At 42.8% G+C, this 72,089-nt stretch overlaps 3 protein-coding genes and 1 pseudogene across 3 annotated transcripts in view; all 4 read left to right on the forward strand.

Annotated features, from left to right (window-relative positions):
- Nucleotides 1–9,208: 9,208 nt before the first annotated feature.
- On the forward strand, nt 9,209–10,204 carry LOC115819377 (trace amine-associated receptor 8a-like). The gene has a single exon (XM_030782934.1). The coding sequence runs from the start codon at nt 9,209–9,211 to the stop codon at nt 10,202–10,204; it is 996 nt and encodes a 331-aa protein (XP_030638794.1).
- A 17,539-nt stretch (nt 10,205–27,743) lies between these two features.
- LOC115819378 (trace amine-associated receptor 8b-like) lies at nt 27,744–28,739 on the forward strand. The gene has a single exon (XM_030782935.1). It carries the CDS (start codon nt 27,744–27,746, stop codon nt 28,737–28,739), a length of 996 nt encoding a protein of 331 aa, XP_030638795.1.
- Nucleotides 28,740–58,786: 30,047 nt separating this feature from the next.
- On the forward strand, nt 58,787–59,786 carry LOC115819380 (trace amine-associated receptor 13c-like; annotated as a pseudogene).
- A 2,390-nt stretch (nt 59,787–62,176) lies between these two features.
- The window catches only part of moxd1 (monooxygenase, DBH-like 1), a 12,716-nt gene continuing 2,803 nt past the window's right edge, over nt 62,177–72,089 (forward strand). Inside the window, exons 1-10 of the mRNA XM_030782936.1 lie at nt 62,177–62,440; nt 63,970–64,116; nt 64,571–64,738; nt 65,941–66,024; nt 68,418–68,597; nt 68,968–69,070; nt 69,814–69,980; nt 70,283–70,474; nt 70,912–70,971; nt 71,902–72,044. Of these exons, the coding sequence (XP_030638796.1) occupies nt 62,177–62,440; nt 63,970–64,116; nt 64,571–64,738; nt 65,941–66,024; nt 68,418–68,597; nt 68,968–69,070; nt 69,814–69,980; nt 70,283–70,474; nt 70,912–70,971; nt 71,902–72,044 (1,508 nt within the window). The remainder of the gene's footprint in view (nt 62,441–63,969; nt 64,117–64,570; nt 64,739–65,940; nt 66,025–68,417; nt 68,598–68,967; nt 69,071–69,813; nt 69,981–70,282; nt 70,475–70,911; nt 70,972–71,901; nt 72,045–72,089) is intronic.

Here is a 72,089-nt window from a genome sequence, read left to right on the forward strand (position 1 = left end):
CATGTGAGGTGGTTGGTGTGGACAACTAAATACTTGTTTATACATTTATGCACCCATTGATGTGTGCACATGTTTGTGTTACCCACCCAGTACATTGAGTCATGTAAATAATTTAGTTTGAGCTTATATTCGATGGGGCATTAACTTGCATTGCCAATTTGTTTGATCGTATTATTACGAATGTTCCCATTTTGTATAAGGATAATATTCCGTTAACTACTTGTATGATAGTTCTACATGATGTTGGAGTGCCACCTTGTGGTCACTCCGAGTATTGACCTATGCCAGTTCACTAATGTTTAGCCTATTTGTGTGTTTGTGTCTTGTTTATAGGAAACCACACCCTAACAGTTGTATTTGTACATCAGAGTAGACAGTTTGATACTTGTGTGGTGGTGGAACTCTCACAATAAAAGGATCAGCCTTAACTTTGAACTCAGTGATTCTTACCGATCACTTGTGGTGGGCTAGTTCTTGCGAACCTGGCACAAGTTTAATTGGAGTAACATCCAGCAGCCATTCCTTCAGTTCATGGTCCTTCCAGCCGGACAACAGCTGACTACAGATTCGTATGTCCAAGTCATTAAAAGAGGAGCCCAGTGTGCGTGTCAGGAGGCAGGCATTCCTCCTTTCACACTTAAAGGACTACGACTTTACTGGTTTTAGGAAAATGGACAGCTTGCCACTACCCATATCTCAACATGCTCCACCTCGCCCACGGAGTGAGGTGGAGGAGGAGGAAGACAGGACAGCTTGTGAGCGCTCAGCATCCGAATCAGTCAGCAGGGCAACCACTCTACACAGTGGCTTGTAAAGGATCAAGGGTCACCCAGTGAGGGACGATCTACACAGAGAGAATAGAAAACTAAAAGCGGATCAAGAGGCCCTGCTCACGGCTATGGAGGAGTTGAAACTTGCAGAGTAGGCAGAATGAGGTCAAATTAGAGTAGCTCAACCGCCAGAGCGTTCTTGAGACAGAGCAGTTGCAGAGGCAGGTGGAGCACCTTGGAGCTGTTGTACAGCAACTACAGAAACCTAGCTCATCTCCCCCTCCTGGACCATCTAACCTAACCCAGCAACAGCAGCAGAGGGCAGTACTGGCAGGATAGGAGTATCAGGTTGCTCCACCAGAACACAACTATCCTCAGAGCAGGGAACGTTATGCTTGTTGCTCGTTATTCCGCAGGTATGACTATACAGCTGACAGACTATTCAGCAGAGCGCTACTCTGTGCCACCACAGTCATTCCAGCAGCGCCATTCCCGGGCACGTGAGGATGACTACACATCAGAGAGGCGTCACTCTGCAGAGGAGGACGATTCACCAGAAGGGCAATACCCAGCAGACCGCGGCTATCCATTTGAGAGGTGCTCCTCAGCGTCGTCACTCCCAGCACTGAACACCGGGCCCAGTAGGTGGGCAGGAGCGGACCTATAGGGGACCCACACCTACTATTCCAGATATGATTAACCCTAACCCAAGAGAGTTCTCTCACCTTCAAATTGCCCTTGAGAATCTCCTCCCCCATGGCTCAGAGAGATTTATATATCAAATTCTTGTCCCTTCACTAATACAATGGCCACACTTAATCAGCAACATGGACAGCCACACCAGTTGGCCTTACAGCGTGTAGCCAAGCTGATGGATGGCCCCAGCATTGTTAGTGGTGATGGGAAAGGCCCCAGAATGTTTGCCCTGCGTGTTCGTTCCCTGGTGAGCATGTTGGAGCAACTGGGAAGGAAGGGCAGTGTCGAGCTAGATTGTGGCGCACACGTATCCAGACTGCTCAGCAAGCTACCTCATGATCTGCACTCTAGATTTCGCAGATTCATACACCCCCACAGAGTGCCCATACCTGCTCTCCTTGACTTGGCCGACTGGTTAGAATACGAGATCCGGGTCCAAGAAGACAACTCTCGGTTCGACACCAAGGCACGGAGAGAGCCCAAACCGAAGGAGCTGCGGAAGGGCTGGGAATCCCCAGCTAAGCCCTCCACAGTCCTGCTAAATACAGAGACCTCATCCCCCAGTGACCAGGGCCATGCTCCAAGTTCCACACAGATGACATGAATGAGAGGGCCCAAGAGAAGACAGAGAAGGGAGCGGTGCAACAACAGTCATCAAAGACAGAGCCCTCAAAGACCTTCTTACTCAATGCAACAGAAGGAGTCGTATAAATCGACAGGCCTCAGGAGGGGCGCCACATATTGCTGAAAGTTTGCAAAGTGATACTGAGGAACGGAGATAGAGCCATGGAGACATTCACTATCCTAGACAATGGCTCCAAACGCACCATCCTACTCCATCCTGCAGCCCAGCAACTAGCCCTACAAAGTGAGCCTGAACAACTACCCATAAGAACAGTTAGACAAGAACCTCAAGTCCTACACGGGGCTGTAGTCTCCTTCACCATCTCCTCAGTACCTGAATCACGGAGAGTGTTCCACATTAAGAGAGTTTTTACAGTCAAACAGCTGGGCCTAGCCAAGCACACACACCCAGTGGAGGTCCTCCAACGGAGATACAGGCACCTGCGAGACCTGCCTCTACTGCCCTTTAACGGGGCTTGTTCTGTCGTACTCATTGGCTCAGATCATCCCCACCTAATCACACCTGTGGAACTGGTGCGTCTAGGACCACCAGGGAGCCCTGCAGCCATTAGGACTTGCCTCAGCTAGACACTGCAAGGCCCAGGACATGGGTTGAGGCAGTACCTTTGTGAGCAGCTGTACTACTTCATAGCCACTTTGCTCCCACCAGTGGACCTCTACAGTCAGGTAGAGAGGCTATGGCAAATGGATATACTGCCCTGGCGCAGTGAGAAAGCCAGCACCCGTTCACAGCAGGATAAAGAAGCCATACATCTCCTCGAGACCCAGACCAAGAGAGTTGAAGTGGACGGAGTCCATCGCTACGCCATACCCTTCCTGCGGGCACAGAATATGCCACAGCTACAGGCCTCAAAGGAAACTGTGCTCCCTCAGTTGCGAAATACGGAGAAAAGGTTAGCCAAGAACCCCAAGCAGGCAGCGGCCTACATAGCTGAAATTCAAAGACTGGAGAGAGCAGGCTATGTGGTTAAATTAGAGCCAGGCATTGAGGATACACCTATAAGCTGGTACATTCCCCACCATGTGGTCCAGCATAATGGTAAAAATCGTGTGGTCTTTAACTGTTCCTTCCAATTCAAAGGTGAGAACCTGAACCAATGCCTGCTCCCTGGGCCAACACTGGGACCTCCCCTCCTTGCCATGCTGCTGAGATTTAGAGAACACGCTGTGGCCATCAGCAGTGAAATCCACGGCATGTTTCAACAGGTGAGACTGCTCCCACAGGACAGGCAACTCCTCTGCTTCCTGTGGAGGGACTTGAAATGAGAGGAGCCGCCCATTATATATGAATGGAGTGCGCTTCCGTTTGGTTCGACCAGCACCCCCAGCTGTGCTATGTACGCTCTCCAAAGGCACATCATAGACAAGGGGGCTTCGAGCTGCAGCAGAGGGCGAGTAATCAGCCTACAGTCATCTCATCTACCATCAGAGGCTCGGTCGGACAGCGCAGAACTGTGGATCGTGCAGGGCCAGCCCAACACTCAAGAATCTGCCCTCGGTCTGCATTGGCATTGCCAGTCAGTTCTACAAGCATCGTGCCCTTGACCATACAGAGACCACCATGCGTACAATATACAGAGTACTTGCTAGTCAGTACAACCCCCTTGGGCTTTTGGTGCCCTACACTACCAGAGGCAAGGTGATAGTGCAATAATTGTGGGATAAAAAGAGAGACAGGGATGACCCATCCCTGCCAGAAGACCTGCTCCACTCATGGCAGGAGTGGGAGAGCAAGCTCCCCACCTTAAAGAACATCACCCTACCTAGATGTTACACCAGCCCTGAAATGGACTCCCCAAGCAGTCGGAGGGAGGTCCATGTATTTTGTGATGCCTCAGAACGTGCGTATGGCTCAGTGGCATACCTCTGAACTGAGAGTCCCAGTGGCAAGTGGAGGTTTCATTTCTGACAGCCCGCTCTCATGTAGCCCCAAAAAAAACAGCAGTCCATCCCTCGGCTGGAGCTGTGTGCGGCACTGACAGGGGCACAGTTGGCCAGAGTGCTGAGGGAGGAGCTAACCCTTCCCGTTCGCCACTTCACATTCTGGACAGACTCCACCACTGTGCTCAGTTGGCTACAGTCCAACGCCAATCAACAATCATACTGCGAGAACGAATTACTAGTTTAGCAAGTCAACAACACAAGCGGTTCAGCTACAAGAGCAGTACGAGATTTCTTCTGTTAGTTAACCATGCAAAACTGAAGATTACGCGCGATTCGCGAAATGAAATCTGGCTGAATCATAACTGTAGAAATACTCGATCTGTCTCCAGCTGAAGTGTGGTAAACAAAGGGGCTTAGATCAAATTAGCAAGCTAACTAGCAAGCTAAGTTGCTAACGCTAACCTCAACCGACGGCGAAACAACCAATCACAGCAGCAAAGGGGTAAGCACGGCCACCAATCATTACAGCAGGAGCTAAACGATGTGTTGCGTCATGTTTTTCCGCTGGGTCCTAGTGTCACTCGGTTGCATTAAAAATGGCGAGTGGACCAATCAATTTGCTGTATACAAGCACACTACTAGGCATTAGGACAGACCTGTTACCGCTTGAATGGAATCGATATCATGAAAACTGCGGGAGGAAAAGCAGCGCCAAAATCGAGCAGAATAATAATAATAAAACTTAAGAACAATATGGATTGTTCTATCTAATAAAATAAACAATTCACCATAAACTCTTGAAATGTGTCATTTTTCTATATCAATACATTTCTAATTAACAAATTCACTTACAGACAATGCGTCTAACAAGTCTTGTAACGATGGATGGAACATGATTGAGGAGACATCACATGGCTGCAACATTGTAGTGCTTACACTAAATGAACACTACTTCCTTCTGCATCCAGCAGCCCTACAAGGTGAACCTGAACAACTACCCATAAGAACAGTAATAAAAGTTAAGAACAACAATGTGTGATTGCTGATGCAATCACATAATAGTGAAAAATTCTAACAATTACAATAGGGTTCCAGCAGCTTCGCTGCTTGGCCCCTTATAATAGCAGCTCTGATAAAGACGATCATGGGAAAAACAGTGGTCAATATGTTGCAGCAACCACCAGTTGCACTCTACAACAGAGAAAAGATTTTAGTACTCTATCATATCCTCAGTCATAGTACAAGTCTTACCAAATACTAAAACACTCAGTGTTTTAATAATTACTCTTTAAAACACAAACAAATTAAACAGTATTGCGCCAAATCAAAAAGAAATGCAACACTAAATTTAGTTTAACAAAAGTAAAGAGAATTAACCCATTTACTATTGTAGGATACCTACCTCAGCACTGACGAACTACAAGCTGGCAGTGAAGGAGAACAAAGGCGGCGCGGAGAAACATCACACTACAGCAGAAAGTAGTAAGGGGTTACAGGAGCAGCCTTAAAGCCGGCACTGCCTAAGAATGTAGTTCCATAAATATTCTCCACTATGCTTGGTATGCTAAAACAGTGAGAGGGCCTTGATTAAGACAGTGCAAAGACCATGAAACATCGCAAGGACTACAGCGGAGGCAGACAAGAACTTGCCTTAATAAACCAACAACTAAATTAAACTGGCACGAGCTTGAAATGTACAAGCATTAAACCTACCAATGTTGGGGCAGGTGGCCGGACTATGACTGCGTGCCATGAGGCTGCACGATTTAACTGGATAACTTGGACCTGCCATCCACCCACTAATACAGAATACAAACGAATCCATACAATGAGTACCATTCATTCTTAATATTGGAGAAGAAGACGTGAGAAAGACACTACGTCTAAAGCATACAAATCGCTCTCAATGTCGGCAGCCGCCAAACAATAAAGCTGCATAAAGACTGTACATACCAGTGCCACTGCGTCAAGTCACAGCGAATTTTTTAATAACCCAGTACTGGTTTGGCCATTCAGACAAAATCTCTGTAACAATTAAAATATTTAACTTAAAATGGGGCATAAGTAAAGCAATGCTATGCGTCCCACAATTCACAGTTAAGGATAAAATTCAAGCCTACTAGTTCTTTTGTTCTACCAGCAACAGACAACCATGTGCACGCCAAACAATTTGGGGAATACCTTTGTTCTACCGAGAGGAAGTTGCACACCAATTAACCAAAGCCACACCCACAGGTGAGTGTGAACACCTGTGTTGTATACCAACCCGGCCACATATAAATAGTGTGATCTTGCTTCAAACACTACAGTTTCACCATGGACAGCAAAGTAGCATTCGCAATCGCTGCTATCTATGCACGGAGACAACATTGGGAATCAAAATGCTAATATAGGAACTAAAGTTTAAGCAAACGTTTCACAGCCAGAGAATATAAGAAGAATACATCTGCCCTCTGATTGGTAGTCGCTCGACTCTGTCGCTGCTCATTTGTATAAAGTTGAATGTTGCTCAACTTTCTTTTGTTGCCAAATCGTGGTGATTTTGTCACCAGGTGACTAGTCATGCCGTCTCGCTCAGTGTCGCCCAGCGACCATTGGAAATGAATGACTTTCTGTTAATTTGTCGCTGCCAGTGTGAGCACAGGGTAAGACTAAAAATGACTAAAATACTAAAAATGCAGCGCAGAAACAGCTTCAGGCACTGCTGACAGGAGCAGGGCCCAGCAGCCTCTTGGAGACAGGCACCCAGGTATCAGCCATCTCAGGAAACATCTCCATTAATGCTGGCTCCAAAGGACATGGCTCCACAAACTTAAGTAATATAACTTTACTACAGGTCAACACCCAGGAAGTGTAACAGAGGCAGAAGAAGCAAGCACATGGTTTGTTGACCCTGATTTGAGCGCAGACAGCTGGAACAACAAGTCTGTCTCCCTGAATGGGCTTGTTAAAAGTTGGGTCAGACCAAAAAACAGATCAAAAAACAAACCAAAAGAAACAAACCAACCATTTGCAAGATTACCTAAAGTCAGCTTTCTTAGATTAACCCTAACATTTCCTTTGAACACATGCAGGCATAAATTCATAGGCTTAAATGCATAGTGAAAGGCACTGGTGGAGCAAATTCAATGATTTGAAGGGGAATCTCCCTGTGCCACGTCCAATATTTCCTTATCTGGACAATTCATCAGTCTTCATTCTTGACAATCACCGAATTAACACAACACCACAATTTCCTGAGGTAACAAAATACTGTGTCTGCTTCTGTTAAAAGGCCATATGAAGCTCATTTGTTACTCCATCCATTTTCTGCCGCTTATCCGGGACCGGGTCGCGGTGGCAGCAGGCTGAGGGTAGCCCAGACATCCCTTTCCCCGGCTACATCCACCAGCTCCTCCTGGGGGATCCCAAGGCGTTTCCAGGCCAGCCCAGATATATAAGTCTCCCAACGTGTCCTGGGTCTTCCCCCGGGGTCTCCTCCCAGTTGGTTGTACCCAGAACACCTCCACGGGGATGCGCCCAGGAGGCATCCTGACTAGGTGCCCGAACCACCTCAACTGACTCCTTTCAATGCGGAGGAGCAGCAGCTCTACTCCAAGCTCCTCCTGGGTGTCTGAGCTCCTCACCCTATTCGTCTGTTACTAAGCTTGCGAAATGCCAGTTTGCCACATTGCAACTAGAAGCTGAGATTTCCTACATCTCTTCCAGTATTTCCAGTATGTCAGGACAGCTCATCAACCGTTATCCCTGACTTAATCACCAAATTAACACAACACCACAATTAAAAGAGTTCATTTTTTACAAAGCATGCAAAATACTTCCAATTTCGACATTTCCAATTTCGAGCATGCAAAATACTTCCACTACTCTGGCGAGAATTTGCAGTATACAACCAGAGCTCACTTTGTCGAGTACTGCATCCCATGAAGCAACGCGGAGATTTTCAACTGTCAAAAATTCAAAAAACATGTCAGACAGTGACAGAAATGGCTTCAACTTCAACTCCAGATGCAGTTCTGAATATAAATGTATCAGTTGCATATTTTGGTGTAATAAATCTTCAAACACTGTCTTATAGGGCTACTTTTGATAGATATTTGTTATAGTGGTGTGTTCGTTTTTACCAGAACAAATAGCCCAACCAATAGCAAACGTGTAGTACACTACACGAAAATTCTCATAATTGCGTACCATACTGTACACAAGGGTGGGGAGTAGTGTGCAGTACACAGTGTATACTGGGCCAGTATGCAGTATGCAGTAGACTAGTATGTCATTTCGGACACAGCCAAGGTTAATCGTGGAGTTTTAAGGTTGGAATTGTTGAATCAATTATGAATCAGTTAGTAATTATGTATCATAAATGCAGTATTTGGCAACGGCACTTACACCTTGTAACTAATTACTTTAATATGCAGTAACTGGTAAAGTAATTCACTTACGTTTTAAAGAAGTGAGTAACTGTAACTAATCACTAATTTTCAGTCACTTGCACAACACTGCTAGACAGTGGCACCAGAAAGTCAAGAGATTCATTAAGCACCTTTGGGAAGAACTCCATTTGACATTTATCCTTGAGAGGCAGAAGTCACAAAATTACTTTTGTTAAATGATAAATGAGGTGGATGTAACAATAATCTCTGCATTAAAAGATCTTTTTTATTGAATCTCCTTTGAAGAGATGAGGTCACTTGATAATATACCCCTTCAGTTTTCAATTTATGTGAATTTTCATCAACTTTCTTAGAATATTTGTTACCTTCACTCTTTAATGAGACCACCTTAAATGGTAATGTAAATTTGTGAATCATAAACAATGAATAACAGAAAATGATGATGAATTATGAGTTGTGGCCTATTTTTGATCAAATCTCCATATTTTATATTAAATAATCTAAACATTTATGAAATCAAATGTCTATTTGTCAATAAAATCTTCGATTCACATATCTTAGTCAATCCAGTCTGTAATTCACATGTATTTTCACCAACTCCATGTTCAACTGTTTTTTTCTTTTTTGTTACTTACAAACCTCAATATGTCAGAAAGGGGTGGAGTATTAACTCAAACGTACATAAATCAGGCGTTGTTCTTCCACATCAAAGTTTCACCAGACACTGGAAACCTTCCTACAAGCCTTTAAGGAAAAAGAGTTGACTCAGAAAGCATTTGACTCGTTCACTTAAGTATTTACAAAGAGGTACATGAATACATGGATTCAGAGCTAAATCAAAGTCATTATTGCACCAGGAACTCCAGTTCCTCCTGCTTGGAAAGATCTGGATCTAGAGAAGTAGATGTGATATTCTATACGTGTGCTGCAGTCATTAGTCTGCTTACAGTGTGTGGAAACCTGCTTGTCATCATCTCTGTTTCTCACTTTAAGCAGCTCCACACACCAGCTAACCTGTTGATTCTCTCTCTGGCTGTATCTGATTTTCTTGTTGGATTTTTTGTTATACCTTTTCATTTCATCCAGATGATTGAATCCTGCTGGATTTTTGGATTAACTCTATGCAAGTGTTTTGCTTTTTTCTCTGTTCAACTACCAGTTTTGTCTATTCAGAATGTTACCCTTATTGCAGTGGATCGTTATTTTGCTCTAAACAACCCTTTTCTTTACTTCAAAACAGTTTCGCTCAATGTAATGCTTCTTTCTACTTCACTTCTCTGGACAATATCAATATTGTATACCTTTGCTGTTTTCTACACTGGTGGAGTCGCTTTTAATACCTCATGTCTGAGGAAATGCTATATACTCGTGGCTGGAGACTGGCCCATGGCTGATCTAATCCTAATGTTTGTATTGCCCTGTTCAATTATAATATTCCTGTATGTTCAGGTTTTTGTCATTGTGAGGAAACATGCTACTGCTATTAGGAAAGCAAAGAAACAAGAAATCACGGAAAACACAAGGCATACCACTGATGCTCTGACCTCTGAGAGAAAAGCTGCCAAAGCTCTCTGCACTCTAGTGTTTGTTTTTTTAGCATGCTTGATTCCACTCTATATATACCTGCTTGCAGCTGCTAGAAGCTCGACATTTTACAATGTGATCGACTACTTCATCACACTCTTTTATCTAAATTCCTCCGTTAACCCGATAATATATGCATTTTCCTATTCATGGTTTAAAAAGACCATAAAACTCATTTTAACATGTCAGATATTCAACGCTGATTCTTCTCTGAAAAGTTCGTTTGAATGAATCTGAATCCTATTTTTGTCAGCTTATGTTTCTGCTTATTAGTGTACATTTCTGACACTGAACTATTGTCCAGGTATTAGGTTCTCTTTACAGTTTTGGTTAAACTGCTATTGTTTCACTGATTTGTTGGGAAATGTTCTGGGTAAAATCTATTCATTCGTAGTGAACTGCTTTTGTATTAGGCCCATTTTTAAAATGTTTTGCATGTTTAATGTTACTTTTGACTTCTGTATTTTTCTCAATATTAATCTTGGATGACAGCCATTGGCCATGATATGGTGATGACCAGCACAGTTGTACTCATTGAGAATATGCATGTGTGTGTCTGTATATGTATGAGAGTGAGTGAGAGCGAGACAGAGAGAGAGAGAGAGAGAGAGAGAGAAGGTTTTTACATGGTTGTTGTTTTGACACAAGATCCTAAAATGCTTTCATCTTTACGTACATTGAAACGGCCTTCTTAAACTGTAGTATCCATATAACTGAAAAGAGACAACTCCTTTAAACGCTCTTTAAACTCCATGTATGCATAACCACTGGCATTGTGCAATTACAAGTTGTTTCTTTCACTTGTTTTCTGTTCTGTTCTCCCTACAAACACTGTTGAAACTGAACAATTCATAGAACCTTTTTAAAGTAGTTTGCCAAGGTATCAACTGCATGAGTGTTTAGGCCTGGAATGCAGAATAAAAATAGATGTAAAATAGTTCATGATTTCATGTGATAGTAAGACCAGATAGTTATACCAGTTGAGGTTCATATTACTCTGTACTCTTGGCATGATATTTAAATGACTATCATTTTCGGCCGCCACATTTATCAATTCCCGATCATTCTTATGCTGTAATTTGCAAGATATGAACGTTTCATGAATCACACGTGAACTCTGTCATAAAATGATCTCTGCACTTGAATCTGCGGTTTTCTACGTTAGACTGATAAATGTGGCAGCCGAAAACAATCATCATTTAAATATCACGCCACTAAATATTCTCAGTTTAGAGGCCTGGCCCCTAGAATTTATGACATGGAGGGGCGTAATACGTCCAAGAAGAGAAAGTTCTCCGACCTCGAAATGGAAATTCCGACATCACAAGTATAATTGAACCAATCACATTGCAAAGCAGTTGGCCTACCTATGATTGTCAGGAAAGACAACGGTGCTTGACACAAGTGCGGTGAACTGAAGATTTTTAATGACACAAACAAACAGGAAGAGGCTCAACTCAAACAGGGTTAACAGGGGACCAAAGAAAGAGTACAAAAACGGGTTAACAGGCAGCCAAGCAAACTTTAGAACAATGAACACGGACCACGAAACGGCTCATTAAACACATGGACGGTGTAGACTTCATACTGACTGATCCAGCAGAGGGGTGCAGAAGGATGGTGATCAGACCGGTGATTAGTAAACCGGCGACACTAAGCGCGGAATGGCTAAAATCGGCGAGGGAGGAGGCAAGGTTGTTACAATGGAAGCCCAAAGATGCCATGACTTTACATTTAATTTAGATTCCGTTTTCTCTTGGTAATGTGTTATTTTTCTTTGTATTCTCGAGATCTCAAATTAATTGTGTCGTTATCACAAGAAAACAAAGCTTCGTTATTTCGTGATAATGACATAAATAAGTCGAGATCTCAAGAAAACAAAGAGAAATAATGCGTTATTGAGAGAAAACATATTCTAAATTAAATGTAAATTCATGGCACGTTAGAGCTTCCATATCTACCCACTGCTTTTAATTGCTTGTAATTATGTCACCAGTAGCTTAGCCTAACAAGTAGGCTGTCAATCCCACACCAAATAAACTGTTAGCCCTGTTAACTGTAAACAATTTGAAAATACCTATTTATGTTGGGATATTTGAAACCTACTAGTCGATGCAGGCCTTTACAGAATAAAATATTTTGCCATAGGCTACATATTGTTAAGTGATGAATATGTGGCTGCATATGCTTAGATGCCAGTCAGAATATATGGTCTAATGGTCTAACAGTTCTCGCAACTGTGCTGCTCCACAAATCCACGACTCGAAAACTTGCGTACACAAGTTGACACTTGACGTGAGATTTGATCGTGGCCACCACTCACGTCCATATCGATAAATGCCGAGCTTTGCTTGGAAATTAACGTATGCCCAGTTTTCTGTCATACATTCATTTCGTAAATGAGAACCACTGTGTTGTTGATTGTACTAGAAGATGCAACTGGCACAAGACTTTGAGATATCTGAAATTTAGCATTTGGAATCTCAGAGACATAACAAATCAAATTACACTGTCATTGAAAACTTCAACCTTAGGAAAAAAAAAAACCTGCAATCAAGGGTTACGGATAGTATTTAGCAAAAATATGAACCATTTCAGATAGTGGTAACTTTATTTCACATAAACTAAACTGTACATGGTCAGGTAATCATGTTTCCTCCAAGAATTTCCAAAGTGAACAGAGTGTTTGTGTATATGTATTTAAGAAACACAACATTTGAAGGTGGAGTGATCTTTATACAAACAGACACAAAGTAAACTAAAGTGCGTGCATATCAAACACTGATGCTGAGTTTTACTTATGGGTATCTGAACGCACACAAAGTTTCAGAAAGATGTGAAATACAACAGCACTCCCCAACGTATACAAACAACAGCAGTCTCTCCACAAGTCTTCTCCCTTTGAATATTTTTGTCTTTCACAATGGCCAGTATGTCAGATTAGGCAATCATAGTGCCATAGATTCTTGCAGCATCTTGGCCGGCAGACTGGCAACACTACAGGTATGACCCCAACCAACCATCATATGCTGCCTTTCAAGACCTTGTGCAAGTTCATAAGCCATTGAGGAGGACGACTGTCATTCGTCCTTTTGGTCAACATCAAGGAACATGTCGTAGGAGATGTCTGACTATGAAGGAAAATACAAAAATTCTGACATGCTAGACTTTTTGTGTTGTGTGTCGGGTTTCGATGTTGTAGTAAAAAAACAAAAAAAAAAAAACAAACAAGCAATATATATATATATACATACATATATATATATATATATATATATATATATATATATATATATATATATATATATAGAAATAAAACGTTACTTTCAATTCTCAACACTCAATTCAACACCCATAGCTTCTCTCTGTTAATTCGTCTCCTTACTCCCTCAACACACAATGATAGAAACCCCGTTTTCAATGCTAAACCCCTCCCCCGGAACATACCAGCTATATTCTGTTAATTTAAAATAATATTGCAGTTAGTAATTCATTTCCATACATATACACAATCAGTTACAAATTTACACTACACCTTAATGTCGTCATCATCATCCTGTATTTCTCTGCTATTCCAGCCGATCATTACATTTTTAAAGTGAAACCAATTTGCCGGTGGTGCAACCCGTTCTCTGTGCGCACCCCACATGCGCCACTTGGGTTGGCACCGATAAACCTGCCCGAATTGCTGCACCTCCGTTTGGTCCTCCCCAGCTCCCCGCAGCCTGAGACAGAGCCCTCTGTCACATTACCTCCTTCCTCTTCTGGATTGCCAAGGATCGGCAATCTGGAAAGGTAATCGGCAATTAGGTTGTGTTGTCCCACCTTATGCCGGATGACAAATTTGTAGCGCTGCAGTGCCAAGTACCACCTAGTCACCCGTGCATGGTGATCCTTCATGGTCTGGATCCACATGAGGGCCCGGTGATCAGTGTCCAGATCAAAATCTCTCCCCAGCAGGTAGCACCTCAGGCTGTCCAAGGCCCACTTTATGGTAAGGCACGCCTTCTCAATCATTGAGTACCTCTGCTCTATGGGCAGCAGCTTCCGGCTGAGGTACAGGATGGGACATTCCTCTCCCCTGTGCCAGTACTGCCTCAATACCCACAGCTGAGGCATCCACCTGGACCAGAAAACGTTGGTCAAAGTCTGGACTCTGGAGTACTGGGGACGTGCACAAATGCCTCTCGAGGGTGACAAAGACCTTTTCACACTCCTCTGTCCATAAGACTGGGTTTTTGGCTGTCTTGCCGGTGAGGTTAGCCAGGGGTGTGGCAATTGTGGCAAAATTGGGTATAAACATCTGTACCACCCAACAAGTCCCAGGAATGACCTGACCTGCTTTCTGGTGCGGGGACGTGGGCTGTTCTGGATCGCTTTGACCTTGTCCACTTGAGGCCAGACTTCTCCTCTACCAACCAGGTAACCCAGATATCTTGTCTCAGACCTTGCCCACTCACACTTTTGCACATTCAGAGTCAGCCCCGCATGCTGAATTCACTGAAGGACCCTGCGAAGGTGCTGGAGATGGTCCTCCCAGGAACTGCTAAAGATGACCACATCATCTAGGTAGGCCGCACAGCAGTGTTCACAACCCTGCAGCACATGGTCCATAAGATGCTGGAAGGTGGTGGGCACCCCATGTAGCCCAAACTCATGACTGAACTGAAACAAGCCCATGGGGGTCCTGAAGATGGTGTAATCCCAAGACTTCCCCTGAGACAGAGCCCGATGTCATACACTACAAGGGGTAAAGATGCCCGTTCATCATTCCCAATGATCATATTAGGGCCCGATGGTAGAACTTTGTCTGTGACAACAAAATTGTGTCAAAATCAGGCTGAAATCGTGTAGTCTGAACCAGGTATAAAACGGCGGCTGTTGCGGTGGTATTTAGGGAGACTCATGCGGTTTCGATTGGCTAACCTGAAGGAGAACAGCCAATAGAAAGTGGTTCATGGGCTATTGGTCGCTGCTGGAAACTGAGTCAGTCAATATTCAAAGTCCTGAATTTGATGCACATGGATATTACCATATTAAATGGAGATTTGACTATACTACAATAACTTCTGAACTAGAAGTTGAAACACAAGGGTATATAAAATTTAGTTTATCTATCATGGCAACATGCCACTACTGCAGTTGCCAACCTCCTGAAATGAAAATAAGGAACGCGGGTCCTCTGCAGTCTGTCACTTCTCTTATGATTTTCTCCTGATGCATGCTGTGCGATGTCACAAATTCCACTATGACTAATAGAGAAAACCTAGTGACAGACAGCGCAGTTGGCCTTGTACACATTCTCTCTCAGGCATTCCAGCCATCGGTAGCCACTTTTCCATTCACTTCACAGTCTTTTTGTAATCTTTTCTTTTTTTTGCCAGCAGATTATGCTCAGAGGTTGCCATTTTTTAAATCTCACGCCACTGTCAGGTGTACTGTAGCAACACTGACAGCACTTCTAATTGGTCGTGACTCATGAGGCACATTCTCTGTTTGGGTAGTGCATCATAACATGAGAGACAGGCTGAGGGAGAGCAGCAGGGTTTCCTTTTATCTCATACAAATTGCCCTGTCTTAATAGTCTAACCTGTAATATTTCTTTCCTATAGATTTGCACTGAACTGATTCCCAAAAAATACGGAACAAAGCACATCCCGTATCAGTTCAATATGGAACATGTCTTTTAGTTTCCAGTTACGGCATGACTCCGCATTTTGTGGGACAGTTGGCAACCCTGACCACTACTTACATCTAAAAATCAACATTTGCCTGTCATGACTGTTCAGAGATGTAGAATGAATGTGCAGGGTAAGTTTATTTCAATCCAAGAACATAATCCAAAATCCAAGTCACAATATTTGGCAAAACACAGTAGTCAGACAAAACAGGAACAGGGAGGATGACAAGTACTAGGAAAGCAGGGAAGGTAACAGTTACTAGCTAAGAGGAATAGAAAATCTCAGCAGGATCTACACAGTTTAGTAAACTCAGGTATGAGAGAAACATTACAACTGACTAATGGGGGAAAGGGGATATATATATGATAGACTCAGTCAAACAATGAGAAGGGGACTGATGAATATGATGATTGGATAATGAATAGGTTGTCTGGCTCTGCTTGACCAGCTTGGAAGAGTGTGATGACACTAACCTTCCACCCCAACATGTGGCTCCAGCCACAAGGAATGCCTACAGGGGGTGGGAGGGGTAGCCGTGGTCTAAAGGGTAGAGAACCGGGCTTGTGACTGGAGGGTTGCCGGTTCGATTCCCAGGCCCAACATCCGCAGCTGTGTGCCCTTGAGCAAGGCACTTAACCCCAATGCTCACCAAGGAGGCTGCCCACTGCTCCCATGTCTGGTGTGTGTTCACTACTGCTGTGTTGGATGGGTTAAATGCAGAGGACAAATTCACTGCTCGCTGTGTGCAATCACTGAAACTTAACTTAACTGATTTGAGACCAGTTTGGCTGACTGGGGAGGGCCAGGAAACTTGAGAAGTACTCACTCAGGAGGACAAGGAGGGCCACAAGGACCAAGAGGAGCGAGATGACAGGATCTGGATTAGCTAAAGGACTAGAAAAAGGCTGTGCCACGAGGCAATGGAGAAGGAGAAGGCTGCCTAACAAATATTGGAGTATATCCAACAGGGGCTAAAATTAGCCCTGGAGGGACTGGTGACATGACTGAAGACAGGACTGTTTATGTATGTGTATATGAGGGACTGGCACCCGCAGGTCTGGTGGGACTGGAGGCAGACCAGCCAACAGGTGCTCCTGATGACATGGGCAGCAAGAATGAAGGCCCTGGCAACAGGGCTTGGGGCAGGACAGCAGAAGCTGGAAGCTCTTCAGGAATGAGGGGCAGCCTGGGAATAAAAGTACCTGGAACTGGAGGCTGCACAGGAGGGTCAGGAAATATGAACAGCAAAGAAGGCAGTGGAGATTTGGAAGGTGGCCCAGGAGGACCAAGAGAAGAAGACCTTCAGAAGCAATTGGAAATGGTAGACTGCTTGGAGGGAACAGAAACTGGAGCCAGAGCCTGCTCTAGAACATCAACTGACACTGGAGACTTGGTTATGACTACAGGTTGACATACAAAGTCATAAACTGTTTCCAAAACTGGTTCAGGTGGCCCAGGAGGACCAAGAGAAGACTCTGGAAAAGATGTTTCTAGCACAGACTCAGAGATTATCTCTGGACCTGGAACAACCCGAATAGCTGATGCCTCTGGCCAGCAGCCTCAACAGCCAAAGCCTCTGGGACACCAAGACATACTGTATTTGCAACAGGGAAACAGCTGAAAATTCAGGTGCTGCTGACTGATGCCTTAGTGGCAAAAGGAGCAGGGCCTGGCAGCCTCTTGGAGATAGGCACCAAGGTATTAAGCTTAAGAAGTATCTCCATTAATGCTGGCTCCACAGGATATTGCTCCACAAATGTAAGCGACATTACTTCACTAAAGGTCAACACCAAGGAAGTATAACAGAAGCAGGAGGAGCAATAGGTATACCTCACTGAATAGGTGGGCCTCGATGGGCTTCTTTGCTTGGTGCCCCCCAGAGTCTAGGATTGCCACTGATAAGGGCCACACTGAGAAAAAAAATCTGAGATTTTGAGAATAAGATCATAATATTACTAGAATAAAGTCATAGTATTAGTATAAAGTCGTGATTTTATGAAAAAAAAAGTCATATTTGCGGGTCAAGTAGCAAAGCTGCGTAGGCCCCCATTATGTGTCTACTTTTTTTCATCATCTTTTTCTTTTTCTTCTCCTTCCTCTGGCTAGGATGTCTATGGATTTCTCGGATCAAGTCAAGTTCACACCATGACGTCAATTTCCGCCATATTGGATCTTCTGCCATATTGGATTTTATCAACAAGTTTTACAATTTTTCACAGGTCACAAATTTTGTCCAACCTTCCCCAAAATTGGCACAGATGATCTTTAGACCAGTCCTCACAAAAAGTTATCAGATGGATTTCTGATTCTCGAAAGCATTCGTCCGCCACCGCCAATCAAAATCGGCAGCAAAGTCACCAAAACGGAAGTGAGCTCATATTTAAGCAACGCTTTGATGTATCAACACCAAACATGGAGGACTGACCAAAACAAATTGCCCCATTTTACCACTTGGGGGCACTATAATGAGATAAAATGTTTTTCCTCACTACTCTTTCTATTTTTGGTCTAAAATTATGGTTGTCATTTGAAGTCATGCCTTTTTTGACCCTGAGGTCTGAACATGTTATCAGATGGATTTTTGATTTTCAAAACCGTTCGCCCATCACCACCAATCAAAATCAACAGCGAAGCCATCAAACAGGAACTGAGGGGATATCTCAGCAATGCTTTGATGTGTTGATACCAAACTTGGTATATGAAGTTAGGACTACTTCCTGAGGATGTGCAACAAATTTGGTGTCATTTGACCACTGGGGGTTCTGCAATAAGCAAAAACAAGTTTTTGCTTCATAAATTTTGACACAATTCCCTTAACAAAAGTGTTTCTTGTGCCAGCTGACATAAAACTTACTATCAGTGCCCATGTAACGGAGTTAGAAAATGAAGTAAATATTTATTATCAATTTGCTATATAAATTTCATAGAATTAAGCATAAAGAAATGGTGTTTAAGAGCCCCCTAGTGGTGTGTGATTTGCCGCAGATTGTTTAATTTTGGTCCCTCCGAGTTGCCGTACCCCAGTAGAAGAATTCCTCTTGCTGCGGGTACGTTAATGCATTTCTCCTCATTTCGTTTTTTAATAAGAATTTGAGAAATAATATGTTATAATCTAAAAACTTCACTGCACTTTGACCATTAGTTATACTAGCAAATATATTGAAGATAAAAGTAATGTTTTGTTAGATAGTTACAAGTTCATGGGCGTTTTTCATTTTACAATTTAGTGTGTAGTTAACTGGCGCCAAATTTTTGTTCCGACCGTTCGCTTTGCTAGTATAATGAGTGATTGATTTTGTCTTATAGTGCATGTGTTTTATGTTCTCTCCCCCTTTTGTCTACTCAAGGTCTGCGGTAATCACACGCCATTGTCTTTTTGAAGAGATTAAAATTTTCTGTTAATTGCCTTCCAGGTACGTTTCATGTATATAGTTTCTTTACATTTTTGTAGCATGCTAGCGAATGTATCAAGCTAGTATAAGCTGGTAATAAGAGTGTTTGTGTTTTATAAAAAAAAAAAATGTTTCTTCTGTATTCTGGCATTGAATTTGTGTTGTTGTGGATTGAGTGGAGTGTATGATTGTCGTTGTCGTTCGGTATGTGTGTGTGGGAAAACGGCCCCAGTAGAAGAATTCCTCTTGCTGCGGGTCTGCGGTAATCACACGCCATTGTCTTTTTGAAGAGATTAAAATTTTCTGTTAATTGCCTTCCAGAATTAAAAACAGATTGAACCAGTCTCGTGTTCGCATCCCTGTTTCTCGGAGGAGAAAAGATCCGTTACACTGGTGCCGTGACCCTTTGGATCATCTCGATCAGCTCGACGCCAATCACCGTGGTTGCTGCATGGATGTCGCGTGGATGTCGGATTCACCGTTGTGGTCAGACCCATTTTGTCATTGTGTGTGAGGACTGTGCACAATTGAGAACAGTGATTAATTTCCTGATTTAGTATTTTTGTCTTAGAATTTCATTTTGTATTCGGTCTGACAATCTTTGTATCTATTTTATTTTATTCATTTCGTTTTGGGGGGGTTTTTTTGTTGTTGTTTTTTTGTGTGTGTGTGTGTGTGCAATGGCCAAGCTGCCTGAGCGTGTCACTGGTTTAGATATGACAGGTCTAGGATCTCCAATCTTACCAGGGGGGAGGGGTGGATGGTTAAGCAGCCACAGTGAGAGCAGTGTTGCTAGGGAGGGTGACAGAGGGAGGTCTGGGCATTCCCAGTCTGTTGCTGACGTCGGTAGGGGTACGGGGTTAGGTCAAGTCCCGGGTAGTACTCCTGTTGGGCGGTTTGTGAGTGAAAGCCCATTCACATCAACACCCAGTGATGATACAGCTACCCTCCACCACCTCACTAGTATGGTGAGCCAGTTAGGCATACAAATTGGCGAGTCAATAGTAGCTAAACTAATGTCAGCTGGTGTGGTTAATGCGAATAGTGAAACCCAGAACAACACATACAGTTACACTCCGACAGAGCTGTCTAGACAAGAGGTGCCACAGGTAACAGTGCACTTGAAGTCTGATCACGATACATTTCGGGGCGATGGTTCTGACAAGTGTACCATCCAGGAATGGATTGACAAGACCAAAGCTTGCATCAGTAAGCATAAATGCCCCATTTTGGATCAAGCTGAGGAAATAATGAGCAGGCTAGCAGGAAAGGCAAAAGACATTGTTAGAATTAGTCTTCGTAGTGATAACACGCTTGATGTCAAACAGAACCCTGAGCTGATTTACAGTGTTTTGCTTCAGTACTTTAGTGAGACATCGTCCTGTCTCCCGCTTGCAGACTTCTATTCCACTCTTCCCAAACCCAGAGAGGGTCCAGTTGATTACTGGATTCGGTTAAATAAGGCAGCTGATCTTGCTGATGAGGGCCTTTGTAGACAGGGGAGACGGATGGAGAACATAAGCGGGGAGGTGGCCCGAATGTATGTCAAACATTGCCCTGATCCCGATCTAGCCAGCATATTTAAGTGCAAACCTATTCATGAATGGAGCGCGAAGGACATACAAGGAAGGATCGATGACTACCAAAGAGAACATAGAGGCGGTGGGGGTGTCAGTACCCATCTGAGGAGCCACACCACTGCATTGCTTAGTACAGAACCTGACACAGTCTTGGGTGGTCAGAATATGTCAGAGCAGTCTGTTGTTCCATGCTCATTATTTTCTCCTCCAGTCACCAGCCAAGTGTGTCACCAGCCCGATCTCCCACCTGTTCCTGTTCCAGTTCAGAGTCAGCCATGTCATCCTCCCTGCCGGTCTCCTTCACCAGCTATAGCGCAGCGCACACAGCAGTCTGAAGGTCAGACCAGGAAGTTGAAACCTGGTGACTGGACCCCTGAGCGGCAGCAGGCTTTTGAGAGACTGAAGACATCTCTGGTTGACACTGTTGTCCTGGCTCACCCCGATTTCACCCGCCCTTTCATTCTGTCAACGGACGCTTCTCTAGATGGTATTGGTGCTGTCCTCTCACAGGTCCAGGAAGGGGAAACAAGGGCCAGGCCTATTGCATTTGCCAGTAAGTCTCTCTCCCAGTCACAACGAAACTATCCAGCACATCGTCTGGAATTTTTAGCGTTGAAATGGTCGGTATGTGATAAATTCAGCCATTGGCTCAAGGGCCACATGTTCTCAGTATGGACAGACAATAATCCACTAGCTCACATACTGACAAAACCTAAGCTTGACTGTTGTGAACAGCGCTGGGTGGCTAAGCTGGCGAGCTACAACTTTGATATTAAATATGTGCCAGGCCCGCAGAACGTTGTTGCTGACGCCCTGAGTCGTGTGCCTTTTGTCAAATCCAGCGTCAGCTCTAGGTTGCTCCGGGAACCATACAAGGCTCTCCTATCTGAAGTAAAGAGGTGTCTAGTACTTCTGTTCAGAATATTTTTCGAAGGTCTTGTGACTCTGATAGGAGGCCAGATGAAATCAGTCATACTCAGTTAGTGTGTGATCCACCCCACGCCAGTCAGTTGTCTTTGAGCAATAGCGATGTCCTTGCTGTCTTGGATTCACATATGGTATGGGAAGCTGGTGCAAGGACTCGTGCAGTGTCAGTCCTAAATCATCTCCCTCAAATGGTGCCCACAGGTCAGGATTCTTTGCCAGCTTATTCAGAACGAGAGCTACGTGAGTGGCAGCTTAGTGACCAAGTGCTGTCGAGAGTCATATATTATGTAGAGAGACGTCGGAGACCATCTAGGAGGGAGCGGGTGAAAGAGCCAGTGGCGGTTGTTCGTTACCTGAAGCATTGGGAGAAATTTGTTGTGAGAAATGGGATTCTGTACAGAGTATCTCGTGATCAAGTGTCAAGGACAAGACGCTTCCAGTTTGTGGTTCCTGTGTCACTTCTACCTGAGGTGCTGAAGGGGGTGCATGATTATGCTGGACACCAGGGCCAGTTCAGGAGTCTGGGCCTTGCAAGGCAACGCTTTTTCTGGCTGAACCTAGACAGAGATGTGCGGGAGTATGTACGCCACTGCCAACGTTGCATTGTGAGTAAAGCTGTTGAACCTGAGGATAGAGCTCCCCTGGAAAGCATTGTGTCTAGCAGGCCGCTGGAGCTGGTTTGCATTGATTTTTGGTCAGCAGAAGACTCAAGTAACAAATCAGTTGATGTTTTAGTAGTGACTGATCATTTTACCCGGCTGGCTCAAGCGTTTATATGTAGAGATCAGTCTGCAAAGCAAGTCGCAAGAGTTCTCTGGGACAAATATTTTTGCGTTTTTGGCTTCCCAGAACGGATCCATAGCGATCAGGGAGCAAGTTTTGAGAGCCGGTTGGTCAGTGAACTCCTCCGAGTTTCTGGGATGAAGAAATCACACACCACTCCCTATCACCCCATGGGGAAAGGAAGTGCAGAACGTTTTAACAGAACTCTTGGCAGTATGATCCGTGCCCTGTCCCCAAACGTGAAGAGAGACTGGCCTAGGCGTCTACAGACACTGACGTTTCTGTATAATTGCACTATCCATGAGACAACAGGGTATGCACCCTTCTATTTGATGTTTGGGAGGGTGCCTCGTCTCCCTGTGGATGTGCTTTTCCGTTCGGTATTGAGTGATCCAGCTGTGACCAGCTATGACAAGTATGTGGCATCTCTCACTAAGGACCTGGAAGAGGCACTGGTGATTGCACAAGATCATGCAGCTAAAGAGCAGGGCAGACAAAGAGCACTCTACAACAGGAAAGTGAAGGGACTTACCATTGACATAGGCGATCGGGTCCTCCTGGCGAACAAGACGGAGAGGGGTAAGAGGAAGGTTGCTGACAGGTGGGAGTCGACACTGTACACTGTCGTTGACCGGAATGCTGATACTCACACGTACAAGATCCGTAATTCGGCCACGGGTCAGGAGAAGGTGGTCCATCGGAATTTATTGATGTTGGTGAACTTCCTCCCAGTGGATGAGGGGAATGCACTGTCTACACCTACCTCAAGGTCCTGCAGTGATGTGCCATCAGCTGCTTCGTTAACTACAGCGACAGCAGTGCCCCCTCTCAGTGCAGTTGAGGTGTTTAATATTGAGGGATTTGGAAATGACCACGTCTCGAGGAACGGCGATGATGTTGCGGTAACGGCAGCGTCAGCAGGAGAACATTCACCGACACCTGAGGGTTCTGACGCTGGTTCTGTGAATGGATGTACTCCCCTACCTGTCCCAGAGCTGGATTCTGATGAGAGGACCTTGGGTTGGGTCACACAGTTGCCTACTGCTGGTTCCCAGTCTGAGAATGCTGAGCCAGTTGCGAGCGAAGTTTCAGTAACCCCTTTGCCTCAGATTAGTCCAGCGGTGTCATCTAGTAGTGAAACCCCAGCTCAGTCTAGTAGCTCGAGACCTGCAGTTCGGACTGATAGTGCTAGAGGTGCTGCGAAACCAACCACGGAGAGAACCTCTTCTGCTGTCCCTGCACAGTCTGATGAACTTCACACTCCGTGCACTGACACACATGCAGCTGACACTACCAGTAATCTGCCAAATCCCAACACACTTATGCAAGTCAGATCCCGTTTTGGTCGTATTATTAGACCTGTTAACAGACTGCTATACACCATATCTGGACAGGGTATTTTTTCGGATGTGAAACACAATGTTCAGGCCATTCGTAGGTCAATGTTTTCAGCTTTCGGAGATTAGAAAGCAAATTCCTCTTAGTTCAGTATTAGAACATTACACTGTGGTTACATGATGTTTGGGCTGGTTATGGGTCAATGCTTTGTGTTTTCAGGTACCTGGAGGCAAGTCTTTTTGTTGATTAGTTTTTTTGGTTTTTTTTGTTTTTTTTCTTCTTCTTCCAAGACAAATACGCTATGGGGGATTCTGTTTCTCTCTCTAAGTCAGTTGACTATGTACTATGACTTTGTGTAGTGTTTACGGGTCTTGTGGGGTGTATGATGGCATCCTGCTGCCAGTAGTTGGTGTGGGAGGTTAGCGCTACTCTTTCACCACTTCATCCTTATGGGATAACTTTGGGTTTGGCTGTCCTGTTGTTTGTTGGTGACCCTGTTTTGTGACAATAAGTGTGTTTGTGAGCTTTCAGTTAGCACCATACCCATGATGCTTAAGTTCTATGAAATTCAGTGGGGGTGAATGTAACGGAGTTAGAAAATGAAGTAAATATTTATTATCAATTTGCTATATAAATTTCATAGAATTAAGCATAAAGAAATGGTGTTTAAGAGCCCCCTAGTGGTGTGTGATTTGCCGCAGATTGTTTAATTTTGGTCCCTCCGAGTTGCCGTACCCCAGTAGAAGAATTCCTCTTGCTGCGGGTACGTTAATGCATTTCTCCTCATTTCGTTTTTTAATAAGAATTTGAGAAATAATATGTTATAATCTAAAAACTTCACTGCACTTTGACCATTAGTTATACTAGCAAATATATTGAAGATAAAAGTAATGTTTTGTTAGATAGTTACAAGTTCATGGGCGTTTTTCATTTTACAATTTAGTGTGTAGTTAACTGGCGCCAAATTTTTGTTCCGACCGTTCGCTTTGCTAGTATAATGAGTGATTGATTTTGTCTTATAGTGCATGTGTTTTATGTTCTCTCCCCCTTTTGTCTACTCAAGGTCTGCGGTAATCACACGCCATTGTCTTTTTGAAGAGATTAAAATTTTCTGTTAATTGCCTTCCAGGTACGTTTCATGTATATAGTTTCTTTACATTTTTGTAGCATGCTAGCGAATGTATCAAGCTAGTATAAGCTGGTAATAAGAGTGTTTGTGTTTTATAAAAAAAAAAAATGTTTCTTCTGTATTCTGGCATTGAATTTGTGTTGTTGTGGATTGAGTGGAGTGTATGATTGTCGTTGTCGTTCGGTATGTGTGTGTGGGAAAACGGCCCCAGTAGAAGAATTCCTCTTGCTGCGGGTCTGCGGTAATCACACGCCATTGTCTTTTTGAAGAGATTAAAATTTTCTGTTAATTGCCTTCCAGAATTAAAAACAGATTGAACCAGTCTCGTGTTCGCATCCCTGTTTCTCGGAGGAGAAAAGATCCGTTACACCCACAGCCATGCTTTTGTCACGATCAAGTTACCATGTCAACTTTGCCCTGCTGGACTGCTTGGCCCCCTCATCGCTGCTTGCAGCTATATTATGAGAATAAAGTCGTAATTTTAGGCTACGTGATATTTTAGAGGGGAAATATCAGAAGAGTAGCCTGTAACCTGCGTTAAAATGGGAAACGTGGAGCATCATGTGAAGTTATCGGCTACTTTAGAACAAGTTTCACAAATGATGAAATACTTAATCTTTTGGCACATCAGCACCACGTTGTCATAATGCGTGTGGCACGGCACAAAGCCTGAGACAAACAGCAATTGCCAGAAGCAGGCTGAGGCTGCCATTGACTGTCTTCTTGCCCGTTTTGTTGGTTGCTGGTAATATAAGCCGTTTTTCAAAAATTATGTTTTTTTTCCTCGTAAAATTACAACTTTGCTCTCGCGATCTTATTCTCGAAATCTCAGAATCTTTCTTTCCTCAGTGTGGCCCTAATACTCTGTCGAAGTATTTTGTTTTACTGATGAGCGGAAATAAAAACAATGAGACCAATCGGTAGTCTGCAGTGTTTTCACGTCACTTTTTGCTATCACCCCAGCTCACTTGGAACCTCGACGGAGGTGATACCAGAAAAAGTACCAGGCATCAGGTACTAGATACTACATTTGCCTAATGGAAAAAAGAAAAAGGCGTGTAGAGTCGAGTCAAGTCGAGCCAGTACCATGCAGTTAAAAAGTGCCATTAGATCAAAATCAGGGACTATTACCCAGATACAACATCGCTACTTCAAGCAGACGAATCTTTCACTGTCTTTTCACATTGGTGGATAGGTTACATCATGGGTATCCAGATGGTGAATGTGATTGTTGCTCTACATTGTAGAATTACAGCTAATGAATGCAAGGCCGTTTTAGGTGGAGAATGGGTGGAAAATGCTTCTTCAACATGTTCCAATATTCCAAAACAATAATGCCCTTACACACCAGACTAGATGAATTGAAGAGAGGTATGAGAAAACTTTTATCTGGGGTTCTGTGACGTAGATTGAAGAGTCTACCTCCATGGACTTCTGTCTCTCAAAACTGGAGGCCAAAAGGTGAAAACTTATAAAAACAATGAGGGAGCCTGTTAATTCCTTCTAAATGCACTTATTTTGACTCATTTATGCAATTATAACAAAATAGACCCTTGTCAGGGTTTATTGTGCTACAATGACCAGCTCGCTGTACATTTATCCCACTTATTGCATGGCTACTTAAAGAAATCAATCATTTGACACAAAATATTTTATTTTATCACTTCCCCTAAAAAAATTATTTTATTGCTTCCACTGAAAAAAATAGTTCCATAGCAACTGTCTGTTATTTGTAGTGGTCTGCCATTCAGAAGTAATAGACTGTAGAATACCATAATTGACCAATCAGAATCGAGTATTCAAAAAAGCTGTGTAATAAAAAGTAGTTAACATCTGTATATTGTTTTACTGATGAGAGGAAATAAAAACAATGAAATAACCTGTCAGGTCCGCCTAAATGCATTTATTTAGTCTATAAAGCATTTTACATGTGTATATGTTTTCAATAACACAAACAAAGTTGTGATTTGCCACACATATGTCTCTTCAAAATGGCTGGTTTACCTATTCAAGATAATATAAGGTGATGCAGAAAGGGCAGTGAAAATGATCAGGAAAGTTCATTTATGCACAAATTCGGTCTTCCCATGATTTCTCAACAGGCCTTATTATATAATTGGGTCATAATGGTTTGTCAGTTTTAAAAAGCGGGTCTCCAGAAAAAGGTTTGGGAAACACTGGACTAGACAGTGGCTCTGGAAAGTCAAGTGATTCATTAAGCATCATGGCCAGAACTGTCTGTTTGACATTTATCCTTGAGAGGCAGAAGTAACAAAGAAACTTGTGCTAAATATTAAATGAGGTGGAAGTAACAATAATCACTGCATTAAATGATAAGTGATCTCTTTTGTCGAATCTCCTTTGAAGAGATCAGGCCCCTTGATAATACATCTCTTCAGTTTTCAGTTTATATGCATTTTCATCACCTTTCTTAGACTATTTCTTACTTTCACTCTTTTATGAGACCACTTTAAATGATAATGTTAGTTTGTGAATCATAAACAATGGATAACAGAAAATGGTGATGACCTGTAAGTTGTGGCCTATATTTGATCAAATCTCCATATTTTATATTAAATCACCTAAACATTTATCAAATGATATGATATTTGTCACTCAAATCTTAGATTCACATAAATCTTTGTCAATTCAGTTGCACTGACATACATTTTATTCAATTTCTTTTGTTTTTAATTCGCATGCATTTTCACCAACTCCATGTTCAACATTTTTTGTTACTTCCAACCCTTCCCACATGGCATATGTCAGAAAGGGGTGGAGTATTAACTTAAACGTACATAAAACAGGCATAGTTCTTCCACATCAAAGTTTCACCAGACACTGGAAGCCTTCCTTCAAGCCTTTAAGGGAAAAACGGTTGACTCGGAAAGCATTTAACTCATTCATTTAAAAGTATTTACAAAAGAGGTATATGAATACATGGATTCACTGCTAAATCAAAGTCATTATTGCATCAGGAACTCCAGTTACTCCTGCTCGGAAAGATCTGGATCTAGAGAAGTAGATGTGATTTTCTATACGTGTGCTGCAGTCATTATTCTGCTTACAGTGTGTGGAAACCTGCTTATCATCATCTCTGTTACTTACTTTAAGCAGCTCCACACACCAGCTAACCTGTCGATTCTCTCTCTGGCTGTATCTGATTTTCTTGTTGGATTTTTTGTTATGCCTTTTCATTTTATTCAGTTCATTGAAACCTGCTGGCCCTTTGGATTAACTCTGTGCAATTATTTTGCTTTTCTCTCCGTTCAAGTACCCATTTTGTCTATCCAAAATGTTACTCTCATCGCAGTGGATCGTTGTTTTGCTCTAAACAACCCTTTTCTTTACTTCAAAACAGTTTCACTCAATGTAATGCTTCTTTGTATTTCAATTCTCTGGATAGTATCAGTGTTGTATACCTCTGCTGTTTTCTACACTGGTGGAGTTGTTTTTGATCCCTCATGTCTGGGGAAATGTTTTATGAATGTGTCTGGAGACTGGCCCATGGCTGATCTAATCCTAATGTTTGTATTGCCCTGTTCAATTATAATATTCCTGTATGTTCAGGTTTTTGTCATTGTGAGGAAACATGCTACTGCTATTAGGAAAGCAAAAAAACTAGAAATCACAGAAAACACAAAGCATACTGATTCTCTGACCTCTGAAAGAAAAGCTGCCAAAGCTCTCTGCTCTCTAGTGTCTGTTTTTTTAGCATGCATAATTCCGCTATATATATATCTGCTGACAGCTACTACAAGCTCAACATTTTACGATGGGATTGACTACTTCACCACCATCCTTTTTCTAAATTCCTCCGTTAACCCGATAATATATGCATTTTCCTATTCATGGTTTAAAAAGACCATAAAACTCATTTTAACATGTCAGATATTCAACGCTGATTCTTCTCTGATGAATGTCCATTTGAATTAATGCCAATCCTTTTTTATCAGCTTATGTTTCTCCTTATTAGTGTACATTTCTGACACTGAACTACTGTCCAGATGTTAGGTTCTCGTTACAGTTTTGGGTAAACTGCTGTTGTTTCACTGATTTGTTGGGAAATGTTCTGGGTAAAATCTATTCATTTGTAGTGAACTGCTTTTGTATTAGGCCCATTTTTAAAATGTTTATATGTTCAGTGTAACTTCTGACTCCTGTATTTTTCTCAATATTAATCTTGGATGACAGCCATTGGCCATGATATGGTGATGACCAGCACAGTTGTACTCACAAACTGGCCAACACCTAATTGAGAATATGCATGCATGCGTGTGTGTGTTTGTGTGTGTGTGTTTGTGTGTGTTTGAGAGAGAGAGAGAGAGAGAGAGAGAGAGAGAGAGAGAGAGAGAGCATGTGTTCTTACAATTTGTTGTGTCTTGACACTTTTTGATGTCTTTCAAGATCCTAAAATGCTTACATTTTGCCTTTACGTACATTGAAACTGCCTTCTTAAACTGTAGTATCCATATAACTGAAAAGAAATAACCCCTTTAAACGCTCTTTAAACTCCATGTATGCATAACCACTGGCATCGTGCACTTACAAGTTGTTTCTTCCACTTGTTTTCTGTTCTGTTCTCCCTACAAACATTATTGAAACTGAACGATTCCTAAAACCTTTTTAAAAGCAGTTTGCCAAGGTATCAAGTGCATGAGTGTTTAGGCCTGGAATGTAGAATAAAAATAGATGTAAATTAGTACAAAATAATAAATCGGCTCATTTCCCATGTATTTCATGTGATAGTAAGACTCATACCAGTTGAGGTTTATATTATTCCTCTCTACTCTTGTTAAGAATACTGTCTGAAATTTAGTATTTTGAATCTCAGAGACATAACAAACCAAAATTACACTGTCATTGAAAACTCCAACCTTGGAAGAAAACCCCATGCAATCAAGGGTTACTGATAGTATTTAGCAAAAATATGAACCATTTCAGATGGTGGCTACATTATTTCACATAAACTAAACTGTACATGGTCAGATAATCACGTTTCCTCCGAGAGTTTCCAAAGCGAACAGTGTTTGTGTGTATGTATTTAAGAAACACAACATTTCAAGGAGGAGTTGAAGGTGGAGTGATTTTGGAGTTGTAAATAGTTTTGTATCTGAATGACGCATCTGTTCAGTAATGTAAAGGGGTGGTCTTTTCAAAAATGATATTCCATGGACCTCATGCAGTTCAGCAAGGCCAGACCAATGGATCCAGGTAATGCTGTAAAATAATCACTTTCCCATAATACACACTACACCATCAATATCAAAGTTAGATTTTATAGCCAGTTCTCACTACAGTGCGTCTGACATATGGATTTTATATAAGTATAGCCACCTCAAAACAAATTTAACCACTATTATGCCTTAATTTAACTACTATTATGCCGCTTTTCCATTCCACGGTACTGGCTTGACTAGACTCTACTCATCTCCACTCACTTTTTGGTACCTGGTACATCGTTCATTTTCCACTGCAGTTAGTACCCCCTCAGTTTAGCTGGTGACATTGGGATTTCACACTACACCTTTGAAAGAGAAGTTAGATATCTTTGTTTGGCTACCAAGCCATGCTCAGATTTATTTACGTCTCCCCTCTGTTTTGATCATTTCTAATGCACCAAATGTAACTACAGACATGCGAGTCGCGGATACAGTACCAGTCAAAGGTTAGGACACACCTTCTAATTCAATGGTATTTCTTTATTTTTATTATTTCTACATTGTAGAGCAATACTGAAGGCATCAAAACTATGAAATAACACATATGGAATTATGTAGTAAGCAAGAAAAAAGTGTAAACAAAGAAAAATGTTTTATATTCTTCAAAGTAGCCATCTTTGGCTTTACTAACAGCGTGACACACTCTTGGCATTCTCTCAACCAGCTTCATGAGGTAGTCACCTGGAAAGCTTTTCCAACTGACTTGAAGCAGTTCCCACATATGCTTAGTACATGCTGGCTGCTTTTCCTTCACTCTGCGGTCCAACTCATCCCAAACCATCTCAACTGGGTTTAGGGTTATTGTGGAGGCCAGGTTGTCTGATGCAGCACTCCATCACTCTCTTTCTTGGTCAAATAGCCCTTACATAGCCTGGAGGTGTGTTATGGGTCATTGAAAAACAAATGATGGTCCCACTAGGCGCAAACCAGATGGGATGGCATGTCACTGCAGAATGCTGTGATACCCATGCTGGTTAAATGTGCCCCCAGTTTTTTGAAGAGACATTCAGAGTTATTGAAATTTTCCAGATTGACTGACCTTCATGCCTTAAAGTTATGATGAACTGTCATTTTTCTTTACTTAGCTGAGCAGTTCTTGCCATAATATGGATTACTACAGTAGTCAAATAGAGCTATTTACTGTATACCAACACTACCTCGGCACAACACAACTCATGGTCTCAAATGCATTAAGAGGGCAAGAAATTCCACTAGTTAACTTTTGGCAAGCCAAACCTGTTAGTTGAAAACCATTCCAGGTGACTACCTCATGAAGCTGGTTAAGATAATGACAATAGTGTGCAAAGCGGTCATCAAGGCAAACGGTGGATACTTTGAAGAATCTAAAATATGAAACATATTTTGTTTTCTTTAACACTTTTTTGTCTACTACATAATTCCATATGTGTTATTTCATCATTTTAGTGTCTTCAGTATTGTTCTACAATGTAGAAAATAGCAAAAATAAAAAAAAAAACATTGAATGAGTAGGTGTGTCCAAACTTTCGACTGGTACCAAAAGACTACATCACTCCTATCTTATCCACACTACACTAGCTCCCAGTCAAAGCTCGCATTGATTATAAAATCTTACTATTAACATATAGAGCACTAAATGGTCTTGTGCCACAGTACCTGAGTGAACTCCTGGTCTTTTATGATCCACCACGCCTACTTAGATCAAAAGGTGCAGGCCATTTGTTGGTACCTCGAGTTGTGACGGCTCCTGCAGGGGGCAGAGCCTGCTCTTACAGAGCCCCACAGTTATGGAACAGCCTCCCAATTAATGTTCAAGACTCAGACACAGTCACTATGTTTAAGCCAAGACTGAAAACTTATCTGTTTAGCCAAGCCTTTTGCTAACAGCTCTTTACTAGGTAAAGGAGCAGATCTGGAGGGTTCTCAGGCATAGAATGTTTGGTGAACTGGGATGTTTGGATGCTGTCGCCCCCCCACTCTAACATGTTCACTCAGGTTAGTTGACGGAGTGGGTGGCCGCCTTGTGTCCCAGAGTGCCCTCATGTCCGTATTACCTACTAGCTCTCCCTTTTAGCTATGCTGTAATAGCTAGTCTTACTGGAGTCCCTGACCGTACTCGGCACACAATGTACATTTTCCCTTAACCATTATGTGGAAATGAACATCTAACAATGTCTTTCTCTCTCTCTCTCTTTCTCTCTGTCGAGCCATACCTGCTGCTCCTGAGATACCAGTGATCCTGACTCCTCCTGCCTTCTGGACCGATCCATCCTGGTGTTATCATCTTTCATCCCCCTGTCAGCCTCCTGTCAGCATCGCCATCCCCTTTGTTCATGCTCTGAATTTACTTGCAATTGTAACTGCCCGCTGGGTCGGCACCTATTGCACACCCGTCTGGCCAAGAAGGGGTCTCCTCACTCTGTGGATCTTCTCAAGATTTCTCCCATCTTCCCATTTCCCTTTTGGGGGTTATGGGAGTTTTTTCTCGCCCGCCATGAGGATTAAGTCAGGGGGTGCCATCCTGTTTTGATTTTGACTGTTATGGCCTGTGAAGCACTTTGAGACTGTAAATAGTGATACTGGGCTCTAAATAAACTTGAAACTTGAAACTTCCTGTATATTCACCATTGCTTTAGTTAGGCAGAATAAAAATGCTATAGGTTGTTATTCCAAAATGCAGTTGAGGGCATCCTTACCATAATTTATTGTGACCTAGAGTTAATGTTAGGTGACAGGCTAGATTTGCTAGCAACTGAAATAAACACAAACACCAACCAGAAACTCTTAGGACTCTCTGACCAATCGGTAGTCTGCAGTGTTTTCACGTCACTTTTTGCTATCACCCCAGCTCACTTGGAACCTCGACGGAGGTGATACCAGAAAAAGTACCAGGCATCAAGTACTAGATACTACATTTGCCTAATGGAAAAAAGAAAAAGGCGTGTAGAGTCGAGTCAAGTCGAGCCGGTACCATGCAGTTAAAAAGAGCCATTAGATCAAAATCAGGGACTATTTCCCAGATACAACATCGCTACTTCAAGCAGACGAATCTTTCACTGTCTTTTCACATTGGTGGATAGGTATCCAGATGGTGAATGTGATTGTTGCTCTACATTGTAGAATTACAGCTAATGAATACAAGGCCGTTTTAGGTGGAGAATGGGTGGAAAATGCTTCTTCAACATGTTCCAATATTCCAAAACAATAATGCCCTTACACACCAGACTAGATGAATTGAAGAGAGGTATGAGAAAACTTTTATCTGGGGTTCTGTGACGTAGATTGAAGAGTCTACCTCCATGGACTTCTGTCTCTCAAAACTGGAGGCCAAAAGGTGAAAACTTATAAAAACAATGAGATAGCCTGTTAATTCCTTCTAAATGCACTTATTTTGACTCATTTATGCAATTATAACAAAATAGACCCTTGTCAGGGTTTATTTTGCTACAGTGACCAGCTCGCTGTACATTATCCCGCTTATTGCATGGCTACTTAAAGAAATCAATCATTTGACACAAAATATTTTATTTTATCACTTCCCCTAAAAAATTTATTTTATTGCTTCCACTGAAAAAAATAGTTCCATAGCAACTGTCTGTTATTTGTAGCGGTCTGCCATTCAGATGTAATAGACTGTAGAATACCATAATTGACCAATCAGAATTGAGTATTCAAAAAAGCTGTGTAATAAAAAGTATTTAACATCTGTATATTGTTTTACTGATGAGAGGAAATAAAAACAATGAAATAACCTGTCAGGTCCGCCTAAATGCATTTATTTAGTCTATAAAGCATTTTACATGTGTATATGTTTTCAATAACACAAACGAAGTTGTGATTTGTCAAACATATGTCTCTTCGAAATAGCTGGTTTACCTATTCAAGATAATATAAGGTGATGCAGAAATGGTAGTGAAAATGGTCGGGAAAGTTCATTTATGCGCAAATTCGGTCTTCCCATGATTTATAAGTAGTATATATCCGACACTTTCTGTCAAACTGTCAATCAAAATGATTGATGACCTCCAATAATCGATGACCCTCCCTCCCTCCATCGCTCCGTTCCCGCCCTGTCAGGGCAAGTATGATTGACAGGCACATGTGAGGAAAAACTCTTGTATGGCTACCGGTGTGAGAGAATGTGTTATGGGGAACACATTAAAACATCCTAATCGTACTGAATGACAGTAGGCCTCCAATAACTGATGACCCTCTCTCCCTCCCTCCCTCACTCCCTCCATCACTCCTTTCCCACCCTGTCAGGGGCCAGTATGGTTGACAGGCACATGTGAGAAAAAAATCTTTGTATGGCTACAGGCGTGAGAGATTGTGTTATGGGGAACACACTACAAAATATCCTAATTGTACTGAATGACAATTCATCGGTCAAACACAGGGCAAAAAAACAAACATCCCATACCAGGAGTTGGTCCTGGCTCACCAAAAGGTTGAACCTAGGTAACCAGAGTGAAAGTCTGGAACACTAACTGTTAGGTCATATGTGGGGTGGTTACACTGTTGATTCATTATGTTGGGCAAGGTGGCCTCCAATACTTGATGACCATCCCTCCAACGCTCCTTTCCCACCCTGTCAGGGGCCTGTATGATTGACAGGCACATGTGAGAAAAAAATCTTTGTATGGCTGCAGGTGTTCAAGATTGTGTTATGTAGAACCCATTAAAATATCCTATTCGTACTGAATGACAGTTCACCGGTCAAACGTAGGGGCAAAAAAAAAACAAACAAACAAACAAACAACCCATACCAGGAGTCAGTCCTGGCTCACCAAAAGGTTGAACCTAGGTCACGGTATGAGGTCTTGACACCCATTGGTCACGTGCTGACCAATCCTGACGGGTCCCCGCCAAAAACTGTGTAAAAGCAAGACCGAAATCTGTGAGCGTCAACATCTTGTTTTTTCTTGAGAGGACTGCATGGGACCCCTTTGCTCTGAGTGAGTTGATTATGTACTTATAGAAAATAGAAAATGTTTTATTTAGGTTTTGTGTTATGTTACCAACATTTCTTGCGTGATGTTGTTTGATTTGTTTTGTTTAACAGGTGTTTATCTGGTCTAGCTCCCACAGAATGTGACTTTATCGACACTATCGACGAGATTCAAGGTCTGTCGCAACTTGGTGAGTATCTGAAATTAGTTGTAATACGAATTATATATATATATATAGGGGTTTTTTTTTGTTTTGTTTTTTTTTAATCATATCAATGTTTTTTATTAGTGTCAGGCAAAATTCTCACGACCGCTCCGCATGGTCAAAGCACGGCTGAGCAACCCCTCGGTAAGGACGTTGTCTTTATGACTACAGTACTCTTAGCCGACCTATTTTATTTCTCAAGAATGACCGTTTCACTGAAAAGTGTTTCACTAACATTAGGGTTTTTTTTTTCAGTAGGTTTGCAAAATTTGATCGATTCCACACCAATCACACCGCCGGGGTTCGAGTTGCCGCAGCGGAATGGTGAAGTCTGCGCTGGGGGTTCTAAGTGTAAGGAGCCTGAAGTGATCCGTGATGCGAACCGTGTTTCGGAAAAACGACCATGTTATAATAGCGTCATAGGTAAGAACAACTAAATCACTTCTTATTCACCCATTTCTTCATATCGAAATGAATGAAAAGGATCCGTTTAAATCCCTATTACGACTAACAATGAATTATTATACTGAATTGCAGACCTTTACACGGATGCGAATACAGCGCTAGCAAGTCCACACTTGTCTGAAGGGAGAGAAGTCATTCAACCCGGGTTAACAAGTTTAGAGGACATCGGAGACTGAACGGATACACAAATTCAAAAGTACAACAACACGGACCCTGCAGCTCTGGAAACAACCTTGGGGGAGAGCGCCGGTATAGGCCTACCTACTGACACGAGGAGTCTGTCCGCAGACCCTGCAGCTCTGGAAACAACCTCGAGGGAGAACGCCGGTATAGGCCTACCTACTGACACGAGGAGTCCGTCCACAGACGATCCATCGCGGGTTGAAAACAGTGGGGTCCCTGAGGCGGGTTTGGCAGATGGACTATGCAACAACTCGGAACACATTGACCAGGGGAGGTATTGTCCCCATTGTATAAAAGATGATTGTAGGACGTCAAAGATATCCTGCATAAGCTGGTTAAAGCTCATGAAAAAAAGGAGCGTGGATATGACAATTTAGTTAAAATATTGAACAATCAAACCAAAGTTATCCAGGAGGTGTTCAAATTGTGTCATGTGGATTGGAACGCGTTGTCAGAGGTGTTAACCCGTCTTTCAAACATTGCCCATAGCTGATGTTTGTCACACAAATCTCATTTATTGTGTTAATATGAGTGTTTTAGCCTATTTCCACTTGTGAAACTATTTTACGAAATTATTAAAAGTCTAAACAAATTGCCTAGTGTCAGAAAAGTAGCACACAACACGCGTCCAATTAGACACAATCACAATGTCACACCCACCCAAGCGTAGAAGACTTGATAGCGTAGATGGAGGAGGTCAACACGCCAGGACCATTACAGACTTCAACAACACTTTGCATACCATTAACACTCTGTTAGAGGTAGAGCATAGCGCACAAGACACAGCCACAAATAGAAACAACCTTTTAAACGATGATTCCATTTACCGCATGTCTGATGATATCATGAGTTTTAATAACACAATGCGCACTCTGCAAAACGGTGCTGGTGACATTAGTGAATCGTCTATTCATGGTTTAAACGACAGGGCAATAGAAAGATTGGTTAGAGAGGGTGGTGTGGTTGGTGATTATACGGTAGTGGCAAGACCTCGATTTAATAGTGTGGTTTTACACAGATCGCGTAATTTCAGAGACGCCCCCGACACTGACATAGCTGCATACATAAGGTTTCTACACGATACACTAAGTGACATAGTTGAGTTTTCTAAACTCTTGGCTGGTGAAAATGGCATTTTCAATATTAGTTTGAGAGGGTCTAACCTAACGTCGGATGTAAATGCTATATTATCTCCAGAAAATGGTTACGGGACTGAACGTTTCTTGAATGCTATTGAGAGAGTGTTGCAGAGTAACGTACGAATTATGGTTTTCGACAATTTGGAACTGATGGTCTCTATCACACAGAGTAAGAACGGTGGCGCGTATAGAAAATTGTCCGACCTGGCACATGATGAAATGATTAGTAAGAACAAAATGAATTTGTTTTGTCCTTCTAACATTTCAAACAACCTGTGTTTTGCAATCTGTCTAGCACACTATCTGAACCCGTAAGTAAACCACAACACCTTAGAGCAGTTAGCTGCAGACATACAAACAGGCACTGGTTTCATGATTCAGCAGAAAATAGGTTTTAAAGATGTTTCCAAGTTTGAGCATGCCTTAGGGATCAAAATTGTTGTATTCTATAGATCCAGCACAAGGATGTTGCAGAAGTACCAAACAAGTGAGACACCGCACAACAAGACTGTGTTTTTGTACCTTCATGACGACCATTATTACAAGATTGAAAATCTCAAAGCGTTCCTTGGAGAGCCTTATGCTTGTCAGTTTTGCTATGGCGGATTTAGTAATCGTAGAGACCACCGTTGTAAATTCAGTTGTGACGTGTGCAACGACTCTGAATGTTACAAAAAGAATGGAACGTCAACTTTTTGCAATGATTGTTCAAGGTACTGCAAATCCAAGTATTGTTTTGAAAGACACAAACAGGCAGTGTCTACGGTTGAGGGCGGCGTGGTAGCGGCGCCTTTTGATGTCACAAAGTATTGTAAGAATTGTAACCGTCGTTATCACATTAGTGTGAAAAAACCAAAGGCACATAAATGTATCACAGGGCGTTGTGTTCATTGTGGCGAAGATTTGTCGCCAGACGCCGTGCATGATTGTTACATTCAACCTGTCAAATTGAAAAAAAACACACCACAAATACATTTTCTTTGACTTTGAGACTCGGTTTGAGAATGGTAAACATAGAGCCAATTTTGTGTGTGCCATTACGTTTAAGGGTAAAGAGTTTACGGCTGAAGGGGATGACTGTGTTGTGCACAGTCTGTGGCTGGGATGGCTGGGGTCAGCGAGGATCCGCTGTGCCTTCCTCCTGCAGCGTTGGCTGTAGAGGTCCTGGATGGCTGGCAGCTCAGTCCTGGTGATGCGCTGCGCTGATCTGACCACCCTCTGCAGAGCTTTGCGGTCATGAGCAGTGCAGCTGCCATACCAGGCCGTGATGCTGCCAGTCAGGATACTCTCTATGGTACACCTGTAGAAGTTGGTGAGTATCCTGGGGTCCATCCCGAACCTTCTCAGTCGTTGGAGGAAGAAGAGCCGCTGTCTTGCTGCTTTCACGACCACTCCTGTGTGGTGTGACCAGCTTAGATCCTCGCTGATGTTAATCCCCAGGAATCTGAAGCTGCTGACCCTCTCCACAGCTGTATCCCCGATGTGGATGGAGGTGTGTCCCTCTCCCTGCAGTCTCCTGTAGTCCACGATCAGCTCCTTGGTCTTGCTGACATTGAGCAGGAGGTTGTTGTCCTGACACCACGATGTCAGGGCTCTCACCTCAGCTCTGTAAGCAGACTCGTCACCGTCAGTGATGCAGCCGATGATGGTGGTGTCATCGGCGAACTTGATGACAGTGTTGGAGCTTTGTGAGGCCGCTCAGTCGTGGGTGAACAGGGAGAACAGCAGGGGGCTGAGCACACATCCTTGGGGGGCACCAGTGCTGAGTGTTAATGTGGAGGAGGTGACGCTGCCGATCCTTACTGCCTGGGGTCTGCCTGTCAGGAAGTCCATGATCCAGCTGCACAGGGAGGGGCTGATGCGCAGGTCTTGGAGCTTTGAGACGAGTCTGGACGTCACTACGGTGTTAAAGGCAGAGCTGTAGTCAATGAACAGCATTCGCACATAGGTGTTTTTCCGGTCCAGGTGTGAGAGGGTGGTGTGCGGTGCGAGCGCTATCGCGTCATCTGTGGACCTGTTTGGCCTGTAGGCAAACTGGAGTGGGTCCAGTGTGGTGGGCAGGGTGGATGTGATGTGAGTTTTGACCATACGTTCAAAACACTTCATCACAATGAAGGTGAGTGCTATTGGGCGGTAGTCGTTAAGGCAACTCACGTTTGTTTTCTTTGGGACTGGAATGATGGTGGTCTTCTTGAAGCATAAGGGGACTTCAGACTGTTTCAGGGAAAGGTTGAAGATGTTTGTGAAGACATCTGCCAGTTCGTATGCGCATGCTTTGAGAGCGCGGCCCGGGATATTGTCAGGACCAGGAGCTTTACATGTGTTTACCTTTCTGAAAGATTTACACACGTCTGCCTGAGATAGCTGGAGCGGGCAGTTGTCCTGTTCTAGCAGTAGGACTGGTTTAGTGTTGCTCTCAAAGCGAGCATAGAAGGAATTTAGCTCCTCTGGAAGAGACACAGACACCTCCCCCATGCTGCAGCCTTTCCCTTTGAAGTCTGTGATGTTTCTTAGTCCACTCCACATGTGCTTGGTGTTGGAGCCACTGTAACATGTCTCCACCTTTTCCCTGTATTGATGTTTTGCCGTTTTTATTGTCTTCCTGAGCATGTACCGGGCTTTCCTGTATTCAACTGTGTCACTGGAGTGAAAGGCTGCTGTACGTGCTCTGAGCGCCGAACAAACTTCGCCATTAACCCACGGCTTTTGATTTGGATATGTTCGTACAGTTTTCCGCGGAACAACGTCATCAATGCATTTGTTTATGTAGCCCGTTACGTTCTCAGTGTACTCGTTGATATTGTTAGATGCGATCCGGAAAACATCCCAGTCCGTGGTGCGGAAGCAGTGCCGCAGGACAGCATCTGATTGGTCTGTCCAGCGTTGCACTGTGCGCGTCACAGGCTATTCACGCCTCAGTTTCTGCCTATAGGCTGGCAGCAGCAGGACCGAGGCGTGATCTGATTTGCTGAAGGCTGGGCAAGGGAGGACTTTGTAGGCTTGACTGAACGGAGAGTAAGCATGATCCAAGATGTTTTCACCACGCGTTGGAAATTTCACATGTTGGTGATATTTCGGCAGAACTTTTTTCAGGCTGGCTTTGTTAAAGTCACCAGCCACTATGAAAGCAGCCTCTGGGTGCAGGGTTTCTTGCTTCTCGATAGCTCCATACAGTGTATCCAGCGCCCGAGTGGTGTCGGCGTGTGGGCGGATATAAACAGCGGTGAGAAACACCGCTGTAAACTCCCTGGGCAGATAAAAGGGTCTGCATTTGATCATGAGGTATTCCAGATCAGGAGAGCACCCTGTCGATATTGTTGAAACATCCACACACCACCGGTTGTTGACCATGATACAAACACCACCGCCCTTCCCTTTGCCCGACTCCATTGTCCTGTCCTGGCGATAAATGGAAGGACCCCCAGGTAGAATGGCCGAATGGGGGACAAAGGGGTCCAGCCAAGTCTCTGTGAAGACAAAGACGTTGCAGTCTTTTATGTCCCGATGGAAGGCCAGTCTGCTCCTTAGCTCATCCAGTTTGTTGTCCAAGGATTGAACGTTTGCTAGGAGTACGCTAGGGAGCGGGGAACGGTGTTGTCTGTTCCTCAGCCTGACCAGGACTCCGGCTCTTTTACCCCTTCTCCTCCAGCGGCGACGCTTTTGCCCAGGTAGCCAAGGTAACCAAGGTAGATTAAATCCAGCAGAAGGAAAGTCCGATGGTAGCGAAGTAGATTGTGGGTTTTGACCGATGTCTAGCAGAGCCTGTCTACCGTACGTGATTAGCGCACAGCTGCAGCGACGGCTGTCATGGAAGCAAAAACTCGGGTATGGGAGGAGTTTGGGGAGGCCATGGAAAAGGACTTTCGGTTGGCCTCAAAGAGGTTCTGGCAAACCGTCAGGCGACTGAGGAAGGGCAGGCAGGGCCTCGTCCAGGCTGTTCTCAGCAGGGATGGGGAGGTCCTGACCTCAACTGAGGATGTGGTCGGACGGTGGAAGGAACACTTTGAGGAGCTCCTAAACCCGACTGACACGCCCTCCATAGAGGAGGCAGGGCCAGAAGATTCAGGAGGGTCATCACCCATCTCTCTGGCAGAGGTCACTGAGGCAGTTAGAAAACTCCACAGTGGCAAGGCGCCAGGAGTGGATGAGATCCGCCCTGAAATGCTGAAGGCTTTGGATGTTGTTGGGTTGTCATGGCTGACACGCCTCTTCGACGTTGTGTGGGAGTCAGGGACAGTGCCTGTGGAGTGGCAGATGGGGGTGGTGGTCCCCATTTTTAAAAAAGGGGACCGGAGAGTGTGCTCCAATTATCGGGGTATCACACTACTCAGCCTCCCTGGGAAAGCCTACTCCAGGGTACTGGAAAGGAGACTGCGGCCGATTGTCAAACCTCGGATCCAGGAGGAACAATGTTGATTCCGTCCTGACCGTGGAACAGCGGACCAACTGTTCACCCTTGCATGGATACTGGAGGGATCATGGGAATTTGCCAATCCAGTCTACTTGGGTTTTGTGGACCTGGAGAAGGCTTACGATCGTGTCACCCAGGATGTCCTGTGGGGGGTACTGCGGGAGTATGAGGTGCCAGGTTCGCTGCTGCGAGCCATTCGGTCCCTGTATAACCGTAGTGAGAGCTGTGTCCATATTCTCGCCACAAAGACAAACTCATTCCCAATCTTGTTCTTAATTTTCATGGACAGGATCTCAAGGCATAGTCGGGGTGAGGAGGGTGTCCAGTACGGTGGCCTTAGGATTGCGTCTCTGCTTTTTGCAGATGATGTGGTTCTGTTGGCCTCATCACACTGTGACCTCCAGCACGTGCTGGGGTGGTTTGCAGCCGAGTGTGAAGCGGTCGGGATAAGGATCAGCACCTCCAAGTCCGAGGCCATGGTCCTATGCCGGAAAAAGGTGGCTTGCCCCCTCCGAGTTGGGACTGAGTTCCTGCCTCAGGTGGAGGAGTTCAAGTATCTTGGGGTCTTGTTCACGAGTGAGGGTAAAATGGAGCGGAAGATCGACAGACGGATCAAGGCGGCGGCGGCAGTCATGCGGTCGTTGTACCGGACCGTCGTGGTGAAGAAGGAGCTGAGTCAGAAGGCAAGGCTCTCAATTTACCAGTCGATCTTTGTTCCAACCCTCACCTATGGTCACGAGCTCTGGGTAGTGACCGAAAGAATGAGATCGCGGATACAAGCGGCGGAAATGAGCTTCCTCCGCAGGGAGGCGGGGCGCACCCTTAGGGATAGGTTGAGGAGCTCGGACACCCGGGAGGAGCTTGGAGTAGAGCCGCTGCTCCTCCGCATTGAAAGGAGCCAGTTGAGGTGGTTCGGGCATCTAGTCAGGATGCCTCCTGGGCGCCTCCCCATGGAGGTGTTCTGGGCACGACCAACTGGGAGGAGACCCCAGGGAAGACCCAGGACACGTTGGGAGAGATATATATCTCGGCTGGCCTGGGAACGCCTTGGGATCCCCCAGGAGGAGCTGGTGGATGTAGCTGGGGAAAGGGATGTCTGGGCTACCCTCCTCAGCCTGCTGCCACCGCAACCCAGTCCCGGATAAGCGGGAGAAAATGGATGGATGGATGGATGGATGGATGGATGGAATATTTTTCCCAAAATAGGTGTCACTCCAAAAATCACCATGGTGGGTGTAGGTTGATTTTTATGTACGACGAGGCTTTCAAACAATGCTACATAGACAGCTATTCGTTCATACCGATGCCTCTTGCTAAAATGGCCGCAGCCTTAAATCTGAGCATGTCGAGAAAGGAGATTTCCCACACAGGTTTAACAAACGGGGAAACAACAACTACCGCGGTGCTCATCCCAACAAATGCTACTATGGTTATGAGACCATGTCGGATAAGGACAAGGCAGAGTTTGACGCGTGGTACAACGAAGTCTCTGGTGGTGTTTTTGACTTTAAGAAAGTACTGTACACTTATGGGAGAAATGATGTTGTTCTGCTGAGAGATGCGTGTATAAAATACCGCGACGAGTTTATTCAGTGTACGGGTCTTGATCCATTTAATTACACTACACTGGCCTCCTGCTGCATGGCCGTCTACAAGACCCATTTTCTCCCCAAGGACACACTAGCCCTGACTCATAACAATGCCTACATTAACCAGCACAAGGCATATTCAAACATTTCCATAGAATGGTTAGAATTTGTGAAAACAACCAGAAATGTCGCTCTTTTTGATGGTAGGACAAATGCTTACAAGCTGTACTACAAAGCTAAGGAGGGTGAGAAAATTAGGTATCTGGATTTCACCAGTTTATACCCATACTGCCAGGCTAGGAAAAGTTATTTCATAGGACACCCACAGATTATTTTCAAGGACTTTGAACCTCTCGAAAATTACTATGGCCTAGTCAAAGCTACTGTGCATAGGCAGCATGGGCTACTTCACCCCGTCCTACCTTGCCGTTGTAATGGGAAATTAATGTTTCCTCTTTGTCAAACATGTGCTGAACAGGAAAATCAGACTGCTCCCTGTTACCACAGCACTGAGGAAAGGTCTATTTCGGGGTGTTGGGTTAGCATCGAACTGATGAAGGCTATTGAAAAGGGGTGTGTAGTGGTCAGGATGGATGAAGTGTGGCATTTCCCGCAGAGATCTGACACCTTGTTTGGTGATTATGTGAAAACATTCCTAAAGTACAAACAGGAATCTAGTGGTTATCCCGCGCATGCTTTGACAGAGGCTGACAAGAGAGCCAATATTGACGATTATTCAGAGAAAGAAAATATTAGGTTGGACCCCGAAAAAATATGTGTGAACCAAGCCCGGAGAGCCATCAATAAGTTGTTATTAAACAGCTTGTGTGGGCGTTTTTCAATGAGGGAAAATTTACCCGTGTCAGAAATGTTGACAGACCCCGAACAGTTTGCCAGATACATTTATGGTGAGGAGTATGATTTTACACACTTTTCGTTTGTCTCGGAGGATGTGGCGATGATTCAGTGGCATTATGCCGACGGTAAAGGCGAACAAGCTCGCGACATAAATGTGTTTCTCGGAGCTTTCACAATGGCACACGCACGTTTAGAACTGTACGCTCTTATGGATAAGTTGGGAGATAGGTTGTTGTACAGCGACACAGACAGCGTTAATTTTGTTTCTAGGGAGGGTGACTGGGAACCACTACTAGGGCCGTATTTAGGAGATCTTACGGATGAGATAGGATGCGGGGATTACATCACAGAATTTTGCTCGGGTGGGCCAAAGACATATGGGTATCGAACAGATAATGGCAAAACATGCATGAAGGCCAAAGGAATCACGCTGAATGCCGAGAATTCAAGAGTGATTAAGCTAGACACATTGATTGGTCTGGTCGACCATTATGTAGTGAATAGAGACAATACCCAGTACATACTCGCACGAACAGACAACATTGTAAGAAATAAAAAGCAACTCACGTTGAAAAACAAATCAGTTGTTAAACAATTTAAAGTTGTGTACAACAAACGTGTGCTACTTTCTGATTTCTCGACACTGCCTTATGGGTACTAAGGGGTATATGGACATCCCTAACTGGGGATTAAGAGATGTTAAGGACTTTGATTTCAGACTTCAACACCCTTTCTCACGTGTAATAAGTGGACATTCGAACTCTGGGAAAACATTTTTTGTAAAAATGTTGATTGTGAATGCTGACAAGGTGATTTCTAATAAAATTGAAAATATTGTGTACATTTATGACTGTTGGCAACCTCTTTATGACGAGTTAATGAAGATAAGAGACATCAAATTCGTTGAAGGAATACCCAGCGCTCTAGACGACGACGATCTCTTACCAGTAACCAAAAATAATTTGTTAATCATTGATGATGTCATGAAGGATGCGAGTAGTAACAGACGGGTTGAAAAGGTGTTTACGCAATACGTTCACCACCGCAACCTTAGCACCATCTATCTAGTTCAGAATTTGTTTTTCCAGGGGAAATCTAGCAGGACAATCAGTCTGAACAAAAATTATCTAATGTTGTTTAAAAACCCGAGAGACAACAACCAGATCAACATTTTGGCTAGACAAATGTACCCCGGTAACACAAAGTTTTTCATGGAATGTTTTAAAAATGCTACTGAAAAGCCTTATGGTTACCTCCTGATTGATTATAAAGCGAAAACCCCGGATGCATTTCACCTCAGAACAGACTTGCTTTCAGAGTATCCGGCTGTGTATGTCCAGAAAAGGAACTGAAAGCGACAGTATGTCGGCAAGGATTCATAGAAACTTACCGATTTTGAAACTTTTACTTAAAGCTAAACCGGCACAGAGACGCGTCATTTTGCAAGCGGCATCACACGAGTTAATTGTGACCCTGTGTGAAGTGGCTCTTAACGTACTTTGCAGTACTATACCTCTTACACATGCACGGTATAAAAAGCTGGAAAAGAAGAAAAAGGAAATAAAATTTATCGCAGACAAAAAGATTGGTGTACATAGGAAGAAACGCGCTATTAATCAAAAGGGTGGCTTCCTTCTTCCTCTTAAGCGTAGCAGTTCCGTTTATAAGTAGTCACATTGCTTCGAGACACAACTAAATGTTGATGGAGTATGCCGAGAAAATGTTTTTAGTCCCCCAACGTCAGTTGCATAGATTAAAGAATGACTATGCCCCCGTATCTATAAGACAGAATGTTGAAAACGAATTGGATACCTCCATACAGAATGTTTTGAGTAGAAATGATTTGGGCCCGCACGAGAAAGCCAAGTTGTACACGACGTTATTACAAAGATATTTGTCCTTGGTGAAGTAGGCGGAGAACGAAACCAATACTTTAACACTGTCCTTACCAGCAAACCCTTTAAACAAGGAGGACCAGCCCGTGTCTACAGGAAGCCATTCTATCGTTGTTGATGATGGGGCTGATCACGTAATGAAAGAAGTGTTGAAAAATGTCCCATCGAGAAACAGAAGGAACGCTCAGTACATTTTAGATAAGATGTTAAAATCGAAAGACGTAACTTCGTGGAGTGAATCGGGCGAATTTATTTTAAACAGCGCCGTGATTCCTGGCTCGCACATATTTGATTTATTAAAAAGTGTCACAGCGCCATATACTGTGAGTGTCAAGCGTAGCCCACGAGGCTGGCAGGAATTCCTGAAAGCTATGGCGACTCTAAACACACCCCTTTCCACAGTGCCTAACCAGCGTGTTAAAGAGGAGATCAATTCATTTAAAAACACAGGATTGTATAGTTACGCAACACCTTCAAAAAGTCCTGAAACACCCGTATTTAAATCACCCCATTTGGACAGTACAGCATGGTTCGACTTTTAATTGTACACTGTTGCAAAGTTGTTGTTTTGTTTTGTTTTTTGTTGTTTTTTTTTTATATATGAATAAATTTTTATTTATTTTTTTTTTTCAAACTTGCTATGAAACATGTTCTGTACTCGTTGTATCGTGTGTTTTAACATTTGTTAATAAATGATACTTTAACAGGAATATGTTACACGTCTTCTTTTTATTTTTGCTTCAGCATAGCGCATTACACTTTTGTTCATAAACATTTTCCCCATTTGTACATGCTGTACACAGTTAAACATATTAGAAATACACGCACAAGGTTGTAAGTGTTTCACAAATAGCAATACCATGTTATCATTTTTAATCAAATTATCAGAATATTTTGACATCACGCTTTCATAGTCCAGTCCTCTTGACATGTGATAAAAGAAAAAAACACAATGTTCACCACACGTGGTTGACATAACATCTTGAACCTGCTTGTTTGAGAATTCGAGTCTCGTGCACATAGACCTTAAAAACCTATAGACGGATGGAGGAAACAGCTTGTGGTTGGGTTTGTTTCCGAAACTGTCAAAGAAGCACCCCACACAATCCTCGTTGATGTAGACGGCTAACCAGTGTTCACCGGGGAGATCCGAACTGTGCGTGTTGATTATTAAAGATGAGGGTAATTTTTGTACAGGCCTATCTGGTAACTGATCACACGCTAGCACACCAAGAAAATGCATATTTGCAGAAATGTTATCCATAACAGCCGTGAGTTGAACAGTATTCATGGTGTCAGTAGTAATCCACCAGAATCTGTCTACGGTTGAACACTTCAATTATGCTGTCAAATATGGCGTAAACTATAAAACTGATAGTGTGCGGGAGTGGTTGCCTGAAACGCGTTTCCAATCTTATATTTCCGGACTTAATTAAAGATAGATGCTGACCGCATTCTTCGTCGGGTGTGAGGTTAAATGCGGAGAGTGTGTAACCGTTCAAAAAATCCTCTCTGTCAATGGCTAAAGCATGATGTCTTCCAGAGGCTAGAGCAAACTGGTAAAACTCACGCACGGCCGCCCCTGCCCGATACTGAGGTTGAAGGGGTTTAGCAGGGAATTGCTGTCCGTCTACGTAAACGGCTAGAAATTCTAAATCATAATGTTTGAATGCGAAGGGATTCTTATCTAAGCACCAGTAAACGCGTCATTGTCAACCATACCTATCACGATAGATTGGGGTAGCATTCCTGAAAATAAATTTTCTTGGTTAGAAACACGTGTCCCGGCAGGTATTGAGAAATTTTTTACATGCACTCTGTCAATAGGATATTTCGCCGTCGCTGTAAGTAGCGCCTGAGCATGACCCAATCTTATGGCTGGGTAGACAGAAACTTTTTTAACAAATAAGGATGCCGTATGAATGTTTATTTTGTACGCCACGTTGTCATTGCGCATCAGACAGAATTCGTCCTTTGATCGGGTCAATCGTATTTTAATATCCACACCATTTAACATCAGCTTTTCTTGAAAGAATATATCGCTATGGATCAGTGTCAACAGCTCCACCACGTTGCTGGTGTTTGTAAATGCGGCTCTTTTTGTCAGTCCATGATTTTTGCCACCAGGGTCCGTCACGTCCATATGCCCCGCTGTATCTTTGTAAAAGAGCCCGGCGGAGAAAAGTGATTCTAGGGTGTGTCGATCATAGTTGGTCAAACATTCTATGATACTGCGATACGGATATGTGTTTGAACTCTGCGAGATCAACCTATCACCTAAGGACACATCGACCTGAGAAAAAATAGTAGCCCCAGGGTAGTTTATCAAACCGACAGGTGCTCCATCTGCTATGTCTGTTCCATCGGGTCTTGTAATTTTGAGTCGTATGTACAGTAGTGTGTTGTTCAGATCAATATAGTCTTCACCATTTCCTGCGATGAAAAATTCCAAAGGTGCAGTGTCGGATATTGTCGAAATCAGCGGCACTTCTACATACGTATTTTTTTCTATCGTCGTCTGTGTCAAGGGGACAGTGAACAAATCCAATTCTGACTTAATACATTCTTCCGACATGTCGTGTATTAGTGCCATGCTTAAAAGATGGTGTTAAATTCCCTTCCAGCCGACGTGCAACCGCCGTGTTTACCTCTCGCCTTTCTTTTTGACACTGACACTTTCTTACGTTTTCCTTTGTTTTTCTTTTCATGAGGGTGTGACCTCTTACCGGTGGTCTTTTCACACTTTTGCGGGGCATCACCAACAGACCGGAACCGCCCTGGTCGCCGGTGTTGTTTACCCGGTTTAGGACATTACCGACTACTTCACTAACAATATTTTTAGCGGCGGACTTGAGATTCGGTTTAGCAATGCTGAACCCTTTTTTAAGTAGGTGTTGGAGAAATGGAAGAAGGCCTCTGTAATGGAAGAAGGCCTCTGTAAGTTGAAGCCAACAGGGCCTCGGTATACCAAAAAAGGAAGATGCAACATCAGCAAAAACTTAGAGGCAATATGAAAAAGGATAATATCTAGATTATAGTGACAGGGAAGCATAAGTAATAGCTGGGGCGTAGTGGCGTCAGTGTTCACCTTGCATGGACTAGCCATCACTTGATAATGAACACCTGCATTAAGGGGTAAAATATCTGAGGTAAGATCAGGGACATGGTAAAGCGTCCAAAGTACAGTAAGGATATGGCTGAATCATCATTTTTACTTAACCAAAAAAGGAAATCGAAAACAATGATGTATGGAATAATGAAATTCTGGGAAAATTTGGGGAAATTTCTGGAAGCGAATGGGATGGACCATGCAAAAACGGATGATGTAAGGGGTGTTACCATACAACCGTGTTATGCGTTTATTGGTTACATAGGTTTTGCGTACAGGTAAAATTTTAGATATAAGTGCATGATTTTCTGTATTAAATTCAGTCACTCCCTGGGACCTGACTCAGTTGGTTGTATTTTGTTCACTGCTGAATGCAATAAACTTACACTGCATCGGACTCCTGAAGACTTTGACTGCTTTTTGAAACTTAGACTTTATTTTTTTAAAAAAGGAAGAACTTAGTATAGGAAATAGAGCACTGAGTGTGGAGAAGGGACTCAGTCTTATCTGGCCCAGACCGGGCAGTCTCTCCCACATAGGGGCGCTGCCAATCGAAAAAGGCCTCGAAAAATACCACCAATTCCCGTACCATACATGGTAGGACTATCCGCATAGCCGGGCAACAGGCCCCCGGCCTGATTTTGGTAATAAACGACATAGCGCTGTAGAACCTGAGCGTAAGGGTTAAAGGGTTTCATCGTTTTAAAATCTGAGTGCTTGTTTCACAGGTCTGAAATGAAGCTTCGCAACCACTTTACCATACCTAAAAGGAACTTTCTCGTCTTGATCGGTCTTTACTCGTTGCCTTTCCCCGATATATGTACGTATCTCAACAGCGGAACGTAATAGTCACACACGGCTTGATGCTGGATTATGTCGGTGTACACAAAAAGAGTGTAGAAGCCTCCGTATATGTCTGCGGGGTATGGTGCATAAACCTTTTCCAGTTGTCTTTCCGACAAATCGGAGGCATCGGCTGAGTCAAGAACACCTGTCGTGTTTAACCCTAAAATTATTGCGAGTTTTCCATAGAATTTTAGCGCTATGTTATGTCTTGTCTGTATGCAGATTTTGTTTTGCACAGCATCATAATTACACTTTACATGGTGCTTCACTAGGTGTACATTAATCTCATCCACCAAAGCCGATATGTTCGGGTAATATCCTAGACGCAGCTTGTATCCGCTTGTCCCGTTATGAGTTTTATCAACGAGGACAAAAGTACCCTCTTTCTCGCTAAAAGTATCCCACGTTCTTGGATACTGGAATTCGATTAAACCTACCTCCCATTCGCTTGGGCTTGGCTAGTTTGGTTCTGTACCTGGATATTTTGTTGTCAGGATATACCGACCGAGAGGAATTGCAAGGCAACAATATGTAAAACCTGTCATCACCCATGGTCCGTGCCGTCGGCAAATGAAACAAAGTGTACGAAAACACATTTTAAAAGTGATTCTAAACGTCAACCACATTTTCTTCACGAACTCAACTGTTGAACTTAGAAGGCCATCCAAGCCATTTTACCAGAACTATGCTCTTTTGTCCCATCTTCTTTCTTTCTAAAATCTTTTCTACTTTGAAACTTTTATCCTTACCAATTTTTATTTTTTGCAACTCTTCTTCATAAAAAACACCCAACTATAAAATCGCCGTCATAATCTTTCAGCTTGTAGACGGGCGGCATCCGTGGAATGCACTCGGCTATGCTGAAAAATTTGTGCGTAAAGTTTTGTTTGTACCCCTTTGTAAAGGGCCCTCTCACTTTGGAAACCCTCACCACATCTCCGGCCTTGTATTTAAATACGACACTCTTGTCCTTAGCATCTTTCACACCATACAGAGTCTTAAATACGTTATTTTCGTTTTCTCTGGTGACCTTGACAGGTCTCGTCTTAATGCTTAGATGATAACTGTTGTTGTAGGATGTGATTAAATCATGTAAAACATCTATATATCGCTTAGAATTGACGGCCGTGAGATACCTCCACATTCTACCCTTAATCGTCCTATTAAAACGTTCAACAATGCTAGCTTTTAACTCACTGCCTGTGGCGAAATGGTGAATTCCGTATTTGGTCATTACTTCTTGAAAATGTTTATTTAAAAATTCTTTTCCTCGGTCGGTCTGCAACTTTTGAGGGACTCTGCCTTCCCTCAGTATGGATTCGAATGCCCTCGCTACCTCCAACCGGGCCTTGTTTTTTAAAACACGTGCCCATGCGCATTTACTGAAAATATCTATACAAGTCAGCATAAATTTGAAGCCATTTTCCTTCGAGTATGCCGTCATATCCATTAAGTCGACTTGAAACTGTACACCGTGCACTATCACTCTATTCCTCTTATAGTTAATACGGACAGGTTTGTGAAGTGTATAAGCATCTTCTCCAGCTAACCAATCAGAAACTTGTTTGTCAGAGATACGTACACCTGAGTCACTAAGCACAGCTTCTTTTAAACGTCTTTTGCCGCCAAAAGAACGGGTTAGCGTGTATAGTAAACAGATTTCAATAGTTCTGTCATAATACCTAGTGACTGAATACCAGACCAAATAATGATGTGAAATGTTTTGATTCAAACCTTTTTATTTTCAACAGAATACAATAAAGATTACAAGGAGGAGGGTAATTCAGAAAGCGGGGTGGGTATTTCAGAAAGTCTGTTTAGTGAAAACACAGAGTTAGTTCACCACAGTTACTTTTCAACAAGAATACAAACTCACAAAGTATCAAGGTGGCCTAAAAATGTAACGCATGCATCGATGTTTCTCTCAAGCAGAAAATCAAATAAAATTTGAACTACTTTACACACATTTACTGATTCACAATTTACAATTACAATTTAGCATTTAGCAGACGCTTTTAGCCAAAGCGACTTACAGTCAGTGCATCAGTCAGATTCCAACCTCTTTGACTGGTGGGCCACTTACTGAAAACACACACTACTTAACGAACACTAAACTCTGCAGACACAAGACAGCTGTTAGTGCTGCTGTCCCACCACTGTCATCATGTAATATTGCACAATGCACTTTATGACTGCTGCTCTCTGCCCCCTTGCACATACTGTGCATGTACTGTGACATTGCACATTCATCTACCTCACTTCTCTTGTTTTTCTACAAGTTCTTTTGCTATTTATATCGTCTCCATATAAGATTTTTTTCTACTTATTTATATATTGTCTATTCACACTCGTCTGGTAACGGAGGATGAGCAAAGTAAGAATTTCATTGTACAGTGTAACTGCCTATTTTGCTGTGCACATGACAATAAAACTCTTGAATCTTGACTCTAATACCTCATAAGCATACATCGCTAAAAAGACTGAGCGTCAATTTGGGTTTTCAGTTTCTTGCGGAAGATGGTGAGGGATTCCGCAGTCCTAACTGTATGAGGGAGGTCATTCCACCACCTCGGGGCAATGGCAGAGAAGAGGCGTGGTCGGGAGGAGCGGCTGCCGGGTTCCCGAAGTGAGGGGACCGTCAGTTGACCAGAGGTCGTAGAGCGGAGGGTTCTAGTAGTGGTATATGGAGTTATTAGGGACTGAAGGTATGATGGGGCGGAGCCTCTTGTTGCCTGGTAGGCCAGTACCAGTGTCTTGAATTGGATGCGGGCAGCTACCGGAAGCCAGTGGAGCGCAGGAAGGAGTGGGGTGACATGAGAGTGCTTAGGGAGTTTGAAGACCAGGCATGCAGCGGCATTCTGCACGAGCTGGAGCGGCCTGATGGCGCAGGTCGGTAAGCCAGCCAGTAGGACATTGCAGTAGTCCAGGCGGGAGATGACAAGCACTTGGACCAGGAGCTGGGTCGCCTGTTGTGTGAGGAATGGGCAGATTCTCCTGATACAGTATAGGGAGAATCTGCAGGATCGAGTGACTGCCGCGATGTGACCGGAGTAGGTCAGCTGGTTGCTGAGGGTTACGCCTAGGTTTTTGGCTGCTGTGGTGGGGAACACCACAGATCCCTCGATGGTGATTGCAGTGTCAATCGTTGGGGAGTTCTTTGCAGGAAAGAACAGAAGCTCAGTTTTCTCCAGGTTGAGTTTGAGGTGGTTAGCAGACATCCAGGAGGCAATGTCAGCTAAGCAGGCTGCGATGCGAGGCTGAACCTGAGAGTCAGAGGGGGGGGAAGGAGAAGAACAGTTGTGTATCATCAGCGTAGCAGTGGTAAGAGAGACCATGGGCGGGGATAACTTGACCGAGGGATCTGGTGTAGAGAGAGAAGAGGAGTGGACCAAGTACCGAACCTTGTGGGACCCCCGTGTGGAAAGGGCGGGGGGAGGAGACCGATTCCCTCCAAGAGACCTGGTAGGAATGGTCAGACAGATAGGACTTGAACCATGCGAGTGCAGAACCCGCGATGCCCAGCCCAGCAAGGGATGAGAGGAGTATCTGATGGTTGACCGTGTCAAATGCTGCAGAGAGGTCTAGGAGTATGAGGACAGAGCTGAGAGACTGTGCTCTGGCCAAGTGGAGCTCCTCCGAGACAGCAAGGAGGGCCGTCTCGGTGGAGTGGCCGGCTTTGAATCCAGATTGGTTCTGATCCATGAGATTGTTCTGGAGAAGATATGGAGAGAGTTGGTTATATGCTGCACGTTCCAGGGTTTTGGAGAGAAATGATAGGAGAGAGACTGGACGGTAGCTACTGACATCAGCAGGGTCTAGAGTGGGCTTCTTAAGCAGTGGCTTGACCCGTGCCCTCTTCAGAGAAGAAGGAACTGTGCCAGTAGACAGAGAGCTGTTGATCAAGGACGAGATGAAGGGCAGAATGTCATCCTAGATGGCCTGAAAGAGAGAGGAGGGGATGGGGTCTAAAGGACAGGTAGTAGGACGATGGGAATTGATAAGTAGGAGAGCTTCAGAGTCAGATAGAGGGGAGAAGGAGGAAAAGATAGTGGGGGAGGCGGAGGGTGCAGGATCCGGGGTGGGCGGGGATGGGGGAAAGGAGTCGCAGATGCCTTTAATCTTCTTCTCGAAGAAGGAGACAAAGTCATCTGCAGATAGGGATGAGGGAGGAGGAGGAGGAGGAGAGAGGAGAGAGGAGAAGGTGGAGAAGAGTTTTTGGGTATTGGAAGAGGCGGTGTTGATCCTGGAGTGGAAGAAGGCAGATTTAGCAGAGGACAGGGTAGAGGAGAAAGAAGAAAGAAGAGAGTGGTAGTAGGATAGGTCGTTGAGGGATCTTGATTTCCGCCATCTCCGTTCAGCCGCGCAAAGTTTGGCTCTGTCAGCACGAATGCTATCAGTCAGCCAGGGACTAGGAGCAGAGAGGCGAGCCGGCTTGGTGCCGGGGGGGGGGGGGGGGGGGGCAGAGGGTGTCCATGGAGGAGGCCAGTGCGGAGAGGACTGTAGAGGATTTCTCCTCCACGGGAAGAAGAGAGAAGGCTTCCACAGATGGGAGAGAGGAGCAGACCATAAAAGAGAAGCCGCCAGAGGAGAGGGTGCGAAGGTTGCGCGTAGCTGAGACTGGCAGCGTGGGAGCAGAGGATTTCAGGGAGGGTGAGATCGAGAGAGAGAAAGTATGAAGAAGTGGTCTGAGGCGTGAAGCGGTGTGACGGTGAGATCAGGAACTTGGCAGCCTCTTGTGAAGACAAGGTCCAGTTGATTGCCACCCTTGTGTGTTGCAGGGGACTTCGTGAGGGTAAAGTCAAAGGACTGAAGGAGGGAGAGAAGGCCATCAGACTGAGTAGAATTCAGCGGAATGTTGAAGTCTCCAAGCAGTAGGATGGGGGTGCCGTCCTCAGGGAAGAAGCTGACGAGGGTGTCCAATTCATCCAGGAATGCCTGCAGAGGACCTGGAGGGTGGTAGAGAATAGTCATTTGTAGTTTATAAGGGGAAGAAACAGAAACAGCATGAAATTCAAAGGATGAGGGAGAAATGGAAGGGAGAGATGTTACTCGGAAGCTCCACGAGGGGGAGATCAGGAAGCCAGTTCCCCCACCCCTCCCTGAGGATCTGGGGGTGTGGGAGAAGGAAAAAGCAGTGGAGAGAGCAGCGGGAGTGGCCGTGTTCTCCGGCCTGATCCATGTCTCAGTGAGGGCCAGAAAGTGCAGGGACAGCATTGAGGCTTGGGCAGAGATGAAGTCGGCCTTCTGTACCGCCGACTGGCAGTTCCATAGGCCACCTGAAATGGCAGCAGTCGTATCGGCAGAGCACGGCGGGTGGATGAGGTTAGCCAGGTTGCGTCCACGAGGATGCAGCGGCCGCCACCTGCAAAGAGTACGAGAGGAAACTCGAACAGGTATAGTGAGATGACACATGATTAGTGTGAGAGAACAGAAGGGGGACAAAGGTATTTAGAGCGGTAGGGTAGAAGCACAATTATACAGATAAGTTAAGTTAAGTTTCAGTGATTGCACACACACACTGTGAACAGCGAGCAGTGAATTTGTCCTCTGCATTTAACCCATCCAACACACCAGTAGTAAACACACACCAGACGCAGGAGCAGTGGGCAGCCCCTTGGTGAGCGCCCGGGGAGCATTGGGGTTAGGTGCCTTGCTCAAGGGCACACAGCCGTGGATGTTGGGCCTAGGAATCGAACCGGCAACCCTCCAGTCACATGCCCTAAGAAGGTGGGAATTAAATCACTGAGGGTCTGGCAGACAGGCAGCAGTTGTCTCAGCTTCCTCGGTGGACTCCCACAGGTAGACTCCCTTGTCTTAGTCCGACCGAGTCTTCGTCCGACGAGACAAGGGAGACGAGACTGCTACAGCTGCCGCTTGGCGGTAGCACTATTACTAAAGGGTCTCGTGACTACAGCGTTCGCAGCTTAAGGGCTAACTACAGCCCCGCCCCCTCAGAACAACGCGTAAATTGGCTGTGGCCGAGAGTACCAAACAAATGCAAATCAGCAACTCAACAGCTGACTGACAGAAATTCAAAACAAACTCCCTAGTGAAATAAGCTAGCGCACACAGTTCTAACTGACAGAGAACCTAAGGTAAAGCGAACCCTGAAAGAATCTAGCACAAAGTGACAAAGTAAGTTATACAGTGGAACGACAACAGAATACACAGGGCAAACAGAAATCGCGGCTACTAAGGCAAATAACACGCAACAGAGACGAGAGAAACCAGAAATCGCGGCTACTGAAACAAATAAAGCAAAGTCTTACTAGGGTCCTGCTCTGAAGGAGAAGCAATCTGACTGAAAAACGATTCAGTTTCGTTACACAAACATCTATTACGTATGTACAAATACAAATAATGTGGCCGATGTCGAAATCCCTTTGGCACGAGTCCATACATTCTAAAAGGTCATTTACAACCGTGTGACATGGTTTGGTAGCGCTTGCACACATGTGCAACAGATCAAGCCACTGGTCGGATGCATTCCTGACTAAGGCCATTTGCCATTTGAAGTTATTCAAACGATGAACATCAACCGCTTGTACAGTGTTAAAATTGTGAACCTCAGTAGCTATAATTTTATATAACAAAGCTCTTAATTCAAATTTCACACGAATTTTACACATTCATTAGACACACTCAGCCAGACCCTGCCACAGACACTCCCCATGTTGCCGCAACCACTTTTCCCCTGCCAACAGTCCACCGCGTCAAAAACGGCCTTTTCACAGAGTGGAACAACAAGGTTTTTCCTGATTTACCTCAGTTTCTCACAAATGTATGGTACTTCTTCCAGTTCGTAGACGATAGCCTCCACAGATCCGCGAATTTTTTGCGGATTTGAATGTAGTCCGTTTGCGTCCAGAAGACGCTCAATGGCATGTGACAACTCCGGTTTAAAAAGTTTCCGTTTTATTTCCTCAATGTGTAATTGAAAAAAGTAGGGGTCTGGTTCAAAGAGGCATGAATGCCGTAACTGGCTCGGATGATCCACTTCACAACCCAGGCAAACATCACGCAGCTTTACATTAATGATCTGTTCGAGTATGACACCCACAGCGGCCTTTATGAGTTTAAACCCCAGCGGGGGAATACACCCATCCACGTCCTTGACAGATGGCTGTTGTGTGGACATGGTCTCTACATCCTGTGGAGAAGACAACACGGATAGTGTTTCGGTAGTCTCGGACATCGGTAAGTAAGACCGATACGTCTTCCCTAGATTCCTGCAAAATGTGTCAAGCCAGCCATTGTCTTCAGGTATTGCGACGTCATTTACCAGCGACATGTTCAGTCAATGCGTCAAGTGTTTGAGATGGTGACTGTCTGGGACGCCCCGACCTTTTTAATGCTTGTAGAGAATGGGTGGTGATTCCGAATGGACCACCCTAAAGTCACACTCGATGTCGGACTCCCAAGCCTGAAAAAGATTTACTTTGATGTCTTGGTATCTGTCCAAGGCCTCGCACCATTTGAACAAGCCGTCTATCTTCTTGAAAACAGCGTGTAGACCGGTCATGTCCTTCCAAAGAAATATAACTTTCAGGCCGCGCATGATCCTCTCAATATCTATATGTTCAACCTCTTTCATAATTGTGTATTCGTTACAACACATATAAATGTAATCATTAGGATCTTTTTCAAGACGATTAGCGAATATGTAGTAGCTTATTTTTGGTGTTATGCTATTCCACGCCACGCTGTAGATACGATCCAGACCAGGGACTTCAAGGTCTCTCCACACTTTGTTTCTAAACAAACTCCAGTCTTTAGCAGGGAATGATATGTGTATCCTGTCCTCCGTACACGTCCCCCCAGATTCAATAGTGTACAGTTTCACGGAACGTGCGACTTTGTCAAAAACATATCCACCAACACGTCCATCAGACAACAGCCATTCTTATTCCAACTTTTCCTTCTCATTCTGAAGAAAATGAATTAAACTCTCAGATCTCTTCTTCTTTCTTGGTGCTAATATGTTTTCGTCATTACCATAAGTAGCGGTAATTGTGTTGAGAGGTACTCTCTTTACTCTATTTGTTACTGTAGATGGAGACATGTTTAATCAGATCACGAGATAGTCTTTGTCGTGTACACAAGGACTTGAACGGTGCGATCAGCCCCGGTCAAACACGTTTATATTCAACGGCGCCAACCATCACATATCCTGACCACCCTCTTGTCAACCACAGCCGCCCCTGTCATTCAACACGCCTGTAGCAATACATTTTTTTTTTTTCCTTTTTTCGTTTTTTTCTCACATGTACCTGTCAACCATACTGGCCCCTGACAGGGTGGGAAAGGAGCGATGGAGGGAGTGAGGGAGGGAGGGTCATCAATTATTGGAGGCCTACTGTCATTCAGTACAATTAGGATGTTTTAATGTGTTCCCCATAACACATTCTCTCACACCTGTAGCCATACAAGAGTTATTCCTCACATGTGCCTGTCAGTCATACTGGCCCTGACAGGGCGGGAACGGAGCGATGGAGGGAGGGAGGGAGGGAGGGAGGCTCATCGATTATTGGAGGTCATCAATCATTTTGATTGACAGTTTGGCAGAAAGTGTAGGATATATACTACTTTTATATAATAAGGCCTGTTGCATTTTCATCACCTTTCTTAGAATATTTGTTACCTTCACTCTTTTATGAGACCACTTTAAATGATAAAGTTAATTTGTGAATCATAAACAATGGATAACAGAAAATGGTAATGACCTGTAAGTTGTGGCCTACATTTGATCAAATCCCCATATTTTATATTAAATCACCTAAACATTTATCAAATCAAACACTATTTGTCACTCAAATCTTTGATTCAGATACATCTTAGTCAATTCAGTTACATTGACATACATTTTATTCAATTTTTTTGTTTTTAATTCGCATGCATTTTCACCAACTCCATGTTCAACATTTTTTGTTACTTCCAACCCTTCCCACATGGCATATGTCAGAAAGGGGTGGAGTATTAACTCAAACGTACATAAAACAGGCATAGTTCTTCCACATCAAAGTTTCACCAAACACTGGAAGCCTTCCTTCAAGCCTTTAAGGGAAAAACGGTTGACTCAGAAAGCATTTGACTCATTCATTTAAGAGTATTTACAAAAGAGGTATATGAATACATGGATTTACTGCCAAATCAAAGTCATTATTGTATCAGGAACTCCAGTTACTCCTGCTTGGAAAGATCTGGATCTAGAAAAGTAGATGTGATATTCTATATGTGTGCTGCAGTCATTATTCTGCTTACAGTGTTTGGAAACCTGCTTGTCATCATCTCTGTTTGTCACTTTAAGCAGCTCCACACACCAGCTAACCTGTCGATTCTCTCTCTGGCTGTATCTGATTTTCTTGTTGGATTTTTTGTTATGCCTTTTCATTTCATCCAGATGATTGAAACCTGCTGGCTTTTTGGATTAACTCTATGCAAGTGTTTTGCTTTTTTCTCTGTTCAACTACCCGTGTTGTCTATTCAAAATGTTACCCTTATTGCAGTGGATCGTTATTTTGCTCTAAACAACCCTTTTCTTTACTTCAAAACAGTTTCGCTCAATGTAATGCTTCTTTCCACTTCAATTCTCTGGATAGTATCAGTGTTGTATACCTTTGCTGCTATCTACACTGGTGGAGGTTTTTTTTGATCCCTCATGTCTGGGGAGATGTTTTATGAATGTGTCTGGAAACTGGCCCATGGTTGATCTAATCCTAGTGTTTATATTGCCGTGTTCAGTTATAATATTCCTATATGTTCAGGTTTTCTTCATTGTGAGGAGACATGCTACTGCTATTAGGAGAGCAAAGAAACAAGAAATCACAGAAAACACAAAGCATATCACTGATGCTCTGACCTCTGAGAGAAAAGCTGCCAAAGCTCTCTGCACTCTAGTGTCTGTTTTTTTAGCATGCTTGATTCCGCTTTATATATACATGTTTGCAGCTGCTACAAGCTCAACATTTTACAAAATGGTTGACAACTTCGTCACCCTCTTTTATCTAAACTCCTCCCTTAACCCTATAATACATGCATTTTCCTATTCATGGTTTAAAAAGACCATAAAACTCATTATAACATGTCAGATATTCAACACTGATTCTTCTCTGATGAATGTTCATTTGAATTGATGCAAATCCTTTTTATTAGCATATGCTTCTCCTTATTCGTGTACATTTCTGACACTGAACTACCATCCAGGTATTAGGTTCTCTGTCAGTAAACTGCTTTTGTTTCACTGATTTGAGAAACTGTCTGAGTAAAAAACCTGTTCATTAGTAGTGATTTTTTTTTTTTTGGATTAGGCCCATTTAAAATGTTTTGCATGTTGTAATGTAACATTTGATTTCTGTATCTTTTCTCAGTATTAATGTTAGATGACAGGTGTAGGCCATGATACAGTGATGACCATCACAGTTGTACTCATAAACTTGTCAGCACATACTTGTGAATGTGTGCGTGTGTGCGTGTGTGTGTGTGAGAGAGAGAGAGAGAGAGAGAGAGAGAGTTCTTATGTGGTTGCTGTATTTAGGCACTGTTTGGTGCCAAATGCTTACATTCTGTCTTTACGAACACTGAAACTGCCTACTTAAACTGTAATATCCATATAACTGAAAATAAACAACCCTTTAAGCTCTTTACAGCTCTTTCAATTCCATGTATGCATAACCACTGGGACTGTGCACTTACAAGTTGTTTCTTACACTTGTTTTCTCTTTTGTTCTCCCAACAAACATTACTGAAACTGTATGATTCCTGAAACATTTTAAAAAGCAATTAGCAAAGGTAGCAACTGCAAGAGTGTTTAGGACTGGAATGCAGGACAAAAATAGAGGTAAAATAGTACAAAACAATAAATTCATATTAATTCATAAAGGTTCATATTATTCATCTCCTCTCTGGTTAAGGACACTGTGATGTTTGATTGTGCTAGACAATGCAACTGGCACAAAAACTTGAGATATCTGATATTTGGCATTTTGAATTTCAGAGATATAAGTCAAATTACACTATCACTGAAAACTCAAACCTTGGAAGAAATAGTCTGCAATCAGGAATTACTGCTAGTATTTAACAAAACTTTCATTTCAGTTGGTGTCAACTTTATTTTTAGTTCATATTTCATGTAAACTAAACTTTTCATCATCAGGTAATTCCGTTTCCTCCAAGAGTTTCCAAAGTGAACAGAGTGTTTGTGTGTATGTATTTAAGAAAAACAACATTTGAAGGTGGAGTGATCTTGGAGTCATAAATAGTTTTGTATCTACATGAAACATCTGTTTAATTAGGTAATGGGGTCGTCTCTTTGGAAATGATATTCCATGGACCTCATGCAGTTCGGCAAGGCCAGACTAATGGATTGAGGTACTGCTGTAAAATAATCACTTTCCCATAACATACACAACACCATAAGTATCAAAGTTAGGCATTTTAGCCAACTGTCACTGCAGTGCGCTTGATATATGAATTAAATATAAATATAGCCACCTCAAAACAGATTTAAGTACCAGTATTACATCAAAATCTGGGAGTGTTATCCACTTCAAGCAGACTAATCTTTCACTGTCTTTTCACATTGTTGGATCTGTTACATCATGGGTATCCATATGGTGAATACACATAAACAAATATACAATTAAATGCGTGTAAACACAAAAATATGTGAAAAGTGTTTAAAAACAAAATATACTTGATCATAGCCAGGCTATAGTGCAGGTCACAATGCGTAAACATGAAATAAATAGCATTAAAGCATAAAGATACAAAGATAAATATTAAGAATAACAGCTAGAGACACCCTAAGTAGGCCCCTTCAGACCTATTTGTACGTGAAAAGTACCATTTATATTAGTGTGTCTATTATGCAATTGCAAATCATTTAATTGTTGTGTTTTTACAAATATTTTTACATTTTAACTTAATTTTACAGAATTTGGTTTTGTTTGTTGTTGTTGTTGTTGTTGTTGTTGTTGTTTTGGTTTGTTTGTTTTAACACCCATGAGGTGACAAAATTGTTTTCAAGACTTATCTTGAGGAGCTGTTAGAGGTTTTTGATGTTATTTTAAGGAAATGTTGATGCTTGTGCGAGTTCTTAGCTTCTGTAGAACTCTCTTTATTTCATTCAGTTATGCACAACCATGTCTCGACTTGTCTCGGAACTTGTGAAGTAGAGAAGTTGAACTTGTGACTTCTCTACCCTGTCACATTTCTGGTTTAAACGCAATTCATACGACAACGGTAAACAGACCAAATGAGCAGAAAAGCGGATCAGAGAGAGCTGACCACAGGCACAGGGAGTGAGACGTGCCTCGTTAGATCAAAGGGCCCTCGCACAAGTTTGGACAGTTACCGAGGGAGAAAGAGATATTTGGTCCCGCAAATGCTGGAAGGGATCATTCGGTTCCAATGCAAACCAGCAGACAAGTATCCTTCCCCCCCCCCAAAAAAATCTGTTTCATAAGAGAAAGTTGTCTCAGACCAGTCGGATTTGTAGTCAGTGAAGATAGTTATTTCCGTTAATATGTTTTCAAGAAAGATTTTTGGTGCTCTGACTGTCCTGAGTTCAGTGTTTTTTTCAGCGTGTTCTCATGGATTTAGACATTCGACTGTATTGGATGCAGATGGGAAATACCACATTAAATGGAAATTTGACCAAACGACAATAACTTTTCAACTAGAAGTGGAAACACAAGGATATGTAGGATTTGGTTTATCTCCCAACGGTGCGATGGCGTTATCCGATATTGTTATCGGTGGTGTGTCCCACGGAAGACCCTACCTCCAGGTAACCCAGAGATTTCTGCTCTATTTGCTGTAAATGCCTCAAAATGTATTAACAGAGTACCCTAATTTACCACTGGCACGCCACCAATTAACTTTTCATATTAGAGACAAATTTACAAGTGATCAAACGAAGTCTTTCAAATTCTATCCTGTTATGTATAATTGCCATGCCTGTAATATTACATTATAATACTGGAATCTTCAGCACCCCGAACGCTCTTTTAGAACTGAAGCGTTGCATTTTTCAGACAGCGTGTCTATTTCTTTGGAGTTCGTATTTTAAAAAAAAAAAAAAAAGAAGAAGAAGAAGAAGGAAAAAAAAGCTCGGTCCAGGATGGTGATGTTAGGCAACAGGTATACCTGCCACTAACAGCACTAACATTCTTAAAATAATATTGCATCCAGTGACTGACCATATTGCTGTACTCATGTAAATCCGCGGTACTGCAAAATGTTATTACAATTAGCTACAGGGGCATCATCCAAACAGGAATTTCCTGTAACGGTGGCGCTCATTTTACCCCCAGACACCGCTAGCGGAAACATTTCATGACATGGATATTGAAATCAAAATAAAACCCATTCAGTTTAGTTTGTATTCATTTTGGGAAACGAACCAATCAAATCTGTAAAAGCTCTTCAGCTGGAGTGGTTGGCGTGGTTTAAAAGAAACCAGGAAGCTGTCCTGTGGCGATTTGTAGTGATTTGAAGGGATTTCTGCAGTGCGCCAAATGGTTCAAAGGCAAGCTTACTGGAAATGATACGGATTTTACCTATTGCTACGCTGACCCACAGGGAGGGAAAAGTCAAGACTGAAGGGAAACTTGTTCAGTTCAAGTTCACAGCTCAAGTTCATTCCCACTGACAAAAGAAAGAGGTTAGCTAACGTGGGATGAGAAAAGTGCATTGGCACCGTTTCTCATTCAAGGGAAAAGTGTTACTCCCCCCACCCCCACCCCATTATTGCTTCAGTGGCAACTTAACGTAATGAAGTCCAAAAGAAATATTAGGACTGTTTGTTCACCATGGTGTTCCTCCGTTAAACAACAGGAATTTGCATATGGCTTGCTCTGACAGCTGAATTTTAAGATATTACCCTCATATACTCTCAGTTCTTTACAGCTGAAAGAAATGTTACCATTTCAGAACTCTTTAAATGCACCAAATTCCCCTCAACAGAGTTGTCTTAGCGTAAGAACACAGCCGTGAAAAGATTAGAGATTGATGGACATGTTGTTCAAAATGAATACAACTCAGTAGCACCTGATGTTTTATTTGAGTGATCTATCAAGAGTGGTGTAAATGTTTATGGGGTAAATCACATGATCAGTGTCCTTACTTGCTCTGACTGTATGGTATCAAACCAAATATTTATTTTTGCTTCTGAAGTAGCTCTCAATGCAGTTACATAAATAAATCGTGTTTTTGTGTGTGGCCTTGTAATGGGCAGCAGTGAATTTGAATATCTTCATATATACCAAGACTGATTGTTATACCAAGACAGTTGCGTCTTATCTGCTTTTTAAACAGGATTATTTTGCAGACCACAACAGGAAAGTTCACAGAGACACAATGCAAAGCTACACGTTGCTGTATGCAACGGAGAACAACACACACACTGTCCTCTCCTTTAGTCGGGACCTCCAAACTTGTGATGACAATGATAAAACAATCACGGTGGGTGCAATCTTCATGCTATGAATTGGCTGTTAGGCACAGAGTCTTAGGCACAGGAAGTATTGGCATATATTTTTCTATATGTATATAGCCATGCTCTTTAATCGGCAATTATAAATGGTCCAGCTGAAAATGCTACCTGCTATTTCATCATAATGGATATGCTGGGTGAATGTTTGGATGCTCTTAAAACTACACAGTTTGGAAACAGGTGCAATGTACATTTCTTTCGTGCAAGAAGAGATAACAAAGACCTGTCGCCACCTCAAAGATCAATGTATGAGAGTCTTGATCATTTCAAGTGTCGCTCTCAAGGTTTCCGCCTTCTGATTGCTCAGATAGAGGCACTGGGGTCTTTGGCCCGGTAGTGGGAAAATCAGCTTCATGACAATGCCTATTGTAAAAAGCACTGCATGTATAATATCAATGTCTTATTCCCTGTAAACTGTTTTAGGAAAGCACAGTGAAAGTTATATGGGCTTACCACTCTGAAGATGTTGGGCCTTCAGGACCAGCTTATCATGGTGTTTACAGAGGGAGAAAGAGTCTGCGTTTGCTAAACCCAGGCACCAGCACTAGCGTTCCCCAGGGGACAGCTTATTTCGACCTGCAAAACCGTAACGTAAGTGGTCTGGCTTGAGCAGAGTAACTCATCTAAGAACCTGTTACACTGGTAATTATTAAGGTATCAAAATAAGTAAATTAATGTGCTTTCAGGGCACCCAACTGGCTTGTGTGTCACAAAGAGAAAGTTGTCAGTGTGGGTTGGGGGGTCTGTTAGACCGAGTACTCGCACGCTCTCATTCTCTACCGTGTCCAAGCACTTGCCCAGTTGCATGAAAATCCAAGAAAATAAGCTCAGGCTCCACACTCGTTTTGTCCCCTTGTTAATTCACAAGTGAAAAGAAGCACACATGTGCTAGGTCTTCACTCTCCTTGAGTGATGCACACTCCATGCAAATAAAGCCAAAAAGAAAAAGTCTATGCCGTGATCTGTCTGCTCTCTTCTTCATACCCATGGTCTACTTGCACAATCAGCATATATCTTTAGAGGTTTGTGTGCAAAATTTACACCAATTGAATCTTTTGCATACCACACAGTGTCATGTGGTCAACATGTTTCCACCTGATGCAGCATCTTCTTTCCAGGTGTAATGGGGGAAGAGTAGATTAAAATATAGATTGTTTGTGACACTGGCATTTTTTAAGACAAATTATTTTCAAAATAAGGAGCTGTTCACAGGAAAGATGAGGTATGATGATAAGTGCATAAGCCTGTGTCGAGAAAATGTGAGAGCTGCAACTGGCCCACATTAGTGTTTGACCAACTGTTTTACGACCATGGCACTCACTGACAGTGCTAATGATATACAGTTTGGTGGAAAGTAGTTGATGTATCAACAAATCAAAGGCATGGTGGCTTCATGGTGAACAATGAAAATAGCTGCATTTAAGGTGTGCCGGCAAAACAATATATATATACACACACACACACACACACACACACATATATATATATATATATATGTGTGTGTGTGTGTGTGTGTGTGTGTGTGTGTATATACATATGTATATATGTGTATATATATATATATATATATATATATATATATATATATATATATATGTTTCAGAGACTCAAACCAGTTTTCTATAGAAATTTTGCAAACAAGCTGGTACTTTCTTTTGACATTGGAAGTGTCCATAAATATGGAAATCTTTTTTTTTGGACAGTTCATGATATTATTCTATTATGTCAATAACAGAAACAGTTTGTTTGAGGTGAGTTTTAGTTTTCTTCCTCCCCATTTTCTCCCAAGACAGGTTCCAGTGCCTCAAAAGGACACAACTTACTGGTGTCAATTGTTTAAAATCCCACAAGTGAGGAAGAAACACCATGTCATAAGAGTGAGTAGTCATGTTATTTTCATTCATTCAGCTGTTGATTCATATAGTAGGTTGATCGAACTAGGTTGAAAATCCAACATTTACCCACCTAAATCCGTTTATATGTATATTACATTACAAAGCTGTGATGAAACAGTAGGCAATATATTTGAATTTGCTTTGTAGAAATAGCTACTAAGTTGCTACAATGAAAACACACTTTACACCTGTATAACCATGTATACATGTATACACATTATGAGGTTTCACATTTAATGACAGAGTAGTAAGATTTAAGCTTACTTCAGGTCATATTTCAAAGCAGGGAAGAACAATCATAAAGTTAGACTGCATGTTTATTTTACTATTATTCAGTGGTGCAATCTGTTGGTGACTGATTTATGCATTTTCATGTATCTGTTCTCCCCCGTGATTACTGACGTCTCTGATGTGTGTCAGCCATATCTGTACTCCCTGTATTTTTACATTCACCTACTGTTGTTTTGGGGGGGTGAATATTACTATTTTAGGTTAGACACGTTATTCAAATCCTGTAACCAACTCACAATTAAATAGGATTCCGCAAACACAAAACCTTTGAAAGATGCTCACAGGGATTTTACGTGGTAGGACCCTCAAATTAATATCAAAAGACTCCAACCGGGACTTTATAGGCTTTATAACAGCCCCCCCACCGCCTGCAATTTTTGTGAGGGTGGCAGGGGAACATGTCAGAATGAGTCACTCTGCCAAGTTTGCACTCCAGAGTTGAACTGAAAAACAGTTAATCTCCATCTCACCATACCACAGTACAGTAGAACACAGACAACATGCTTCCTGATTGCCATGGTTTCCTATTCATCTGACCTCGGAATGGTGGACGATGGGTCAGATTGCTCGCAGCGCACAAAGACTCTCCAGTTTAGACTGCTTATTAGGGTAGTGACAGAAATGCTAGCATGGCCTCTTCTTTCTCATAGCACACAGCAATCTGTGGTGCTGTGGCAGAGCTCTGGTCAGTGTCCCCAGTTAGGTCACCATGGTGCTATTGCAAGGTCTGAATATGCTTCTGTGTGCTTTCACTTCATTTTTGAATGGAACAGATGTGTAATGCTTTGGTCTGGAAAGTCCCACAGTAGTTTTTGTCAATGTCTAATTTTGGTTTATATCATAATCCTAAAATAAATAGCCTTGGGTGGAAATAGAATGATGACCTACGCTATGAGTGAAATAATTTCGCAAATATTGGAGTGGATGAGAGAGAGAGAGAAAGAGGTATAATAAGCATGAAAAATTATCCTGTTTCTCAAATTAGAATGCCATGTTCAATCACTGATTTCATTTCATTATGACAGTTACTGAGTTGTTCATTATCAGCCACTGTGGTGGGGACTCAATCCACAACCAGACCTAATGTTGAGAATTTGTCTTAAAGCCATGTCCCTGTATACATAATTTGTGACATACAATGAATTTATTTAATCCTAATCCTAACATGTAGCTCTGTTGGTTTTCCTGCAGATTTATTTTATCAAAATCTGTCCCACTGTCCTCCAGGTGTATTTTTCCGACCTTCCAAATTCATTACCTAATGTTGCAGTGGACTTTCCCATCTACACAAGCCAGAATAAGAATCACATAAAGGAATGTTTAAATATTTATCCACCATGTCTCTGTCTCCGTTTCCTGCTGTTTTTAAAGGAGAGGCCTCTCTGTGTGAGGTCACAGTGCACCCAGTAGGAGAGGAGTTTTATTTAGGATTTCAGTTTGAACAGAAACACCAGCTGCGGATGGAAGAAACAACTAAAAATCCCTTATTTCTGATTCCAGAGCTCACTGGGCTTCAGTAACCTTGATGCTCCCCCTCAATAACTATAGCTTCCTGAGGGGCTAAAAGAGAATAAAGAGTTTTTCATGGTAAAATAGCCTTCATAATAAAGTGCCAGTCATACTTTATGTGGTGTGTGTGTGTGTGTGGTGTGTGTGTGTGTGTAGGTGTGTGTCCCTCATAATTGTATATTTTTGTGGTAACTCCAGTAGTGTGCACGGTAAGTACTGCACCAATGCATTTATTGCACTTTAACAGTTATTGCAGTACATAAGTGTGTTATTAGGTTTGTTTAAGCACCTTGGACTACAGTGCAACATTCTACACTTACACAGAAGTTAAACTCTCCCCACACAGGCAGTATTTATATATACAGACAGCAATCAGTGGAAACCTAACGCTTTATATAACAGGTTTTGCACATGACTGTACACTCTTTTTCATCTGTGGTAAGTTAATGTCATGATGGTTTGGTTGTGGTATGTTTTATTTTGTGATAATCTTGTTTTGTTTTTTGCTGTTCATGGAGAGTTTTGGTTCACAGTCTCGATTTCCCTCCTGTCTCTTCTCTGGGCTGTGGTTTCAGATTGAGCCATTGGTTCAGAGGGGCCATGAGAGCTTGGTTCATCACATTCTGCTGTATCAGTGTGACAGCTCCCTGAATGAGAGTGACCTCAACCTGGGGCATGAGTGCTACCACCCGAACATGCCCAATTCCTTCATTACCTGTGAAACAGTCGTCTTCGCCTGGGCCATCGGAGGGGAGGTGTGTTACTAATATGAAATAATGTTATACATTCGCTCACGATTTCTGAATAAATCAGATTAAGAGGAAACATCTATATTATTGGAGAAAAACTGAAGTAACAAGTATTTTATTTATTTTTTCATTTATCTCATTTTTTTGCAGAATTTTTTTTTTTAAGTTCATGTTATTTGAATTAAATCTATAACAAATAGCATCCACTGCTACCCAACCAAAGCTCCGCAGGCAGGGACAACATGTGACTTGACTACCAGTCGCCTCTGAACACTTTTCCCTCAGTTACTGTTAATCTCAGTTACTGAAAAGCACATTGCCTTTGGAATATGTCTTTTGTAATCCAGCCCCGAATTGATAGATATTTTTCTTGCAGGGATTCACCTACCCTCCACATGTGGGTCTGTCTATAGGAACTGCAATTGACCCTGTCTATGTTTTAATGGAGGTCCACTATGACAACCCATTTCTTCAGAAAGGTATGTCATGCCACCAACTACGTTAACTCGAACTACGGTTTATCCAAGAAAACACACTGGTGCCCCAGATCAAAAAATACAGTCCAAAAGTTTAAAAATTTAGGTAAAAAATACAGCACCTACTTCAGGGTAGACATTTTCTTGGTTTAAAGACTAAAATGTGGAGTTGCTTTGATTATTGCATATACTGAATATAAACCATATGGTGTCCCTCCCGTTATGAGGAATTTCAAGTGTGTCAACAGTAACATCTATATCAGTGAATTAGTTTACCTTTGAACACAACCACAGTGTCATGCGTGTCCATACAGGTATGATACAGGCAGAAAAGTTGGCAGCCTAGATTGACCTAATTACATATAATAACCCTTTCATAATTCACCATAATTAACCCTTTCATAATTCACCTGTATTCACCATCTGTATATGTGTACCACATCATTGATAATTCACTTATACTCTTTCTTTCTTTCAATCCAAATTCACCTTTCACACTTGGAAAAAATAAAATAATAAAGCAAGTTCCTGCTCATCTCACACACTATCAAAGTAAGCCTTAATATGTCATACGCACATACACAGGAAAATGAATTAGCCAAAATGAATTAACCCAAATTGACCATAAACTCATAGATGAACTCAGTTCTAATTTAAATCAGCCCCAGTTCAATTTCTTCTATCTAAGTCAGTTTGTATTCACCATGCCTACATATATCGCCTTTGGTCTTTCCTTCCATCCTCAGGAGTGCTGGACAGTTCTGGGCTTCGTCTGTTTTACACAACAACGTTGAGGCGTTACGACGCTGGAGTCATTGAGACGGGAGTCTGGGTCAGTCTATACCACATGCTTCCCCCAGGGATGGATGAGTACGTGACAGAGGGACACTGTACCCGAGAGTGCCTGCAGGAGGTATATTTCTTTCTTAAATATTTAAAATAATATTAATACTTGCTTTTGGTATGTCACTTACTAATCGATTTATTGTAACCACTCTGCTGGTTCAGTGATTAATTCAAAGCAAAGTGCCACCGAACTTCTGTTGGGTTTCGCATTGAGAGCTCTACGAGAGAACCAGCCGATATTAAAAACAAAATTTGCAAATGTTTTGAGTATTACAAATTATCTGGACTGTGCAGTAATGTCACATCTCAGTAAATTTACAGAGCTGTTTCAGTGACAGTCTGCATCCGTCTCATGTTTTGTGTCGTTAGTCTTTGGATAGTGAGATGCCAGAAGGGATCCAGGTGTTTGCAGTTCTGCTGCATGCCCATCTGGCAGGCCGAGCCATCAGAACCAGGCATTTTCGGGACCAAAAGGAGCTGGCACCCTTGGCATATGATGATGAGTTTGACTTCAACTTCCAGGAGTTTCAGCCCCTTAGAGAGGAGAGACTGCTGCTGCCGGTTTGGTTCATCACTTTCGACAGTTACAAATCAGTCCATTTATTTATTGTAGTTTTTGGGGGTTTTTTAGGATTATCTTTGAAGGTAATAAACACTGTTTTTCCCAGTGGCAGGGACCATACAGCACAATACTCTCATACTGCATGTGAACAGCAGGCAGACTCTCTCATTGTCGTTGTACTGATGTTACTGTAGTTCAGCTGACATGCCACAACATGTTACTGCTTTTTGTTTGGTATTAATTTTCTTCAAACAGTTCCTCTGCTCACAGTTTACAGTTCTCATTAAACCGTGCATTTAAACAAAACATTTTTTTGTATCCCTCACTCTCAGTCAGTTTTTACTCAGTATTGCTTAGTAAATATTTGATTTTCTACTTTGAGAAGTGTATGCTTTGTTGAATCTAACCTTCATGTTTTCCTCTTTCTTCTTCACAGGGAGACAATTTAATCACAGAGTGCAAATACAACACAAAAAGCAGAACAAATATGACTTGGGTAAGACATACTCCAATCTACCTCCTTGAATGTCTCGACCATTCATTCTACAAGATCACAACAACAGTCTGTGAAGAACAAGGCTTACTCATGTGAACATGTAGTCGTTTTGCATTGATGAATATATTAACTGTATCTAAAGGACGAATAATCCACAGCAGTGTTTGTTAGGGGGAGCATGGGCCAACTAGCTTGCTTAGTTGGTACTTTCAGACCTATGTGTTAAAGGTTTCCTGTTCCTGGCTGAACAGTATGTCTGCAAACAGTGCCTCAGGACTACAGATGGATCCAGCACAGAGAGCTATGTGGAGCTGCTGGCAGCTTTTCAAACAGAGACATCAAACAAGCAAATTACTGACAACTCGAGCCATAAAAACTCAGCAGCTTCTCCACTGGAAAGACTCCACTTCTCATAAACGGCAGCGCCAAATCGCTGGCATTTTGGAGTCTCATTAGACAGAAATTCATATTAAAATGTGTTTCAAGGAAATAATTTAATAAATTGTGGCTCAGTGGTTGCAGTTTCAACTCTGTCCAGATTGAGGCGTGAATTGGCATACACACCATATGCAGTTGAAAAGCTCATTCCATTGTGACTTTTTTGGATTTTACTGACATTAAAGTTTCTATATTAAGTGAATTTTGACAATTCCCTTAGTGCACTCCTTGCAGTATTATTAGAATTACTTCTTTAAAGTGATTTTTGGTGGTAACACAACACTGACTCCCCTTCTAAAATCTCAGAAGAGCCAGTGTGGATAATTCAATCATGAATGTAATTTTTAAAAACCAAGACTGATATACTCACAAAACACTTTCTCTGGGTCTGTTTTTATTCATAGCTTTGTGTGTGTGTGTGTGTGTGTGTGTGTGTGTGCGCGCATGCATGCATTTGAGATATAATTATATTTTCTTTTTTTTCTTTTTCAGGGTGGTTTGAGTACACGAGACGAGATGTGTTTGTCCTATCTTCTTTACTACCCCAGAGTCAACCTAGCCAGGTGTGAGAGTCTGCCAGACATCAGTGGTCAACTCAAGTTCATTGGAGTCAAGGAGATACAGGTGCCCGTTGTGTAAGTCTGTCAGTATGCATTACAGTCGGGTAGAGAGCATACACT

Source organism: Chanos chanos, chromosome 8 (genome assembly GCF_902362185.1).
Source record: "Chanos chanos chromosome 8, fChaCha1.1, whole genome shotgun sequence".
NCBI lineage: Eukaryota > Metazoa > Chordata > Actinopteri > Gonorynchiformes > Chanidae > Chanos > Chanos chanos.

Excerpts from the sequence above, each read along its gene's own strand:
- LOC115819377 (XM_030782934.1), top strand. The coding sequence starts at position 9,209 with ATGGATTCAGAGCTAAATCAAAGTCATTATTGCACCAGGAACTCCAGT.
- LOC115819378 (XM_030782935.1), top strand. The coding sequence starts at position 27,744 with ATGGATTCACTGCTAAATCAAAGTCATTATTGCATCAGGAACTCCAGT.